This window comes from Staurois parvus, unplaced genomic scaffold (genome assembly GCF_062004578.1).
Source record: "Staurois parvus isolate SC_StPar_1 unplaced genomic scaffold, SC_StPar_1.0 ptg000283l, whole genome shotgun sequence".
Taxonomy (NCBI): Eukaryota; Metazoa; Chordata; class Amphibia; order Anura; family Ranidae; genus Staurois; species Staurois parvus.
The window spans coordinates 2,597,605-2,669,693 of record NW_028318079.1 but is presented as its reverse complement, the minus strand read 5'-3'; the positions used below and the strand labels follow the sequence as shown (position 1 = coordinate 2,669,693).

The 72,089-nt window shown below is 41.8% G+C and overlaps 1 long non-coding RNA gene across 2 annotated transcripts; it reads left to right on the top strand.

Annotated features, from left to right (window-relative positions):
* Positions 1 to 41,327: 41,327 nt before the first annotated feature.
* LOC149458553 (uncharacterized) lies at positions 41,328 to 66,474 on the top strand. Of its 2 annotated transcripts, none has more exons than XR_016313406.1 (4): positions 41,328 to 41,475; positions 48,257 to 48,878; positions 62,293 to 62,399; positions 66,200 to 66,474. It is a non-coding gene; the product is annotated as an uncharacterized LOC149458553 (long non-coding RNA). The 2 variants fall into 2 exon arrangements; XR_016313405.1 differs by having other exon boundaries at positions 48,257 to 48,926.
* The last annotated feature ends 5,615 nt before the right edge of the window (positions 66,475 to 72,089 follow it).

The window sequence follows — 72,089 nt, the reverse complement described above, 5'->3', positions numbered from 1 at the left end:
GTTGTGCTGCACCGCAGGCTAGCCCATACCATACACCCATACACTGATTCTTGCTCTTTTAGGGTAGTAACAGGTAAGGTGTGGCAGCTTAGTTGTGCCCGCCAGTAGGTAAATTACGTCACTTTCTACCTTCATCCATCAGAAGGTGCCGTGCTGTGCAGCACAAGGGTCTCAGCCTTTGGGCTGCTTGTATGTAAATTTATTGTATGTTCCCAGCATTTGTGGTTGTGTTTACTTGCCACATCTGAATAAAATTATGTTGTGGCAAAAGCTGGTGTTGGGGTTGCTTTCCTCATTCATGACTTCACTGTATCCTGAGGAGTCCACCCCGGTACAAGATGGTCAGGCAACTAGAATTTTCAGCAGGAAATTAGCAATGGAAGACCAATTATCTCACAGCAAATTTCCTACAGAGCAGGGGTGTCAAACTGACGGCCCTCCAGCTGTTGTGAAACTACAAGTCCCATCATGCCTCTGCCTTTGGGAGTCATGCTTGTAACTGTCAATCTTGCAATGCCTCATGGGGCTTGTAGTTTCGCAACAGCTGGAGGGCCGCCAGTTTGACATTTGTGCTATAGATTATTGAGGGTATACTTATGGTGCCTTTTGCCAATATAGGAGGCAACTGCTTTGAGGCTAAAGTAATATTTCTAAAGCTGCTTTTCTACCAATTTGCTGCAAATTAGGTTTTGCCTTCTTGCTCTTTAAAACATATTCGGTAAAAACATGCAAAGAGCAATGATGATGTGCAAAATTCAAGTCAGCAAGAGCAAATGATATCTGGCAGTCTAGCTAAATTATGCTCAGAATTTTATTCGGCAGATGAGAAAGAAAGAGCTATAAGTATATTCATTCTACAGCCGTTTTATGTGCAAAAAATGCTTTGCAAGTCAGGATAAGGATTTGACCCCCACTCCACAGGACTATTTTAAATGATTACAGTGAATATGTTAAAGTGGACATAAACTCTTGAGTTTGCTTTGCTCATTCTGCCACTTTGACTGAAAACTCAGCTAAGGCTTGACCATGGTCTCCACAGCATCAGATCACATGAAAAAAGATGGACCTGCATTTTACAGCTAAATAATACGCATGTATTCATTTGATTGCCTTTACCCTCCCTCCTTAAAGTATATGTGAATGCACTGTGAATTAGCCTAGGTTCACACCTCTGCAGGTTGCGTTTGAGCCGTTTCTGCACCGCAGTTTGCATTTTTGCACTTGCGATTTTGCTGCCTTTTTGATGCATTTCATGTTTTCTTATTCTTTTTTTCGGTGGTAAGCAGATTGAAAATGCAAAACGCGGCAGGAATGCAGCAAAAACGCAATACATGCTTTTCTACAGCGTTTCCATTGAAGTCTATAGAAACAAAAACGCTACTTTTTGCGTTAAAAAAAGTCCCTGACCCTTTCCAAAAACCGCACCGGGTGAAAATGCACAGGTGTGAACATGTCCCTTAGGAAGTCATGTTAAATGGACTGTACTGCTTTTCTGCAAAACGCTGCAGAAAACGCTTATGTGTGAAGCTATAGTAAAGGACATTGTACTTCAGGATACAGTATATTATTTGTGGATCTGTTTCCATACTTGGCATTGAGATGCAGGGAAACTGCCCAGATTATCAAGTATGTTTTTACAGTTATCAAATATTACAAGCCTTTTCAATGTTTTATTTAATAGAGGTAAAAGGACCAGGCAAGAGAAGTTCACTATTAGAGTTTATATGTTGTACACTTTAATGCTTTCCTGGCTAATCATTTATAGCCAACCTCACTTTAGAGTTTAGGAATCCATATTCACTTTACCCTAGCCTAGTTGTTACATATTATGCAGATTACTGGGACCACTAAGGGTTCATGCAGAGAGACATAAAAAAAACTCTGCTTTTAGTCCCTTACAGCATTTTGTTTTAATCATTTATTAATATATCACTGATATATATTTTTATACTCTGTTAATGCTTATACAGTGACGATCACTGTATAAGCAGTAGCTTTAGCTGTCATGAATGGGTTTCCCATTCATGAGAAGCTTGCTTTTGGCTTTGATTTGTGGTTGGCTAAGCTAATCACATGGTACAGGTAGCCAGGTACCACATGATTTCTGTGGGCCAATCACAGATCACAACAGTAAGCAAGCTGTTCATGAATGGAACCCCATTCATGACAGGTCGTTTACATTGTTATCATGTGATCGCTATAACCACTGAAAATTATAAATATATCAACTGCAACGCAATAGCTATACAACAAAAAGTTCATATATCGCTGTATAGCAGCAAGAACCCCCAAGGATGATTCATCTGTAACCAATCATAGTGATCATATGATACCCGGTTACCAGTAACAGTGATCTGTCAATCGTGCATGCGCCACAGTCCTAAACATATACAGTTAGGTCCATATATATTTGGACACAGGCTCAATGTTAGTTTTTTTTTCAGGTATTTACCAAAACATATTCAAGCTATAGTTATATAATAGATATGGAGTGAAAGTGTACACTCTCATGTTTAATTTGAGGGTACGTACATCCAAATTGGAGGAAGGGTTTAGGAATTACAGCTCTTAAGAGTTGCCATCCCCCCTTTTTCAAGGGACCAAAAGTAATTAGACAGTTGAATCAAAAGCTGTTTCATAGCTGGGTGTGGGCTACTCCTTTGTTATTTCTGCATCAGTTACGCAGGTAAAAGGTCTGGAGTTGATTCTAAGTGTGGTATTTGCATTTGGAATCTATTGCTGTGAACCTACATCATGTCTTCAAAGGAGCTGTCCATGCAAGTAAAACAGGCAAATCCATCAGAGAGATAGCAGCAACATTAGGAGTGGTCAAATCAACAGTTTGGTACATTCTGAGGAAGGAAGAAAGCACTGGTGAGCTCAGCAACATAAAAAGGCATGGACGTCCACGGAAGACAACAGTAGTGGATGATCACAGGATCCTCTCTATGGTAAAGAAAAACCCATTCACAACATCCAGACAAGTGAAGGACACTCTCCAGGAGGTGGGTGTATCATTGTCAAAGTCTACAATCAAGAGAAGACTTCACAAGTGTAAATACAGAGGGTTCACCACAAGGTGCAAACCATTCATAAGCCTGAAGCCAGATTAGACTTTGCCAAAAAACATTTTAAAAAGCCAGACCAGTTCTGGAAAAGCATTCTATGGGCGGATGAAACAGATTAATCTGTACCAGAATGACGGGAAGAAAAAAGTGTGGAAATGGCTCGGAACAGCTCATAATCCAAAGCACACAACTAGAGATGAGCGAAGTATTCAAAAATTCGATTCGACTGATTCGGCGAATTCGTGGAAAAATTTCGATTCGAGTCGAATATATTCGCTGTGAATTTAACTTAAAAAAGGGTGTTTCTAGGCTTCAGAGAGACTTAATATTAGTGCAGAACACTGTACCTTTAATTTAAATGCCCTTGGAGTCTGCTGGGGAAGAGAAATAATACTGTCAGTCAGTATGACATGCAGATGAGTGCCGTCGATCTTAGAATCACCGCACACTTCACTCATTTGGGCAGTCACGGGGCCAAAACCAGAGTGTGGAGCCACAGTGTGGCGGTGGAGGCAGCAGCAATGGGAGGCCATACAGCACCCTATGACAAAAATGGAAACCACCAGCAGTGTGAGGAGACCTGAAAGTGGCACATGGCAGAGTGTGGCGATAGAGACAGCAGCAATGGGAGGCCGTACAGGGACCCATGACACACTCTGGACCTGGCAGCAGCATGAGGAGGCGGTACAGGGGCCCATGACAGATTACGGGCCTGGCAGCAGCATGAGGAGTCGGTACGGGGGCCCATGGCAGATTACGGGCCTGGCAGCAGCAATGGGAGGCCGTACAGGGACCCATGACACACTCTGGACCTGGCAGCAGCATGGGGAGGCGGTACAGGGGCCCATGACAGATTACGGGCCTGGCAGCAGCATGAGGAGTCGGTACGGGGGCCCATGACACACTCTGGACCTGGCAGCAGCATGATGAGGCGGTACAGGGGCGCATGACAGATTACGAGCCTGGCAGCAGCAACTTGGACAGGAGGACGTTCAGCTTCTGCACCGTCGGGTGCGTGCTCGCAAACTGTTGTCTCTTGGAAACGGATTCCAAGAAAGACTGCTGACGGAATCCGTGAAGAGGAGTAGCAGGAGAAGGAGCATCTGAACGAGCGGAATATGCCAACAAGCGACAACAGGGGCCCATGACAGATTACGGGCCTGGCAGCAGCATGAGGAGTAGGTACGGGGGCCCATGGCAGATTAGGGGCCTGGCAGCAGCTATGGGAGGCCCGTAATCTGCCAGCACCCTATGACAAAAAATGGAACCCACCAGCAGTGTGAGGAGACCTGAAAGTGGCACATGGCAGAGTGTGGCGATGGAGACAGCAGCAATGGGAGGCCGTACAGGGACCCATGAGAGACTCTGGACCTGGCAGCAGCATGAGGAGGCGGTATAGGGGCCCATGGCAGATTAGGGGCCTGGCAGCAGCTATGGGAGGCCCGTAATCTGCCAGCACCCTATGACAAAAAATGGAACACACCAGCAGTGTGAGGAGACCTGAAAGTGGCACATGGCAGAGTGTGGCGATGGAGACAGCAGCAATGGGAGGCCGTACAGGGACCCATGAGAGACTCTGGACCTGGCAGCAGCATGAGGAGGCGGTATAGGGGCCCATGGCAGATTAGGGGCCTGGCAGCAGCTATGGGAGGCCCGTAATCTGCCAGCACCCTATGACAAAAAATGGAACACACCAGCAGTGTGAGGAGACCTGAAAGTGGCACATGGCAGAGTGTGGCGATGGAGACAGCAGCAATGGGAGGCCGTACAGGGACCCATGAGAGACTCTGGACTTGGCAGCAGCATGAGGAGGCGGTATAGGGGCCCATGGCAGATTAGGGGCCTGGCAGCAGCTATGGGAGGCCCGTAATCTGCCAGCACCCTATGACAAAAAATGGAACACACCAGCAGTGTGAGGAGACCTGAAAGTGGCACATGTTTGGGGCATGATTCATGGCGGATTTAGTCAGTTGTGTCAGGAACTGGTGGTTTGAAATCCAGACTAATCCACGCCTGATTCATTTTCACAAACGTGAGTCTCTCCACACTTTGGGTGGACAGTCGTGTCCTCCGCGGAGTTGCAATACCTCCTGCCGCACTAAACACGCACTCCGATGCCACGCTACTGGCCGGGCATGACAGCCTTTCAAGGGCAAATTCAGCTAGTTGGGGCCAAAGGTCAAGTTTCGTTGCCCAGTAGTCAAGGGGATTGTCTACCTCGGTTGGCAGGGTGCTGTCCAAGTAGGCCCAAGCCTGTTGTTTGAGGTCCTGCTCCAGGTCCACCTGATGCTGCTGCTGCTGCTGCTGCGGCTGGTTAGTAGTTTCCTCACTGCGCTGGTGAAGAAAGCTACTCATCATCGACTGCAGACTGAGGCAGCCGCTGCTGGTGGAGCTGCCACTGCTCCTACCACCCCACCCCTCCCCTGCTGCCATGGCAGCGGAACGCGAGCGCACAGGGCCCACAGTGTCTGAGGATGGACGTTGGCGCACAAAGGCAGAGACCAACTGACTACATAGGTGGTTTTTATAGTACGTTATTTTGGCCTCCCTCTCAGCAGGTGTGAAAAAGGCCACCATTTTTGAACGGTAGCGAGGGTCCAACAAGGTGGACAGCCAAAAGTCATCCCTCTGTCTGATGGTTATTATTCGGCTGTCGCTACGCAAGCAACCGAGCATGCTATGGGCCATTTGTGCCAAGGAATGCGAGGGACTCCCTGCCTCCATCTCCACAGCATACTGCCACGGTGCGTCTGGGTCCTCTGTCTCCTCCTCCTCTACCAGATGCTCCTGCTCCTCCACTCCTGTCCGCTGAGTGGAAAAACCACCCATTTCACTCAATAATTCCTGAGCACAAATGTCCTCCTCTACCTCCTCCTCTTCTTCCTGTCCTGCCCCCACAGGGGTCATGTGGCGTTGAGATCTGTGCGCCACGTCTACCGCACCCTGACCAGCCATTGTTAACAGCATTTGTTCCAGGACGTGCAACAGAGGAATGACGTCGTTCATCCCATAGTCCTGCTGACTCACGAATAGCGTGGCCTCCTCAAAGGGCCTGAGCAAGCGGCAGGTGTCACGCATGAGCTGCCAATGGCTGACATCAAAGTTACACAGGGGAGTACCTTTATCCGCTTGTAACATCAGGAAATCGGTGATGGCCTTTCGCTGTTCGTAAAGGCGGTCTAACATGTGTAGGGTTGAATTCCACCTTGTTGCAACGTCGCAGATCAGGCGATGCTGTGCAATTCCGTTCTGCCGCTGCAGCTCAAGGAGGGTGTGCTTTGCGGTGTAGGAATGGCTGAAATGCATGCAAAGTTTACGTGACATTTTAAGGATGTCTTGCAGTGGGATGGTGGATTTTAGGAACCGCTTGACAACCAGATTGAACACGTGAGCCATGCATGGCGCATGGCACAACCTTCCTTGACGCAGAGCAGACACCATGTTCTTTCCGTTGTCGGTCAACATGGTTCCGATTTTGAGTTTGCGCGGAGACAGCCATCTGTCGATTTCTCTGTTCATTACACTGAGAAGTTCCTCCCCTGTGTGACTACGTTTGCCAAGGCATACCAGGTGCAGCACAGCGTGACACCGTTGCGCCCTGCACATGTGATATGCCGGTCGGGTAATGGGACTTGGCACGGGGGTGGTGGCTGAGGACACGGCGGAAGAAGAGGTGGTAGAGGCGGACATCTTTGCCGGACCAAGGACGTGCAAACGTGGAGGCAAAAGCGGCGTGACCTGTCCAAGTTGCTGGTGCGGCTGTGACGGCACCACGTTCACCCAGTGGGCCGTAAATGACATGTACTGTCCCTGACCGTAGTTACAGCTCCACACGTCGGCGCTGCCGTGCACTTTGGCAGAGACCGACATGCTCAAAGACTGGCCCACCATCTCTTCTACATGTGAATGCAGGGCTGGCACTGCCTTTTTGGCGAAGAAATGACGGCTTGGCACTCTCCACCGCGGCGCGGCACAAGCCATCATTTCTCGGAAAGGTGCTGAGTCCACCACTTGGAAAGGGAGGGACTGCAGCACCAGCAACTTGGACAGAAGGACGTTCAGCTTTTGCACCGTCGGGTGCGTGCTCGCAAACTGTTGTCTCTTGGAAACGGATTCCAAGAAAGACTGCTGACGGAATCCGTGAAGAGGAGTAGCAGGAGAAGGAGCATCTGAACGAGCGGAAGATGCCAACGAGCGACAACTCCCCTCAGCAGAGGTGTTGGAGCCTTGACTGGCTGATGGAGGGCGATTGACGTCAGGTGACGGAGCAAGTAACGGAGCGGGTGTTGGAGCGGGGGCTGGGGCGGGCAGAACCGCCGAATCTTTATCACGGTTTTCCCAGGCCACCAAATGGCGACGCTGCATATGCTGCCACAACGCTGTAGTCCCAACATGGGCCCCCTGGCCACGCTTGACTTTCTGGCCACATAGTCGACATACGGCTACGTTTACTTCCTCGGGCGGCTTGACAAAAAATTGCCACACCGCCGAGTAGGAAACTTTGCCCCCGATACTCCTCACTGGCTGACTGCTGCTTCCTCCGTGCACACCGGCACCACTACTGGCCGTGGTGGTAGGCTGCAGTGGAGCTGGTGCTCTACTCCGTGGCCGTTTGGCTCCACTGACACTGCTGCGACCCTGCTGCTGTCTCCTGGGCAACCCACCGACTGTTTTGCTCGCTGCCAAGCTGCCACCCTCTTCTCCTGATGATGCGGAAGAAATTGCCTGATGACGACGAGGCTGCCAAGTGCGATCAACCTCCTCATCATCAAGTAGGGTCTCCGCCTCACTACTAGCCCCCTCGGCTGCGTGTGGGTCAGGAGACAGACCTGTCTCTAGACCGGCTACCAAGCCACTCTCCTCGCCACTACTTCTTCGCCTGGCTGCTGAAAAGGCGGATGTCTCCCCCCGTTCCTGACCGCCCTCTGTTAGCTCTTCCTCACTGTACAGTGGGGCTGAGCCCACAGCATGCGATACTTCGCTTGGTGAGGGAACACCAAAGGACAGGGGCAGGTAGAGGACACGTGATTTCAGTGGGCTTGGTCCCGGGCCATGCCAACTAACGGTTGTGTCTGACGTACCCACCGACCGTTGGCTGTAGGTGTCAGAGGTGACCTGGGAAGAGGAAGACGACCGAGCCAACCAATCGACGACGGCAGGGTTGTCGGTGGAGACACGACCGCTGGATGACACCGGGAGCACTGGCCTCTGGCTGCGAATAGTGCTGCCTCGACCCCTTCCTCTGCTGCCACGTCTGCTCGCTCCTAAAACATTGCCTCCTCTGCCACTCCTCTGCATGTTGTCTGACATACTCTTTATTTCAACGATTCTGTGTCCCTGAGTAACAATTCTGTGTCCCTGAGTAACAATTCTGTGTCTGTCCCTGAGTAACAATTCTGTGGCCCTAAGTAACGGTTCTGTGGCCCTCAGTAACAATTCTGTGTCCCTCAGTAACAATTCTGTGTCTGTCCCTGAGTAACAATTATGTGGCCCTAAGTAACGGTTCTGTGGCCCTCAGTAACAATTCTGTGTCCCTGATTAACGTTTATGTGGCCCTAAGTAACGGTTCTGTGGCCCTCAGTAACAATTCTGTGTCCCTGAGTAACAATTCTGTGTCTGTCCGAGTAACAATTCTGTGGCCCTAAGTAACAGTTCTGTGGCCCTCAGTAACAATTCTGTGTCCCTGAGTAACCTTTCTGTGGCCCTAAGTAACAGTTCTGTGGCCCTCAGTAACAATTCTGTGTCCCTGAGTAACAATTCTGTGGCCCTAAGTAACAGTTCTGTGGCCCTCAGTAACAATTCTGTGTCCCTGAGTAACAATTCTGTGGCCCTAAGTAACGGTTCTGTGGCCCTCAGTAACAATTCTGTATCCCTGAGTAACAATTCTGTGTCTGTCCGAGTAACAATTCTGTGGCCCTAAGTAACAGTTCTGTGGCCCTCAGTAACAATTCTGTGGCCCTAAGTAACAAATCTGTGGCCCTAAGTAACGGTTCTGTGGCCCTCAGTAACAATTCTGTGTCCCTAAGTAACAATTCTGTGGCCCTAAGTAACGGTTCTGTGGCCCTCAGTAACAATTCTGTGGCCCTAAGTAACGGTTCTGTGGCCCTCAGTAACAATTCTGTGTCTGTCCCTGATTAACGTTTACGTGGCCCTAAGTAACGGTTCTGTGGCCCTCAGTAACAATTCTGTGTCCCTGATTAACGTTTCTGTGGCCCTAAGTAACGGTTCTGTGGCCCTCAGTAACAATTCTGTGTCCCTCAAGAAACAATTCTGTGTCTGTCCGTGAGTAACAATTCTGTGGCCCTAAGTAACGGTTCTGTGGCCCTCAGTAACAATTCTGTGTCCCTGATTAACGTTTATGTGGCCCTAAGTAACGGTTCTGTGGCCCTCAGTAACAATTCTGTGTCCCTGATTAACGTTTCTGTGGCCCTAAGTAACGGTTCTGTGGCCCTCAGTAACAATTCTGTGTCCCTCAGTAACAATTCTGTGTCTGTCCCTGAGTAACAATTCTGTGGCCCTAAGTAACGGTTCTGTGGCCCTCAGTAACAATTCTGTGTCCCTGATTAACTTTTATGTGGCCCTAAGTAACGGTTCTGTGGCCCTCAGTAACAATTCTGTGTCCCTGATTAACATTTCTGTGGCCCTCAGTAACAATTCTGTGTCCCTAAGTAACAATTCTGTGTCTGTCCCGGAGTAACAATTCTGTGGCCCTAAGTAACGGTTCTGTGGCCCTCAGTAACAATTCTGTGTCCCTGAGTAACAATTCTGTGGCCCTAAGTAACGGTTCTGTGGCCCTCAGTAACAATTCTGTGTCCCTGATTAACGTTTCTGTGGCCCTCAGTAACAATTCTGTGGCCCTCAGTAACAATTCTGTGTCTGTCCCTGAGTAACAATTCTGTGGCCCTAAGTAACGGTTCTGTGGCCCTCAGTAACAATTCTGTGTCCCTGAGTAACAATTCTGTGGCCCTAAGTAACGGTTCTGTGGCCCTCAGTAACAATTCTGTGTCCCTGAGTAACAATTCTGTGGCCCTAAGTAACGGTTGTGGCCCTCAGTAACAATTCTGTGTCCCTCAGTAACAATTCTGTGTCTGTCCCTGAGTAACAATTATGTGGCCCTAAGTAACGGTTATGTGGCCCTCAGTAACAATTCTGTGTCCCTGAGTAATGTTTCTGTGGCCCTAAGTAACGGTTCTGTGGCCCTCAGTAACAATTCTGTGTCCCTGAGTAACAATTCTGTGTCTGTCCCTGAGTAACAATTCTGTGGCCCTAAGTAACGGTTCTGTGGCCCTCAGTAACAATTCTGTGTCCCTGAGTAACGTTTCTGTGGCCCTAAGTAACAATTCTGTGGCCCTCAGTAACAATTCTGTGTCTGTCCCTGAGTAACAATTCTGTGGCCCTAACTATTTTTTTCTGTGGCCCTAAGTAACAGTTCTGTGTCCCTGAGTAACGTTTCTGTGGCCCTAAGTAACAATTCTCTGGCACTCAGTAACAATTCTGTCTGTCCCTGAGTAACAATTCTGTGGCCCTAAGTAACAATTCTGTGGCCCTCAGTAACAATTCTGTGTCTGTCCCTGAGTAACAATTCTGTGGCCCTAACTAACGTTTCTGTGGCCCTAAGTAACAGTTCTGTGGCCCTCAGTAACTATTCTGTGTCTGTCCCTGAGTAACAATTCTGTGGCCCTAACTAACGTTTCTGTGGCCCTCAGTAACAGTTCTGTGGCCCTCAGTAACAATTCTGTGTCTGTCCCTGAGTAACAATTCTGTGGCCCTAACTAACGTTTCTGTGGCCCTAAGTAACAATTCTCTGGCACTCAGTAACAATTCTGTCTGTCCCTGAGTAACAATTCTGTGGCCCTAATAACGTTTCTGTGGCCCTAAGTAACAGTTCTGTGGCCCTCAGTAACAATTCTGTGTCTGTCCCTGAGTAACAATTCTGTGGCCCTAACTAACGTTTCTGTGGCCCTAAGTAACAATTCTCTGGCACTCAGTAACAATTCTGTCTGTCCCTGAGTAACAATTCTGTGGCCCTAATAACGTTTCTGTGGCCCTAAGTAACAGTTCTGTGGCCCTCAGTAACAATTCTGTGTCTGTCCCTGAGTAACAATTCTGTGGCCCTAACTAACGTTTCTGTGGCCCTAAGTAACAATTCTCTGGCACTCAGTAACAATTCTGTCTGTCCCTGAGTAACAATTCTGTGGCCCTAACTAGCGTTTCTTTGGCCCTAAGTAACGATTCTGTGGCCCTCATTAACAATTCTGTGTCCCTGAGTAATGCTTCTCTGTCCCTAAGTAACGTTTCTCTGTCCCCAAGTAACGTTTCTGTGGCCCTAACTCTGTCCCTAATACAGAGCGGTCTGCCTCTTTTGAATGACTGGAGGCAAATGAAGAATTCTAAAATGGCCGCTATTTATAGCTCGACCATTACACAGTGCTGGCTGCCTGGCTGCTGATTGGCTAATGCGATCACATGTCATTAAGGAATGCATTATGGGTCAGCGCGCCTTGTCTGCGCGCCTTCCCAGACATCCCCGCTCCGTCGCCGCACATGTCCGCCGCCATTTTAGGAAAAATTTCGATTCGCGCGTCCGAAGTAGGCTATTTTTCGGATTCGGCACGAATCGAAAATTTTCCAATATTCGACTCGAATTCCACTTCGCCTACTTCGATTCGCTCATCTCTACACACAAGGTCATCTGTAAAAAAATGGTGGAGGCAGTGTGATGGCATGGGCGTGCATGGCTTTCAGTGGCACTGGGTCATTGTTGTTTATTGATGATGTGACAGAAGCAGCCGGATGAATTCTGTAGTGTTTAGAGATATACTGTCAGTCCAGATTCAGCCAAATGCAGCAAAGTTGATTGGACGGCGCTTCACAGTGCAGATGGACAATGATGCAAAACACACTACAAAAGCAACCCAGGAGCTTTTGAAGGAAAGAACTGGAATATTCTGCAATGGTTGAGTCAATCACCTGGTCTCAACCCAGTTGAGCATGCATTTCACTTGCTGAAGGCAAAACTAAAGGCAGAAAGACCCACAAACAAAGAACAACTGAAAACAGCTACAGTTAGAGCCTGGCAAAGCATCAGAAAGGAAGAAAGCCAGTCTTTGGTAATGTCCATGGGTTCCAGACTTCAGGCAGTCATTGCCAATAAAGGATTCTCAACAAAATATTAAAAATTAACATTTTATTTATGGTTATATTCATTTGAGCCCCTGAAAATGGAGGGACTGTGTATAAAAATGGTTGCAGTTCATAAAATTTGTACTTGATATTTATGTTCAACCCCTTGAATTAAAGCTGAAAGTCTGGTGGCATACAGAGCCAAAAGTATGAAAACTGTGCCTGTGTCCAAATATATATGGACCTAACTGTATATACATGACCGAGCCTGCACATGTCACCCTGCCACAGTAAATGTCCTGTTGCGGAGTGGCAAGTGGTTAAATGTTTTGAGTGTATTCTTGTCTAGTTAAATGTTGTCAGCAGGACAGGAATTGAAGAGAAATAATTTTAGTGGTGCCCATAACTAAGAAAAACATTTTGGCTAGACTTGCATTTTATCAGCCTCACAGTGAGTGCATTCTTTTCAGTAAGTTGGCTAGCCACTACTGTGTAGTACTACAAAGCAGGAAAAAAGAGCCTGGATATGTAGTGAACAAATATGGGCATCCCCAGGTACATATATGACAACAAATTATACATAAGGTTTTTCTATCTACAAAGTAATGACAAGGCTGTTTGTTGCCTTTGGAATTCCATTCCATCCACCCAACTGCACTGTATTTTGCATGTGGTTTTACACATCGAATCCATGACATTGCATGTGTTTGACCATTCCATATGCTAACATCCACCATCTGACAAGTATGAACTGTCTCCAAAGGTCACATGACACAAGATGGTTATCATTAAATCTTGACAACTACAAGTCAAAAAGATTACCCGCTGACATGTTGATTTATTGTTTTGTTTTCTAAAGCCTTGACCACAACATGAATCATTTATAACCGGGGACACTGGACTGGTGTGTTTTATCTCCCTGTTCAGATCAAAGCTCTGTGCTCTCACCATAAGCAAATGTTCCAGGGCTCGAGTACTTTATATAACAAATAAAATGGATCCCCTTTTCCAATCATTCATGTTTATGAGATTGTAAGTGAACCAAGAGAGACAGGCAGTAAATATTAGTAATATGGTAGTCTCAGCCATTTTACGGAAATGAAAGCTTTGCTTGGGTGGAAAACTGTTTTTGAATCAGGAACATATTTTCATATAATATTCCACAGCGTCCCCAATGCATCCTAAAATTGCACTGTATGCTCATGATTTTCCTGCGTTCCAGCACAAATGCCTTTTTAGCTGCCGCACTATAGGATATTCCACAGTTGCCGACTGTGGACTTAATATATAGAGCAGCGTGTCCCTGAGTGCATACGGGAAAAGGTTATGAGTCATTTTATTCCTGAAGCATATCATTATGGTCTGGTTAAGTATTATTTCTACATGTTCATTTTTCTAGAACCTGTTAAATTACACACAGGGTGTGTGGTTAGGTTGTTTTAGGAGCTGTCAGATGCAGAGCAGAACATTTCTGGTGACTTTATGAATTTTAGTACTGATGTTTGAAATTGGATACGGTGGAACTGGAAGCAAAAGTTGACAAAAGGTAAAATGGGAGAAAACTGGAGACCTTCAGGATTACAGTAGACTGTGTCTTGTAAAGCTGGACTTCAGCCCTACCTTTAGCCTTGCCCAGTTATACAGGCTCCTCTTCTGTACTGAAAATGTTTAGGTTGAGTTCACTGCACATCGTGAGCTTCTCACAGGGTGCACTAGAAGCTGCAGATAGATGGACAGAGCTGTGAGTTCCTCTCTGGAAGGCATCCAGCATCATCAAGGCTTTCCTCACCAGGTCCCTTACTTGTTCCTCCCACTCATTAGATTTCAGCCCTTTTAATCAAGGAGTTTAAGCATCACACAAGGACATTACTCAGAGCTGGCTGCATGCAAATACAGGCTACTTAAAAATCCCCACTATTGACACCCACCTATGACGGCATTTTGATATTTGCATAGTTCCATCCAATAGCGATCCCACTCTTTGCATCATGGCAGAGAGCAGGGGGAAGTGATGTTTAGTCCTCTTGCACACTGGACGTTTTTACAGCTGCTGTTTTTGGCTTTTGATGGTTTCTTCTACAGCTAGTAAACTCCCCAGCATGTTATCCTATGTCTCCATGCACACATAGACTGCAAGCAATGTTTTTTGGCAGGGACGTTGTTTGGCTGGAAAAAAAACGCAGGGCTAGTGGCTTTCTACAAGAGTTTTGTAGCTGCAAGAACGCTCTAATGCTGAACAACACGGTAAATCGCGGCAAACCAGTGTTTTTGTACTTTTTTTTGACTAAAGAAAAAAAATGTGGGGGGGTCAAAAAAACTTCTAAAAAAAGGCTAAAAACGCAAACCCGAAAAAACGCGACTAAACGCTAAAACAAAAACGCTGAAAAACTCACGTTTTTAATGTGACTTTACATATCTAAAGTTACCAGCGTTATTAAAATGTCCTGTGTGCATGGAGCTTAACAGGATGCTAGCAGTATACAGCACCTTGTCATCGCCTCCCAATATCCATGATCTGCCTGCATAGCATAAAGAAGCACAGAGACCCATAGAGACCAAACAATGATATCAGTAGCTTAAATAAAGGAATGCGCTAAAACTACAAACTATTCCTAATTTAGTGTAGAAACATTACTGCAAAAGATATATATATCTATTCTCAATATCAAAAAATATCAAAATTATGTGCAAAACTATTTTTTAGTGCATAAGTAATTTAAATAATTAAATTTGTGAATATAAAAAATGTCCAATTCTGAATTTCTTCAAATGTCCAAACAAATCCTTTTCAAATTCAGGTGCTCTCAAAGAAATTGTGCCAAAATCCACCACCAAAGTAAAGTTGGGTCTCTTGAAGACGTCATTCATGACGAAACTAGTAGGGCTTGGCTTGCTGGATGCTGACGTCTGTGGAGAAAATTAAGTCACGAGCGCTGTAGTGAGTGTGCGGGGAACAGGAGACTGTTATACCATTTGCTGTTTTATGCTGTTATACTGGTGTCGGTGGAGACACCCTTTTTGTGAGCGTAAATCTTTATTAAATTGTTGGATACTTTTATAAAAAAAACTGGCTGCACCATAATTTTCTCTTTCATTCCCAAACATGACCTCGGTGGAGAGATATAAAAAGAGAGAGTGATATAATGCTCCTGGAACCATTATATTGAGTGGTGGATACCTACCTTATGGATGATTGTGTAGCTATTGATCATCACACCTGAGAAGTTGATTCATTGCATCTGCTCCCAGAGCAAAAAGCGTTTTTTGCTGATCTTGAGATTGATCAGCATGGAGCTCTGGTGAGTTACCCAACTTTACTTTGGTGGTGGATTTTGGCACAATTTCTTTGAGAGCACCTGAATTTGAAAAGGATTTGTTTGGACATTTGAAGAAATTCAGAATTGGACATTTTTTATATTCACAAATTTAACCACTTGCCTACCAGGCACTTATACCCCCTTATTTACCAGGCCAATTTTCAGCTTTCAGTGCTGCCGCACTTTGATTGACAATTGCGCGGTCATGCAACATTGTACCCATATGAAATTTTGATCATTTTTTTCTCACAAATAGAGCTTTCTTTTGGTGGTATTTAATCGCCACTGGACGCTTTACTTTTTGCGCTATAAATAAAAAAGGTGCAAAAAATTAAAAAAAAAAAAAAAAGTTTCTTTGTTTCTATTATAAAATTTTTCAAACAGGTAATTTTTCTCCTTCACTGATGTGCGTTGATGAGGCAGCACTGATAGGCGGCACTGATGGGCACTGATAGGCAGCACTAAAGGGCACTGATAGGCAGTACTAATGAGGTGGCACGGATAGGCGGCACTGATAGACAGCACTAATGAGGTGTCACGGATAGGCGGCACTAATATGCAGCTCTGATAGGCGGCACTGATAGGTGACACTGATGATGGGTACTGATAGACGGCACTGACTGGGATCACTGCTGGGCACTGACTGGCGGCACTGACTGGCACAACCGCTGGGCACTGACTGGTGGCACTGACTGGCAGCACTGCTGGGCTGCACTGGTGGGCAGCACTGGTGGGTGGGCACAGGTGGGTGGCACTGGTGGGCACAGGTGGGTGGCACTGCTGGGCACAGGTAGGTGGCACTTCTGGGCACAGGTGTGTGACACTGCAGAGTGGCACAGGTGGATGCACTGCTGGGCACAGGTGGGTGCACTGCTGGGCACAGGTGGGTGATCTGCTGGGCACAGGTGGGCGGAGTTAGTGGGCGCACTGCTGGGCACAGGTGGGCGGAACTTGCGGGTGGCACTGCTGGGCACCAATCATCAGGGCACTGATCATCAGTGCCCTGATGATCGGTGCCGATCCTCGCTCTGACAACTGCCGGTTCTCGGCAGTACTTTCCTCACGATCTGACAGCGTGAGGAAAGTGCAGCCGAGAACCGGCACTTGCATTTCCCTCTGATCAGCGTGTCATTGGACACCGCTGATCAGGTGGTAAAAGGCCGCTGTGATTGGCCTTTTACCACATCACATGATCAGCTGTGTCCGTAGGACACAGCGATCACGGAGATCGCTGGGTGCGCGCCCCCTGGGGCGCGCAGGAGAGCGCGTTCTGGTGGGACGTCATATGACGTCCACCCAGAACTGGCCGGCCGCAGTGCAGCCGTCATTCGGCTATCTGCGGTCGGCTACTAGTTAATTATTTAAATTACTTATGCACTAAAAAATAGTTTTGCACATAATTTTGATATTTTTTGAGATTAATTGAGAATAGATATATATATCTTTTGCACTAATGTTTCTACACTAAATTAGGAATAGTTTGTGGTTTTAGCGCATTCCTTTATTTAAGTTATAGCACTAAGAAATTTATTTGGTTTCTTTGAGGTGGAATTGCTGCTTTAAAGTATTAAGGGTGTGGCGCTTTTATTACACTTGTGATAATGATATCAGTAGATCTAACATAGAGTATATAATGAAAACTGAATGGTTTTATTTAAAACAGTTTTATTCAAAACATTTAATTGTCACGTTGATAAAGAGGAAAAGGAGAAAGGCAAAATATAAGCAGATATATAAATACACAACCAGACCAAAAAGGTGAGCTTTTACACTTACAAAAGGTGTTTTATATCGTCCTTGCTTATTTTAAAGTTAGGTCAAGTTAAAGTAGATCTGAAAGCTAATGCTTGATCAAAACTGTAAAAACACCATCCCCCTTTTAAAAAAAACATTTTTGAGCATTGTAGCTCCAGTCTCCAAAGCGGGATCTATGCTTCTTTTGGTGGGCAGTTTTGTGACACCTGATCATCATCTTTTAACAGGCAAACTGCCACCCAAACTACATCTCCCATTACCCCTTATTTTCTAAGCCCAAGGCCCCTTTGCCATTTATCAGATGATAGATGTAGTGCTGAGCCATTATTCTAAGGTGGCAAAACTGCTACATAATGGCAGGAGCAGAACATGAATGACCCTTTCTAGTCCTGCTGGGATGCATTTGAAGGATGAGTGACAACACACTTACTGCACACATTATTCAGTATTGTCACCCGTTAGAAGATCAGTCCTAAAACCTTTGTTTGCAGGATCATCACGTGTGCAGTGAATAAGTTCTAGTTTCTGGGATAGTGTTAGATGTCCAGTTATTCTACATGTGTATTTACATTTTGAATTTTGGCTAGACTTACATTTAACCTGAAAATAAAAAGAACACTGTTTGCAACTGCATTAGTATTCCTACAGCAACTAAGCCTTTGTGCTTTCTTGTAAAATGAAACTAACTCAGTTTTTATATCCAGCATAAATTTTGCTAAATAATGCAAAAATGTTGAAGTGGCATACATTCTGACTGAAGGAGCCCATCAATCACTAGGTCACCTGTGATGATGGCTTCCAGTCATAGTGATCATTTTCATTTTATGCTACAGTAAATGTTTTGTAAAATCTGGTGGTTACATAGTATAATGCATGAGTGTACTGAACAAAATCTGTAAACGTTGCAGTGAACCATTATCTTTACTGGAATTCTTTTCCATATACTAACAGTATATTCTGTGCTTTGCTCCAGATTAAAATTGTAAACTTTACTTCCTTTTTTCCCAGTGGGCAGGCCTTGTATCAGAAATTAAATTGCCATATCACATCTATTTTCCGCAGTGATTCAAAAGAGTTTAAGCACCATACGTTGTGACGAGTAACGGCAATAATTAGATGCATTTCAGGAGACAAGGAATTCCCATTTATCAGGGCTCAAGTTTTGGATACTGAAGTTCCAATATGGACTGTGAAAAATCTGCTATTGTACAGCCATTGAGCTCTGTATATTCACCTGTGTTTATGATATCCATTCAGAAGGTTTTATCACAGTCCCTACTGGAACTCTAGCAACCAAACCTGAGCCCTGATGAAGGGTGATTCTTTGTCCCCAGAAACCTGTTGGCTACTGTTTTTCCACTGGTTGTGACTTCACTGTCAAGAATAAAGGGTATATGGACTTCTGAATTGATTGTTTGGCGCTTGGTTTCTTCTGTTCACGTATACTTCTCAAGTTGGGCGTGTCCCACTCCTGTGGAACTATTCTCCTACTTTGTGTTTTCTGAGCAGCCAAAATTTGACAAGAACTACTATCAACCTGTATTCACAGAAATTCAAGCCTTAGGTCTGGCACTTCTATTTTATTTCATCTTCTATCTGGCACACAGGGCTTAACTGGACTGGACATCCAGGACTGAAACAATGGCAGCACCATAGGATGTAAAAGCAATTGAAGTTCTTACATTTTTCTCTCTAAGTCCCTCTTAATCCCTGGCTGCCAGCGTATAAGGTTACGTGGCCATAGCATACTGTTGAGTGGGAGGGGGATTAGAAGGTGGCATGGCAGAAGACATTAGAAAGAGCAAGTGGAGGAGGAGCAGATACCCACTCTTCTCTTCATGCTGTGCCTTGGGACTACTATAGCACTGTAGACAGATGAAGGAAGACAGAACATGGGTGGTGCTGTGAGATATAAACACACTGCCAGGTGGAGGAAGGTAGATATCAGGCAGCTCTGCTGCAACAAAACATATTTCCAGCTGGAAGAAGGCAAAGAGCAGAGCTGCAGCAAACCAACAGTTTCTCTTGTCCACATACTTCACCAGATGGGAAAAATGTGGCTGTTTTTCTAGCAAACTGTCTATAAAAATACAGACAACCCTGCCCCTTACCACCCTTCTAGCACTGATCAGCAATGTAAGAGTGTCCTTCTCGCCCTGACAACCAATGTATAGGGGCCTTTCTCCACCATAACCACCAATGTAAGAGGGCCCTTCTCCCCCTGACCACCAATGTCAGGGGGCTCTTCTCCCCCTGACCACCAATATAAGGGGGCCATTCTGCTCCCAACCAACAATATTAGGGGGCCCTTCTCCCTCTAATTACCAATGTCAGTGGGGTAGCAATGGGGTTTTTATACAGTCATCCACTAAAGTCTATGGATGGGAGATAATTTGCTGTTTTTTGCACAATATCTTAAATAATACAGACAGTTGGCAACTCTGCCTAACCACCAGCATAAGGGGCCCCTTCCCTTCCCTGACCTGCAAAGCATAAAATCTCTTCCCTCTGACCACCCTTTAATTTTTGCTATTCCTAGGCATACAGTTTCTTTACCTTATATCTCTGAGTCTACAGAACATTTTGACAGCTTTCAGCGAAGGCAACCTCTACTTTCTGATCTTGTCTGCAGTTTGATTTGCAAAGGTATGTGATCAGAGATGAGTAAAATTCAGAGTTTTTATTTCCCCCAATATTTGATTACAATTATCTTAGAAAAATTTCATCATTTTGGAGAAATGCATTGGAATAAATAAAAAATGTCAAATTAAGGTGTTTATGGCTTTTAGGGGTTATGTGTTTTAAATGGCTCCTCATAGTTACAAAATCTTCTTTTAACTATAATGGACTTGTCCTTCCAAAACAGACCCTAACTAGTAAATTAGATGAAAACAGTGCAGCACATGAAATATATACATATAAATATGTGACTACCAAAATGAATCAATAAATAAAATATTATAAATCAATATTAATATACAAACTGTGCTCATTAAACTGCCACGTTCAGTAATATAACAAAAAGTCCTTCAAGTGACAGACCAATAAAAATAATGGTGAAATAATTCCAAACAGTGCTAATCCAAAAGGTGCTTCTCTCCTGTGCAGGGTCCTCCACCACCATGCACTCCCCAGAAGGCCAGCTGGTCAGTAGCCTGTTATATAACAAATGAGAACCTCCGTCTCTCATTCCTCCATAACGCTGATGGTACAACCTGAAGGGAAGTGATCACCATACGGAGCCCAAAAGATCATTTATAGTGTAGTATTTAATGAGTATAAAAATTGCTACATTAAAAACAAGTGTTAAACGTCTTTCACGTGGAGAACCAGAACAAGCAATTTTGGCCAGACCTACCAAGATGGCAACCAATCCAGGACTCGGAAACGGCTGTGTGACGTCAGTATGTAGGCTCCACCCTAATTAGCTTCAGTATTTTAGCTTTCACACAAAAAAAAGGAAGTGGAAAAATGGAATAAAAATTAAAAGCAGAAGGCACAAAAATAACCAAATACACCAAAAAGGGGGCAACAAAACCACAAAGAACAGCAAATAAAATAAATTATCCTAAATATTCCCAAACAAAAATAAACACACTCTAAATAAAGAAATAGAAAAATATAAGTTTTTTAAGGCAAACTCTGTCTAAGCAGCTCAGTGAGAAAAACTTTGAGTTTCCGGAAACTGGTAATATTTCTGCAAAATCAATGTCCCCTAAATCACTCCGCTCATCCCTATTTGTGACAGATGTACTTTAAGATTAATGTAGACACATTTAGTAGTTAAATAACGTGTACTTAAACAGATACACACATCTGACCTGAAAGGGGTACAGTTGTTGCTCAAAAAGGACGGAAGGTTTTATGTCCACAAGAGAGATAGTTGGACGCTACAACTTTCAACTAAATAATGCAAGAAACTTGGAACAGAGCGAATACCACCAGACAGCACCCATCAATCACTGAGCCACCTGCGAGTATCATATCCCACCACAGCTATAATCATTACCTGATAAGATATGTTAAATAAGGCATAATACCCAGAGCATCCAAGTCAAGTGGATCAGCAGAAAAAGACCATCTCAAGACAATCATATCGCCTTTATAAACTTCCATATTGCCTGCTATGGCATAAACGCCTAATGCAATAAATCCAGTCCAACTAGATTACCTTGCCAGTCTTCTTTCTATTTTAAATGTTTTATTTCCCCTGCTGGCTTTATGTAACTATTGACCAAAGCGGCGTGAGTACATCTATTTTCCCAGCTAGCATTAATCTTGGTAAACAGAGCTACACTGGAATATCTTAACTGCTGTGTACAAAGCACAAGTCAGCAATCATGCAAAGGATCCGGCCTCCCTCAGCACATCCACTTCTCGCCTTACACTTTGCTCTCAGCATTTTTCTCTATATGATGGCACAGGGAAGTGGTTAAGGAACTTGTCCTGTCAGCTGTATGTTTACTTCAACTGTTTAAATCCCAGCAAAAAAAAAAAAGTAGCGAGTTAATCAATGGTGCGGAGCGATGATTATCAGTGCATTGCAATAAAGTGACTTTTTCAAGCTGCTTTAACAAACATTACCATTTGCATTTGGTGTGAAATGGAAGAATTGGCTGCTGTTTCGGAGCCCTAGAACACATAAAGGGGATCATAGGCCGCAATGGAGGTAGTCTTAAGCAATGCCTAGGCTGTGACATTGGAAAGTAAAGAAGAAAGATGTTTCCCTTTGTAAACCTTCATATAAAATAACTTTTTTTTAAGGTTTAAATAAAATTTGAATCAAAGTGGGCCTGAATTGAAACAGTGAGCATTTGCTATTGAAGGTATCCTTCAACATTCCTAAACATTCCTTAAGATAGCAAAATGCTCACTTTTTCAATTCAGGCCCACTTTGATTCAAATTTTATTTAAACCTTTAAAAAAAAGTTATTTAAATGAAGGTTTACAAAGGGAAACATCTTTCTTCTTTACTTTCCAATGTCACAGCCTAGCCTTTGGGAACATGTTACATGTTCCACCCGTTTTTGTGTGGAACATGTAACATGTTCCCAATGCTGGTGCCTGCTGCCCCCCCCCCCCCCCCTCCGTGTGACAAAAGTACGAGAAGAAGTTTCCCATACTAGCTGTCACTTTTTAAAAACAGCGTGGTCATGCGGGGCTCCACCCACACAGCTATATCATTTATTCACGATGTTCTGTGAATGAATGAACTACAAATCGCGACAGCCATAGTGGCTGCCAGTTTGTAGTTCTCAATGAACTACCACGGTGCTGTGGAGCACCGTGGTAGTTCATTGATTCTTCTTCTCAGTATATTTGCTTGCCCGAACATCCTGTATGGGCAAGCAGATATATTGACAGGTCTGCAGGAGACCTGCATGGCACCAGCGATATGCTTATCACTGGTGCAATGCTTTACAGGCTCCTGCAACCAAAAATAATAAAAATTTACCTGCAAAAAAATGTGCATTTATTATTTTTGGTCAAAAAGTGAACTTATCCTTTAACAGTGCCTTGAGAAATGTGTTCTTTTTAAAAAATAGCAATGTACTTCCTGACATGGGAGCATGGGTAGACATTCCTGTTCTGTAACTGACGTAACTTCCGGTTCTGACCTTAAAAGGGTGAAGTCATATCTGATGATTGATTAATTGTGTCTGCTTAGCTGGAAATGTCAAGAGGGCTGTTGGAGCCTCCTTAAAGGAGTCCTGATTTATAAAAAGAAAGGCTTGTTACTCAGTTTTTAAATGTGAGTGCATTTGAAGCATCACTTTATTATTAAAAGTTTTTTAGACAGTGTTATGCTTTTTGGTTTCCTTTCTTTTGCATTTTTCATCCATCCATCCATGAGCAAGAATTTGGGGGATATTAAGGAGGAATCATTAGCGGCAGCTTGGGAGGCTTTTTTGTCCGTACAAGCTGGTTACAAATTTATCGAATCACTCTTATCCATCCATTCATGAGTGAGAGTTTGGAGGAAGTGAAGGAGGGATCACTATCGGTGGTTTTGGGAGGCATGTGAATCCATGAATGTTGGTTTTGAAGCCACATAATGTGAGTGCAAGGAAGGTCTTTTAAGAAAATTTTCTTTGCCCCTCATACAGTATTATACTGTTGGCATTTTTCTTTTATATTTTGTATCGTCCTATGTGGAATCACCCTGGAAGGAGATCCAGTAAGGATTCGTTAAAGAGAGAAATAACATCTGAGGCAACTACACTCCACCTCTAAGCCTGTTTTTGTTTCTCAAAGCTATATCAGCTTGAGAATCCACGCTATTTGGTGAGTGTGGAGCAAATGATTTATCACTGATGGTGCGAGCACGCTGGAAAATTTATGAAGTTTGTGTTATAGATAAAATATTTTTTTGTCACAAAAGTTTGGGACACTGGACTTTAATTTGGGACTTTGTTTTTTGCACTTATTCTAATTTTCTTACATCATTTTATTTGTGCTGTGTCACTTTGTGACTCCTGTTCTGTAGCCTTCTAGCATATAACTACAATGTAAGATCGAAGATTCTGCTGCCCATGACTGCTAGTCTCAGATTTGAGTGAGAGTCAGTGATGTCACTAGTGCGTAGCTTCCAACTGTCCCTCTTTTGGAATTAAATCCCTCTGTCCTTCTTTCCTCCTCAAATGTCCCTTGTTTGTATAGACCTCTATAAAATATTAACTGCCTAAAGTGTTACACTACATTGAGGGCCAGTTCACACTACATGCGTTTCAGTTGCTTTTTTTCTGCATCCAAAATGCACAGAAAGTAGGTTATATGATTGTCAATGTCATAGTTCACATCAGTGCTTGCAGTTCCAGTGTGTTTCGGTTGCAGAAACAAAAGTAGAACAGGCTGTATTTTTTCTGCACCAAATTGTCCTGGAACGCAGTAAAACGCATATACAATGCACTGGAATACACCAAAAACGCACTGGAACCCACATGTCCCTATTTAAATTGAAAAAAGAGAGGGGGGAAAAAAATGAACCAAAACACATCAAAAACGCACCAGAACATGCCAAAAATGCATAAAAATCGTGCATGCGGAAACGCATCTGGAATACATCTGGACTGCATTACTATGGTGTGAGCCAGCCCTAAAAGTTTAATCCAACCTCTAAATTATTGTATTTCTTATTTTAAAAGCCCAGTAAAAAATAAGTTTAAAAAATAATTTGCTGCATATTCATTTTTCGAGTGCTCCATAATTGGAGCAAGTTCATTGCCTACAAACTTTATTCTAAAAGCTGTCCCTCCTCATCTCAGCAAATTGATAGGTGTGCTACTGTGTGGCAGGGATCTCTCTCCCGCTGTGTCCTTGCATTCTACCAGCAGGGACCCCCCCCCCCCAATCAGAATACAGTGATCAATGCCGCAGCCATTGGCTGCAAGCACTGATCAAATACTGGTTTTCCAGCAGGTCCATTGGACAGAAGCCAGTTGTTAATAACATAAAGTGGCCAAAGTGCAGGAATGAATAAAAGCATAAACAAACGAGGAAAACCATGTGTGTTACACGGAATAGGGGGTTTGCAGAGCAGCAGCAGATGTCAGGCACATGGAGCTGCACCCAACAGGAGGATGGAATGATGCTGAAGATCCTTCCCTGATCTGATGTGCCTTAACTGCGGAACTCCTCCATCCACTTGTCCATCCCTGGACTTCTTGCACCAGTTGTTACCTATGGCTGTGAACCACCACATAAACTTTTTGCCCTGAGCAATCATCACTTTGCAAGACGAGCCTCAGAGCATCATCTCCAGGAATAAATACTATTTCTGTTTCATTCCATTTTCCTTTTATAAAGGTTTCCTTGACCTTTAAGCACTACTTCCTTATTGAAAATGATCTTGGGACTCAAACTGTGAGCGTTGAGAGACTTTCACCACTTCAGAAGCAGTTAGACCAGCTCCTGTTACACAAAAGAGTAGTACACCATCCTAATTTCAGTACGTGTATACCCTTCTTAAGTAAGTAATGGGGAAAATATCAGCTGCAGGGAGACACAGGCAATGTTGGTGACTAGTATTTTGTCCTTTGCCTGTCTTCTTAGGCAACTTCCACAGTTCAGTTTTCTTAAGCTACACCAAACATATCTGTGTCTTATCTGACACTCCCAAATAATAGAAAAACATAAAAAAGTACTACTCTAATGTTGCTGTCTCTAGTATCTGCCAACATGCCATGCAGTGAACTGGTGCAGGGTGTATAAAACAGCTTGTCAAGGTTACAAAAAAAAGAAACCCGATGCCACTCAGGACACCGATTCATTGTGAACAAAACTGAACCAGGTAGTGTAAGATGCCTTCAGTTCTGCTTTCCACCCACGGGAGAGATCCCTTAGATGTGTTTTGCCCCCTAGCAGGCTTACTCATTAGTGGTGAAATGTGTCTAAGGGTCCTCTCCTGCAGGTAGAGAGAAGACCTAGAGCCATCTTATAACACCTGGTTCAGTTTTGGTCACAGTGATTTGGTGTTCTGAGTGCAATCAGTATCCCCAAAAGTTAATTGTGAAAAAGCACACTGCTATCCCTTCTTCCCATGGCTAAGATCTCTGTTGATAAAGTTTCACAAATGAGCTAGTTCCCAATGGTTGGAGTTTTGAATGCACCATGAGCCTGTCATTAGACAATTGTTTTAACTTTTTTTCACAGCCGCTTGATCACTTTTACATGAAAGGCCATCACCTGCTCTAAAAATAATACCACAATCATGGCTGCAGGTGCAGCCATGATCCTGATATCACTACTCCCATCCAAGGGCATATATATATATATATACTTACGGCAGGCAGGAAGTGGTTAAGTACATTCTTATCTATATTTTTATGTAAATATACAGCATTTATATTTTTACTTAAAAAGCAATGTATCATAGGAATCCACAATATCAAGCAAACATGTTTCATCAGAGATGTAAGAACAAAAATAATATACAAAGTATACACAGGGGTTAGCCAAAAAATGGAAACACCACATGATTTGCAGGTGTGAAAGTGAGGGCTTGTTTTGCATAGAAAGTGGAAGTGATGTAACATTCTTTTGCTTCTGCTGTGTGATGAGACATCTAGCTAACAGGTGCTAGGCAGGGGCGGACTGACCATTTGGAAACTCGGGCACTGCCTGAGAGCCCGGGGTCAGTAGGGGGCCCCATGAGATACCCCTGGTACCTTTTTCATAGGCTTTTTTGAGTTTGGTCAAGGACACAGGGGCCCCATGATCCCCTATTGCCCGGGGGCCCCATGAGTTGTCAGTCTGCCCCTGGTGCTAGGCCTCATTTTCATTCACTGTGTGTGCTGCTAGTAGTCTCTGCAATCACTTTTGCAGCAGTTGTTTTCTTATTGCGGGCCACAATCCTGTGCAATGTCCTTTTGTCTCTTTTGGTCAGTTGACTATGTTGACCGCACTTATGCTTATCAAACATAATTTTCCTTGAAGTTGTATATGCCGTCATAAACTTTGATACTGTACATCGCGACACATAAAATAAATTGGCAACTTCAATCACAGAGGCACCAGCTAAGCAGCACCAACAAATTGCCCTTTTTGAAGTTCAGTAAGCTCTGGCATGACTCCGTATTACTAGCAGCGCATACAGTGAATGGCGAAAGTGAGGCTTCCCACTTGTTAGCTAGATGTCTCATCAAAATTTTACATCACTTCCGCTTTCAATATGAAACGTCATCAATTTCACACTTGCAAACCATGTAGTGTTTCTATTTTTCATAGAACTCCTGTGTGTGTATGTATATATATATATATATATACACAACCAGTAAAATATATACTAAACACGTCACTATTTTTCTCAGTAAATATATTTCTAAAGGTGCTATTGACATGACATTTCCACCACATGTCGATAACAACCCATACAATGCAATCCATACATACAAAGAAACTAAAACAAATAAGTTCAGAAATTAAGTTATGTGCAATAAAAATGGAATGACACAGGGAGAAAGTATTGAACACATGAAGAAAGGGAGGTGCAAAAAGGCATGGAAAGGCAAGACACCACCTGAAATCATTTGTTGAAAAATTTCATGTCAATAGCACCTTTAGGAATATATTTACCTGACGTGTTCAATACTTATTATATATACACACACACAGTATGTGTATATATATATATATATATATATATATATATATATTAATATATATACACATATACATTGTTTTGTTCCTATAGGTTTGTTAAAGGGATTTCATTACCTAAAATGTGTAGGCTTGTTACTGTGGATTCCTATGACACAATAAACACGTTTGTATCTTTGAACCATTGTTGTGCGGCTCTTATTCCCTCCTACTGGCTGGGGAAGTTTGCCATCATGTTCTGGCCTAAATGTCTGTGTTTGTGTCTTCATTAGGGACACAAACAGCAATAAAACCCTGACAGATATTCTAACCCCCTCACTGCTCTTTCCAAAGCTAAAAACAAAGTAATACCTTAAGGTGTAAATGTTTGGAAGCCGAGGTGCACATATTTCTTGACATAGCATTCCACGTTTTAATTAGACTGGAATTATTTAATGTAAGCTGTATTACAAGTAAATTTGGCTAATCGTTATTGTGAAACTCATTGAAATTGTAACGCTAGGAAGGGATGGGCCTCCATTCTATGAATCCTGACAGGTATAAATGGGATGTTAGCTCACAATTATTAAACCATTAGCTACAGAATCTTAACCACTTGCTATAATGATTCAGCGATTTAGAGACACAGCAGGGGCCTGGACTGAGTTAATTTTATTTTCCTCTGGCTGCCTCCTCTGTGGCGGATAGAGTTCCAGCAGAAATCTTGCGGTTTGGTTTTGTGCAGGTTGTAATTATCAGTAGGAAAGTCAATGGGAAAGATAAGTTTAAACTATTTATATGCTACATTTCTCTATCTGATATATCCATCGACCGTGCTTCCAAGAAAACACTCAATGCAATGTTTTGTCACATGCTAGCCGGAAAAGCTCAAACAAGTTTGTCTGTTTTTTAAAGTAGAGAATGGTACATTGGTATATACAGAGATTTTTGCAAGAGACAATGCAATATTTTTGTACCATTGGATTGTCTCTAGGGTCTTCTACTAAAGATTTTTGGGGTTATTCTGCTTGGATTTTCATAGAAATAATCCATAGCTAGGCTTTGTATACCCTGGAATGCTGTAGTGAAGAGTTAAATTCTATTTTTCAGTTTCATAACAGACAAACATTTCTAACTGAGTTTTTGAAGTATTAACTGCTTAAAGGGACCCTGTCACCAGACCAGCAGAAATCTTCCCATAAGACATGTGAATTTAATGCATGTTATGAATGTGTTTTACCTTATATGCAGGGTTTTTTTCTCAGAGAATAAGTGCAGGAATTCCCCCCTTCTGAATCAATTCTTGTTTCTGCCCTCTACCCACCCCTGAGCACAGTCCCCTAGTCCCACTCTCTTCCCACCTCCCAGTACCGTTCCTTATAGAAAATACACAGCAAAGTATAATTTTGTGGTGCTAAGTAATTTGTGTGGAATGTGTTCATGATAACAAGAAAAGCAGTAAAAGAGATCCCCTGCAGCAAGCAACAATAGACTCTCCCAGCAACAATGGACCTCAGGCAACAAAATACTACCGCAGCAACAATAGACCAGCAACAGCAGATCAATAGATGCTCCAGCACCCAGCAACAATAGACCTGTCCCTCAACAGTAGATCCCTTCAAGCAACAATTGATCTGTCCCCCAACAGTAGATCCTTTCAAGCAACAGTTTATCCCCACCAACAACAATAGACCCCTCGCTCAACATTAGATCCCTTCAAGCAACAATTGATTCCCCACCAGCAACTATAGACCACCATGCAAAAATAGATCCCCTCCAGAGACTATAGATTCCTCAGCAGACAGCATCAATAGGCCTTCTGGCACACATCATTACCCCTTGCCATTATATACTGTACATTCAGTGCTGGAGGTGCCAGAACTGTGTTCCCCCATGTTCCCACTAAAAAAAAAACCCTGCTTATATGTGTAGACATCCAGATGCCCAAGACTACTGGATGTAATATCAGAAGCCCCAAGCACTCAAAGTTGTAAATCAAGTGACAATCTATAGCAGCCTTTCTCAACCTTTTTACCGCAAGGGAACCCTTGCAATAATTTTCAGGTCTAAGGGAACCCCTGTTAAATATAGTGGTCATTGGGAAAATGGTGGTGGTCAGTGGGAAGAATGCCACCCTAAAGCTGGCTACATATTATACTATTGTTTTTGTACAATTGCCTCTAGATTTACCAAAACCATATTATAAGAGGTCAAACCTAAACACTTTCAAAGTGTATGCAATCAGGCAGGCTCTTGCACTACATAGTTGAAAGTAAATCTAAAGGAAATTGAACAAGAATATTGTATAATGTGTAGCAAGCTTTAGATTCGAGCCGCTGGCTCTGCCAAGTGGTGTTGGACCTAGACCTCTGCAGGCACCATCACATAGGAGGTCAGTTAGCCACAGCTCAGAAAAACCATAGCCACCTTTTGACAAATCCAAGAGTTCCATAGAACCCTGGTTAAGAATGGCTGATGTATAGTATACAATGCAAAATAAACACACATCCACTGTATCCAGTGTTTTCCTTTTCAGGCACCTCTATTGGGCTGTCTTCAAGTATATTCCCAGGTGCCCATCGTGGGCTTAATCATAGACACTCTATGGTATTCTCTTTAGTTCCTCCCTTGGAAGCGACATAAAAGTTTATGTAGAGAGGTGAGGGAAGGGGAAAAGAAGCTGGGCCAGCACAGACAGCAATTAGACACTGCCACAAAAGGAGAAGGCTATGACATGCAAAAAGGAGGGTTATATGCTAGGGAACTGACTCTCCAGCAAGGAAAAACACCGCAATTAATTAATTCACTATTTGTACCTGCAAAATTTGAAGTTGGTGACAGGGTCTCTGTTACACAGACATTGTCATCTTGCCAATACAGTACAATAAATTCCCATTGCTTTATAATGGCCTGGGTTAAGCCGGCTTCTGTTGGACAGGATGCTGTACACACTGGGTGAATGTCGCTGATTTCTGTTGAACTACCCGATACGAGCCAATATTCGGCCTGTGTATACCAGCCTTTAGGGAGGTTGTCAGGAATGGACTCGCCAATGGTGGTGGGACTCACCTGCCTTGTGGGCTGCAGTACCAGGGCTGGCAAGCGGGTGCTCTCAGCAACCAGAAGCTCACTCCTGCAATTAGCCATCACCTGAGGCTGATTGCAGGAGGTGTATTTAAGGAATGGCCAGACCTGCAGTCAGTGCCTTGGTGTATGTTTCCCATGACCCCTGTACCTGCATCCTGTCTGCTTCCTGCTTGATTCCTGATTCTGCTTTGATCCTGACTCTGTATGAACTCCGCCTGTCCTGACCTCGGCTATTCCTGACCACCCTCCAGCCTGCTCCTTTGGTACCTTGTCAGCCTGATTGTTCCTGACCCGGCCCGTCTGACTACGCTCTGCCTACTCCTTTGTGTCTTGTCTGCCCGATGGTCCTGACCCGGCCCGCCTGACCACTCCACCTCACCAGCCCTGACTGCTCTCGTCTGTGTACATTCCGTTATCAGTTGGAGGTTTGGTTTGTTATATTGTACGTTGATATTTGTGTATAACCTTTAATAAAATATATTATTACACCATACTTGAGCCTGCATTTCCCTGTGTCAGTTCACGCATCTCTGGTCTTACCGGGAGCCCTGACAGAGGTAGACCAAAAATGAACGGGAGATATTCCTTCCCTTTTTTCATGGTGACACTATTGTGAGGAAAGTGAGGGAAAACGTCTAGTAGGCACATAGCAATAACAAACTATCAAACATTCTAGTCCTGCCCAACTAATAAAAATGTGTTATTTCTATTGTGTACCTATAGAAGCAGTTGGAAAAAAAAGTATCACGAAAATCCAGAGTAGACATTTAGCCAAAAGAAGCATCATGTCACTCAATGTTAAGTAAATGTATTTTACACAAGTCACAAAAGTCAGGCCGATTACAGCATAATACAGTGGCACAAGAGTAAGGTATCACAAAATCCTACCAAAATACTCATACAGCCACAGGGACAATAACAATGATAAACAAAGCAGAAGGATCCTTACATAAGCCTGTTTAATACCTTGTCAATTGGGGAGACACCAGGGACATTCAGCCAGCTATCCCAGACCTCCTCAACTTTAGTGGGGCACCCAAGATGCTGATAAATAAGACGCTCATAGATTAAAGTTGTACCCATACAGCGTATCCATTCCTCTGGGGTCAAGCTGGGAGATTTTCAGATTTCCAGTGTTGTAACACTAGTTTATATAGAAGCTGGAAAGAAAGCTCTGGAAACCTCTCTCGTACGTGGCTGTGGAACCACTTCATCAGATATACCCAATTTACAGTTTTTGGGTTCTAATTCAACATTAGTTTGAAAAATACTATTAAGGGTGCTAACAACCATTGCCCAATATCAGTGCAGCTTAGGACAGTTTCAAAGCATATGAATTAAGTTGGCATGTTCTCGTTGACATCTACTACAGGTGGGGTCTGGCAATAAACCCATAGGAGTGTAATGGACCTGTAGTAGTATACAGGGGCGGACTGACCATTTGGAAACTCGGCACTGCCCGAGGGCCCGGGGTCAGTAGTGGGCCCCATGAGATGCCCCTGGTACCTTTATCATAGGCTTTTTTGACTTTGGGCAAGGACACAGGGGCCCCATGATCCCCTATTGCCCGAGGGCCCCATGAGTTGTCAGTCCACACCTGGTAGTATATACAGCTGGAAAAGTCTCTGGGACAAACTTAAAGAACTCAACTGGAATAGTTGTAATGTATTTCTCATTGATCTTCCTTCATATTGCCCACATTGAACCACACATAACTTTGATTACTGTTTAGCTTTAAGGTCGGTCAAACAGATAAATGATATGGAATTTAAAAAAGGGGAATCTAGGTCAGTAAAAGAAAGTATATGGAATATTGTAAAGCGCTGTGCAAACTGCTGGCTCTATAAAAATCCTATATAATAATAATATTGTATTTTACTCTCAGGCACGGTAAATTCTGAAAAAAGTCATTATCTTCCAGGGCTCTGAATCGATGACTAAGTCAATTAATATTTTGGTGGCTGTTTAGTGTTTCTGGAATATATCAGCTCTGAGAAACGTTTAATTAGGGACAAAAATAAAGCAGTTCATATTCACACAGCTCAACTTTGCCATATTTTACAAACAAGGAGAATATTCTATTTATAAATGTGTTTGCTTTTCCATCTGTCTGAGTTGATTTTTTTTAATAGAGAACTTGCTGTGTAAATAGTTGGGTTTTAACTTGTGAATGATTTGTTACTTATCTGTGATGGGAACACTGAGGAGCCCTCTGTACTCCGAAGTCTTTTGGAAATATGGAAAATACCTTGTGGATGCAAGCTGATGCAAAAGGTGCACATTTGGAGGGTTCTACTCTTTCTAAAGATTTAGGTAATATTCCCATATTAAATACACTGTGAACTGCCGTGAGCGGGAACTAGCGGTTTCACCTTGTCTATGTGGTGGGACTGTGTTGGGCAAGGTTTGTCACATACACTCACCACCCCACTTTCCAGGCCTGCCAGGCTGCATGCTTCAAACGATGTCTGGAATTGATTTTGGGAGGACCCCACACTACGTCTATTTTTTTTGTGTTTTCCCCTTATAGCTCATACCACATAAGTATCTCAAGAGTCCTCCTTGACATCCATACCAGACCATCATCAAGAATAAGGATCAGGAATGTAGTTTTAGGGGGAGCCCCATTTTTTTTTGCATAGGGTCTCCCATTACCATCTGTACCAGACCCTCATCTCTGATAGATGAAGGGAATTCCTATGCTATGTTTACAAACAGAAGTAAGCAATCAGGAGCTGTCATCTACTGGCAATTTAAATGGCTTTTTTTTTATTTGAAAAAGTTTTGTTGTAGTAGATTGCATTTTGCCACTTCACAGACAGGCTAAGGGCATCATCCAAGCATGTTATTTAAAGAGAATGTGCATTTTTACTGTTTCACTGAAAACATTAAAATCTCTGCTTCCTTCCAAGTGGATTTTTGTTTTTGCTTTGGTTCCCAGGGGCAATGCAATTTGTTTTACAATTTGTTTTGCAGTTCCCGTGCAATTTGTTTTGGAGTCCCTTACGTATTAGACTAGAAAATGGTTGTTACTGACTTCCAAGCTTTGAAAGAACTTTAGGAATGTTCAGCAAACCCATCCGAACCGAACCCAGATACATTGGGTTCATCCATAACGTCAAACATTTTTATATTGGAGTTTGGCAGTTCCTAGATGTGATGGCTGCATTTGTTTTCTTTTATAGATTTTCTTTCTTGTATTTTCACCTGGTGATCCAGCCAGTAAGCTTGTTGTTTTTCTACAGGGCAAGTTGTCCTGCAGATGTAGCAGTTAGAGGCTTAAGGCATACCATTTAACACTGATAGGGGTGCTTAGAATGATCAGCTTTTATTTATATATGTAAAACCTGACAGTCCTGCTGCCCGAATGTTTGTTGCTAGGCATTCTAATACAGGAGGTGTGTTACTGGCCAGGTCACCAGGTGCAAACACAGGGTAAAAAGCCTACAAAAGGAATATTTTGCAGCCATCACATCCAAATATTGATAAGTTGCAATAAATTACATTTTTAGTTTTTGGTTCAATCCAGTTTTAAGTTTACTAAGCTATCCTGTGCCAGCAGTATGGTAAAAAGAAGAACCACTGATCTCACACGGGTTGCAACAGTCTGTTCTCCAGTATGATACACCCCCTCCTCCAGTCACCAGTGCTCATGCTCCTTGAACAACAAAAAGTATCTTACCTTTGTTTTGGTTCTGATGGTGATAACTTAGTAAAATACAACATATAGAAATTGGGAAATTACATTAATAAAACCACAGACCCAGTGGATTTTGACATCTAGTTCTCAGCACTACCGAGGATGGTAACATTTGCCTTTTTCTAGTTCCAAAGACACCTTTCAGTATTTAAAAGTAAAAATTCAGCTCAGAATTAAGCCCTGTTCTCAATCTGCCGTAAAGTTCAACCCAGCCTGCCAAAACTGAACTCTAGAGAGCATGAAATCAATAACAGGCTGCACAATCAGAATAATCAGACTTATATTAGCAATGCTTAACCTGCACTCAAACATCTTTGTGAAAAATATTTATGTTGTGGTTCTTTATGCCCAATTCTGATTCCTAAGTCAGAACCCCATCCAAAAATAACAAAATAAAAATTAACAGCTTATCAATTGATAAAATAAAATGGTAGTGTTTGTTGCAGTATTAACTTTCATTCCAAAGCCACCCCACAATTTACTTGTTTTCCACCAGTAGATGTCCCTAGTCTGATGGCCACTATTATTCAACCTACCTGCTCTGTGCCCAGGCTGTCGTGGACATGCCCAAGCCTTTGGTTGGACAGTGAAAGAAGAAGCAGCACAGTGATAAGCTCCTCTTTCTGTCACTCTGATTTTGTCTTGTCTGATTATGAACTTTCTCCTTGTGCTACTTCTCCTCTCCCAGTCTGAGCTCTGCTGCATAAGCCTGGTGCCAAGTCAAATTAAGTACCTACCCTCCTTGCATTTATATAATATATATTTACTGATGTACCAATGATCACAGAGCTGCATTAAAGTGTTACTAAACCCACAACAATAAATTCAGTCTGTATATGCAGTAAAGCATGTTTGTTATATTCCCTGTGGAACCTAAGGGGTTAATCCTCCACAATATGTAAAAAGCTGTTTGATCCTGTCTTTTCTGACCCTCCCCTTCTTTCACAGTCCCCAATCCATCTGCTGATAGTACAGAGCCCTCGGAGACACTCTGCAGATGCTCAGTTTGGTGTGTATTGCTAGAAAGTTGTTTTTTTTGGGGGAGGGGAGGGTGCATGTGATCAGCACTGTCCAGACAGAGGGTCATGGGTCATGCAGCCTCATAGGACAGTCTGAGTAGAATGAAAACTCCTACAAGATTAACCAGTGTTCAGCTAGACACTGATAGAAGTCACAAGACTTATATACTGCTGATGGGAAAAGGTATTTAGCAGTTTATTAAGTTTACTGAAATATTTGCATTTCCATGTTCCATGTACTGTGGGAGACCAGATATAGTGAATGCAGGGTCCTGGGTTTAGTAACAAGTTAATTTACTGTTTTTATAGCTCCCCAGACTTATCTATAAAAAGGAAAAGTGTAGTCCTTTTAACCAAATATAATGTTAACTGCCTTTGAAATGCTGCAGGAAACCCATTAAAGCATACCTCTCACCTGTTCCAGTATCATCTGTTCAGACTTAGTTCCTGTTTTATGTGCGTTATCCGATGCAAGTCAATGAACGACAAGAGGATTATCATTTTTTTGTTATTAGGCCCATTCACACTTGTGTGTTTCTCTTGTCATGGAAACATGTATAGGTGCTTGCTTTTTGGGGCAATAATGTGTGTTTTTGACCCTATAGACTTCAAAAGGAGTGAGTGCATGACAAACGTGGAAAATGCATCACAAAATGCAGAAGCACAAGTGTGAACCCAGCCATACCACTTACAGGCATGGGATTGCCAAGTATTGCAATTGCTGGATATGTGCAGTGCACAGACAGGAACTAATAGCTGAACTCTCCAAGCTAACAGCTAAATAGTTGAAATATACAGTACAGTGCATTCAGACAGTATTTTGTTATGTTTCAGCCTGATACTACAGTTTAAATTCATGTTTTCCTTATTAATGTTCACTCAGTACCAGGGGTGGACTGACAACTCATGGGGCCCCCGGGCAATAGGGAATCATGGGGCCCCTGTGTCCTCGCCCACACTCAAACCACACCCAAAAAAGCCTATGAAAGGTACCGGGGGCATTTCATGGGGCCCCCTACTGACCCTGGGCCCTCGGGCAGTGCCCGAGCACCCGAATGGTCAGTCCGCCCCTGCTCAATACCCCACAATGACAAAGTGAATACAGAATTTTAAAAATGTCTGTGAATTTATTAAAAATAAAAATTTACATATTACATTGCCATACATATATAAACATTTGCAACAACACTTTTTTTAATAAATTTGCAGACGTTTCTTAAATTCAGTTTTCACTTTGACAATATGGGATACTGAGTGTAGATTAACTAGTAAAAAAATGTAACAACTATAGTAGCAGGCTGCAACATTAAAAAACTGAAAAAAGTGAAGGGAATCTGAATACTTTTTCAATGCATTGCATATATGGAGGTCCTTTTGGCTCTCAAATGATTTTTTATTTCTATCCAGTCAATCCTGGAATTTGCACAGCCCTGCCAGATAGCACAGATAAAATGGTGACCTGACTTTGTAATATAGCAATTATACAGCTAGGTCACCGAAACAAAGCTTGTTGTCTGTGGGTTGGTGGTCCTCATAGTGGTTTGTCAAAGAAAAAAAAGGCTCTGAGGTATTCACCAGAAAAGAGAAACACGAGAAGAGGTGAGAGAGCCTTTATGGTGTAGTGATTCCACAATGATCATATATCATATTAGATGTTCTAAGGAATAAAAGAGATGGACAATAACTTACATTTGGTTAGGTTGCAAATAGCCAAGTATGTAAATACAACCTTATGAGTAGACATGTGGAGAACATGCTTGTCCCCCTGCAAGAAATGGTCACTCTCGATGCCTCGGGAAACCCAGTCCTAGGTCCTCACAGGGGACAACAGGGTGGTGTTTTCAGAAGTACATTAAACAAGGAACAGTCAAATGATGATGTGGCAAAGGTGCCCATGGTGACATACGGTGATATTAATAAAGTGGGTCAGAACTGTTGTTTCATAAAAAGTTCCTGGTTTCGAAGCAATCACTAGCATGGGTCAAACTGTAAAACTGAGGAAGTGGCAGCTCAGCCATGAGACATGTCTTTTGGGTGTATTGAATAAATTTGATTGTTCATAACTTTAATCACAATGAATCTAACCCCCTTCATTAATATCACTATATGCTGCCAATAGCACCTCATTTGATGTGTTTTTAATTGTTGGACTTAAATACATAATAAATGATTGCCATAATTATGCAGCACTACCCCCTTAGAGTTGGTGATGAATTTAGTCCTTCTCAGCCAGTCATTAAGCATGTTCCACACAAGCTTTCACCCAGAGACAAAAACCAGACCTTGAGCGTGGATTTTGGTATATATTGAGGGGATTAGAACTTGGATAGGGTTAGGGGGGTATAGGACACCCAAGGAAGCTGAAATCTGAGGACAACTTCCTGAACTATTCACAAGCTTCTCTTCTCTGATGCAGTCTCTGAGCGCTAGCCAGCTTTTCCTAGTTGTACCACCCCAGAAATCTGGAGACTTTCTTTCTGAGCAGGGGATCTGGCTGCTGTTTCTTTAATTGAGGTGAACAGTTACTAGCAGGGGCTAATTTGGTTTCCCACCAGAGTGTTCCTTCCCCTATTTGCCCAAGGGGATGCAGATGTACGCATTCAAATCCTCTCCTGTACCAGATTGCTCTATCCCTGCCATACAGGTGGTCCTCGCTTAGGGGGCCAGTGAGTCCTGAGCTTTCCTCCTCTCTGACTCCAGGCTCACAGGAAGGCTCCATCCCACTAGGCCTTCCTGGCAGCCTCCTTCCAGTCTCACATCTTCCACCCGACTATTCACATTCCTCTCCTTCACTCTCGTCATACTGAGCAGACTCTTACATTTTTAAGGGAGTCCCAGCCCCTTTCCAAGCTTTTTGTTGGAAATTGGCTGAGTTCCCTCAAGAGTGCAGTCAGCCACTCCTCAGATCCACCCACTGCCTCCAAGGCCCTCCTCTGAAAGCCTCCGAGCAAAGGGAAATCCCAGAGGGGCTGACCTACAGAGTCCCTCAGCTGTTAATCATATAGCTCAGTATGGTCAAATGAGTATCTAAAGCTAATTATTTATTTTTTTAATGATGTCACTTCGTCACCGTAACAGGGTGAGAGAAAATATTTCAGTGGGAACACCTCCTCTGGTGACAGGTATCTATGGTAGCCCATATACTACTCAATTTGCTCATTCAACCAGTGGGTAGAATTACCTGATTCCCCCATCCACACATTTGAGGATGGGAGTATCACTCCACTGATTGGGATCCAAATTTGGATACATGGATCGATATTCAGCTGGGGTCTCTGCTGAACCAGCCGAATTTCGATCCATGCATTTCCAGCTTAAGAGGGCCTTTCCCCTCACTTAGGGGAAATTGCCCATCATTTCCTGTTGAGTTTCAGGGACAGAGAGTATACCCTCCCCACAGGGACACAGACAGCAAAACACACCATACAAGGGATTTAACCCTTTCCTACTCTATCCAAAGTTGTAGAAAACTTATTTTTTAAAATAAATATACTTTATTTGAAATTCCTACGCACAACCTAATTTACTTACACCAATAAATATTACTGTTGCTGTTATCCGAACATGTCCAACTGATGATTATTGCCTTATTTTCTGTTATTGAATATTAAAATCTGCAAGCAAATAGTCATTTACACAGATTAAATAAATGTAAGGGAGCTATTTTACCTGTGAAAGAATTTGTATTTTTACCATCCGGTTCTGAGGTTTACACAGCTCTACCATACAGCACAGCCCTGTCTAGTAGGGAAGGAAAAAATGATTTTCCTCTGCTGGAATTCAGTAATAACTACAGATCTTGTCTGTCCCTGAGCCTGTGACTGGACACTGAAAGGAGAAAAAGCAAACTGACAAGCTCATCTCTCTGTCCCTTTGCTCTCTGCTCTTATGAGCAACATTATTGCACTGCAACTCAACTCATCATCTCCTGTCCTGCTTCTTCCTCCCCCCCTGAGCTCTGCTGTATAAGGACTGTAAGAGTCCAATACCAAGTCAAGTGCAGGTACTTACACTGCTTATATAAAAAAAAAAATACATTTATGGATTCCTTATTAAACATAGAGCTGCAATAAAGTGCATCTTTTATATCTGCCTAAAGTTCAGCTTTAATAAACTTAGATTTTACATAACATGGAAACTGCCCTCCAATTTGTAAACCTTATTTTCCCCGCAGCATTCATTTTAGCCGTCGCAAATCCCTATAGCTGTCTGTGACTCAGTCTCCTATTCCTATAACTGCTTCATTATGATCTTGCCATATCACACTAAAATAATCAAAGGCTATGTACCCTTCGCAGCAGCATGGTAATCTATGCATTTCCTAACATAGTCCACACCAGGCAAACATCTTATAAATTATGCAGAGTCCATAGAGTGTGAATAAAACATGATCATGTAGAAATGTTACTATCCAGCTGTATTGGATAATAGCTGAGACTCCAGATCCCATGCAAAGTGAAACCTCAGCAGTAAACCAATCTTAGTTTAGTAAGTTGTTTAAATGGTTAGATTTGTTTTCTGGGCATTTTATTAGTATCCCTTAGCTGCTTTTAAGCTTAGTGTATAATAGGCCGTTTAATGGAGATGCTAAGCACACAGCTTCCCATGCATGTCTTAAGCCCTCTTATTTCTCACATTGAACAGTTAATGTTTCCTTGTAGCGATCACCAGCTGTTTATAGCTCTTCCTTTCTTATCTACTATATGTCTGAAGCCAAAGAAAGTTTCAGCAGTTACTGTTAAGCATAGGGGTCAGAGCTGCAGTACCAGTTAGGTAGAGGTGACATAATCCTAAATAGTAAATCCAAATAGGATTTACAATTACCGGTAGATGAAAATGTTATATTCAAGAATTTGTCAGTTTTATGGCAATAGGTAATGGGGCTGGGTATAAAATAATAGAAATATTTGTATGGCAGTAAATAGTAAGAAGCAAAATAGGTACCATATAGGCTCAAAGACCAGCCAGTTGACAATGTTTAATCACATTAAAAAATCTAAATGTGAAGAATGTTCTCAACATTCAGGTATTTAAATATTTCTAACAATCAGCAAATGAGCTTTAAAACAAGCCTTCACTAACCCAAGTAGCTACAGTCACTGGAAAAATTAATCTACATTAACAGCAGACACACTGAAGTCACACCAATCATTGTCTAAGTATATCAGCATGACAGTACAGTGCTAGTGCCTTTTACATTTTTTATGGGGGTCCCCTCTTTCTAAACTCATAGGCAATTTGTGATACAGAATACACATTGCTTTAAAATAGAAGTACAGGGTTTAAAAAAAAACATTTATACTTACCTAGGTGGAAGCAGCATTGATTCATTACTGCATCTGTCCCCCACTGGCTCTGCACAGAGAACTGAGCAATCAAAGGCCACTAATTGCTCAGTTCTCCCACTCTGAGCAGAGAGCAGTGACTGTCAGTCACCAACTCTCTGCTCTGTCCCTCCAGCTCTCACTGGAGCACTGGACTGTGGAGAGGGTAGGAGCAACTGAGAGGCTGAGTCAGCTGCCGAACCAGGCATCTGGGTGGATCCAGACATTAAAGCCGGGATATATACGTTAGCCCACTGTCAGCTGAATACAGGTCACAGGAGTGCATAACTAAGTACACTCCCATGATCCCCAAGGGGAAGTAGGGCCAAAAGAGCTATGGCCATACTTCCCCTTTAATAGCAGTTATATAGGAGTTCACAAACTATGAATATGTTACATTTATACCAATGTATATTGTATGTGTAAAATGTAATTCTACCTGTACAGTATACAAAACACTGTGCAGCCAGACACTGAGCCCCACAGCAGTTGCAGAATCTGCTATGACCATATTACAAATGGATGTGGCAGAATTACTGGGTCACCGTGGCAGTGGAACCACTCACTGGGCTTAAAGAGACTTTACTGGGTAGAACATCAGTGATGCAACTCCAAAGAAATATGCACAAAAATAAGACATTTGGTATCAGGATGGAATAAATCAATATAAATTGTGCCTGACCTTCTATTTTAAAGTGGAACTATGGATAATAATAAAAAATGGCTTGTATAGTGTACTCTGTCACTATCATTAGCACAGCTGTTTTTTCTCTAAGGCCCCCCCACCCCATAACTCAGTTTTGTTAACTCTTGATTCTGCCAGTAGATCTAGTATTTTTGCATTTTTTTTCAGAGAGTGACTGTGGGCGCGGCAGTAAGACAGACCATTGCCAGCATCTATGTGTAGTGTGTATAGAGCAGTACACCTGACCTCAGCTAACATGTACTACTCATTCCAAGGTCCTGGAGCTCACAGAGGACATTACAAGGAGGCAAAAAAAGACAGTAAGAAACCATTTCATGAAAAATAGATTGCAAGATCATTAAAGTTGTATTATTTATTTTTTATTATTATTACAGGTACTTATATAGTGCTGTCAATTTACGCAGGACTTTACATACATATTGTACATGCACATCAGTCCCTGCCCTCAAGGAGCTTGCAATCTAAGGTTTTAAACTCCAAACCAAAAATGTAATACATTGCACCCAGGGGCGGACTAACCATTTGGAAACTCAGGCACTGCCCGAGGGCCTGGGGTCAGTAGGGGGCCCCATGAGATGCCCCTTGTACCTTTTTCATATGCTTTTTTGAGTTTGGGCAAGGACATGGGGCCCCATGATCCCTTATTGCCCGGGGGCCCCATGAGTTGTCAGTCCGCCCCTGATTGCACCTTACCTATCAATAGATGTGGTGGGCTGCATCAGTTTTCTTTTTTTTTATTTGCTTTTTCCCTCTCTATTTTCACCTGGTGATCTGGCCAGTAACACACCTCCCGCATTAGTGAGACACAGCACTGGAGGAATGAGATAGAAGGCACAGCAGACAGCAGCATTGTCAGCCTGGGGGGATGGGAGTGTTAAAAATATTAGTAGATTTAAATACACTAACAAATGGAAGCCAAACTCCAGCTAATACTTTATAACAAGATACAGCAAACTTTTTTTTTTCTTTTGGCATAAAGGTGTTACATAAATAAATAAAAGCTGATCATTTTAATCATCCTTGTCAGTGTTAAGTCGTTTGTCTCATCCATGTAAGCTGATACATTCTGCTGGAGAGTTTGTACTTCGGAAAAACAGCAGACTTGCTGGCTGGTTCACCAGATGAAAATAGAATACAGAGAGCCTAAAAAAAGAAACTAATGCAGCAATCACATCTAAAAATCAGTAAGCTGAAATATAATAAATGTTTGCTTTTGGGTTTAATAATGCTTAATAAGTAGTGTAATAAGATGTGTTTGGATTATTTTTGAAGAATAAGGTTATCATTTAGTGTCACTTTATTCCCATACAGTTACCTTAGAGTACATTATTTTTCACTATAGTGGGCCTTTAATAGTGTTTCCAAAGTACTAGACTTTGAATGAGCAATAAAGGATATGAATTCTCACAGACATAAATATAAACATGAAGGTTGGATTTGTGTGTGCTCCGCTGTATTGTTTGCGTCATGTCGAAGGAATAAAGCAAGCTTTGATTCACAGAATTCCCACATGAAGTGTCATTCTTTCACCTGCTTTACCTTCACACTGAAATAGATTGTCACAGAACTGAACAGATTTACTCTCTCCATTCATAGAACAATTGTGAAGCTTCTTCCAGTGACAGATAACTATTGGGAGATGACACAGCTCGTTCCGCCTGTCAGCTCCCACCACTGCACAGTATGAGATAGTATGGTGATGACACCAGTGTACTAAGTGGGTCAGACAAACATTCAGTTATGAAGTGAATGTCGGCTGTTCCTCTCCTTGACAAAATAATTTTTATGCCAGGAAGGAAGCACAGAGTGATGTTGCTAGTACTTTGTCATTGCTCACCAGAAGTGCTTGGAAAGTTGAAAGTCTTTTACATAAGTATCTCTACACATGCAGTGCTGTGATGGTGCATGAGAATTGCCCATACTTTAAAACATCTGCATAGATGCTAAATCGGGAACAGTCCCACATCTTGGACCTCTGTTCTGATGATGCTGTGTCCCTGCGCCATGTCCAGTGATCACATTATCACCCAATTTGAGTTACAATGCACGATTGTCAGTTTGATTGCTTCCCCCTGTTTTATGGAGGATTAAAAAATATAGTGGGTGGGAGGAGGCAGATCAGCAGAGTACTTATATAGCTTCAGCTAATTGCTGGGGAAGGGTGCCCAGAAGGTGACTGGGGTAATGCATAAATAGTTTCAAGCCTAAGGCAGCCTTGTTCTTGTCCATCCCAGGCTTTAGGGCTGCTGAGCCCAGCTGAAAAATCAGCCTGTGTTCATCGAGGTCCCAGCTGTGGCAGAGCTGGGGGTCTGTTCTGCTAAAGTCTCTGAAGCCAAGTAAGGGATTTTCCTAGGTATTCAGTCTGGAAGATTCACTGAGGAATTGTCCGTCTGATCTTGGAAGGAGGGCTCCAAGCATCCAGGGACATTGTGAGCATAGACCAGAATGGAGGAACCTTGTGACCATTGCTGCTGATATCCCTAGCATATCAATACTAGTGCTTGCCGGGCCTGGGAGATTGTTAAAGATTTCCTGGTGCTGTTCATTCTCTCAGTCTTTGTTTGAGGGAATGTCCTGAAAGGAGTATTACCATGAAGAGCCTCCTCCCAATAGACTTCAAAGGGCCTACAGGGGTATTTTTTAATTACAATTTGAGCCTACTCTGCTCTGGGTCAAAAGTAGGCTACAGGGGTCTGGAGTAAGTCACGCAGAGAGTACAGGGGTCAGAAAAAGGTAACACAAAATGCAGGGGTCAGGAGTAAGTAAGCAGGGTGCAGGGGTCAGGAGCAAGTGACACAAAGAGCATGGAGCTCAGGAGTAAGTACCTTACAGAGAGCAGTGTTCAGGAGTAAGTAAACCTCTGTACAAAGGATCATTATTTTTTTAAAAAAATAAACTTCCATAAGCTTTTCTGCACACAAAAAGCTATTACTTTGTCTGAGCCTGCCTTAAAGAAGAACAACATCTTTAACAGCAGCTACTGAAAAAATTAACACTTTGGTCAGGATTATGTAGAGGTAGAGAGATAGAGAAAGAAAAGAGAGAGAGAAATGTGGGAAAGGGGATAGAGAGAAAGGGTGGGGGGGGGGGTGGTGAGAAAAAGAGAAAATTAAGAGGGTGAAAGAGAGGGAGAGAGCAGGTGATGTGGAGGACAGGTTCTCCTCCAGAACTCCTTGGCTCCGTTGCCAAGCTTGATGTCCCCCATGGCCAGGCAGCCTACGAACAGCCAATATCTGAAGCTGGCTTGGCAGCTGCAGTTGGAAATCTTGAATCTTCTGGTGGTGTCCAGTGCCCACACATCCCCCTCTACAGTCCGGCAGCAAGCAGGCATTTTAAATCTTCCACCCTTCCAACCACACACACACACACAAGCTCAGTGTGCACAATCTTACTGTACACCAGGGGTGAGGTGGAGTGTGGGTGAACACACTCAGCTGCTAGCTGTTGTCTCTGTGTGCCACCTGTCAGACCTGCAACACAGAGCTGAGAAGTTTATTACACTTCCCAAAGCTCTGTGCTGCAGGTCTTGTTGGCATCGGAATAGAAAAAATAGTAGGCAGCCAGTCATGAGCGGTATTGAGACCCAAGTCACCCAGCACTAAATACAGGCCATGTGCCCCGCATGCCTGATGTTAGTTACACCCTTGGCATATAAAAGCACAATTTAAGGGATATTCTGCCATACCTGAACACTTAACATAAAACACTTCTCTAAACTGAGCCCTTAAAATATAATCTAATACTTATCTTGTAACGTGAACCTTTAAGAGAAATAGAACTCTGAAAGTTGTCCCCAAAAAAAGACAGATGAAAAAGGACTAGTTGCAGTAATGTGGTCTCCCTGCAGATCTTTACCCATTACTGACTTACCATGCTGTGTTTTGCACTGTGCCGCTGTGTGGAGTTGACCATCTTTTTAGAGGAGTCAGGCTTTGCTTCCTCATGTCAGAGCATCCAGCAAGCGAAAAAGTGAGGGGCACAGAAGTAATGTAATTAAATCGCACTTCAAATATCATGAGGGTAGCAGTAAGAGGCAGCAGTGCCTTAAATCTAACACCACAGCTTCGAGGCTGTATATTTCTGCAGCTCTCAGCCAGCATTATCCACCAAAAAAGCATGGACATACAGTGAGTGAATGGCATCATGGACCTGCTCCCCAAGGGGACATCTCCACAGCACCCTGCATTCACAGTGTAATAATGGTGAGAGCATGTGATGTGAAATCATTAATGTGATGATGTTTTTCTGCATTACTGAGAACTGGCCAGCACTACAAAAGAATGGAGGGGAACCCTGTGTGTCTGGGATTGGCCAGAAGACATCTGGAAAATGTCATTTAATAAAATAAAAACATAGCATATACATGAAACAACCTCTAGGAGGATGGGGAGAGACTGGTTGGAAGCCTGGAGATGGACCTTTAAATAAGATACTGTACATAAATAGTGGAATCTTCAATTCTGGATTAAATTCATATCTTTTTCCTGGGAGCACCATCCAATAGAAACTCCAAAGTAAAAGCTAAACCAAACAAATGAGAAATGTAAATGTGCTACCAGGAAAATATAATGATTCAATGAACAGCATTATCTTTTTAAAAGATATATTTTTAACATAGTGCTTGCATCAATTAAAAAGTCACATCAACTTTACACTCTGTATAAGACGTGTGTTAATACAGTCCATAATTTTCTGAAATGTATTTTATGTGCTTTTATGACTACATGACCTTTACTTCAAGGCTTTTTTTATTGATGCGTGCATAATAAATAAAATATATCTTTAATTGTGATAATGTTGTTCATTGAATCCTTTTATTTCCCTGATAGCACATTTAAATTTCACTTTCGTTTGGTTTAGCTTTTTATTTCAATCCTTTAAAGAAACTGTTATCACCTACAGTTGTCAAAATAATAGCAGTCAGACATCACTAACCTGATCAATCATTGTTTTTGGTAGAAATTATATTTCTACATGGCAAATAATTTACTAGCAGGTGTAGTAGAGTAATAGAAATCCAACAGACCCAACAGTCATGACATGCATGCTGCTGATTCTGTGTAATTGAATCACTAATTGAAAGGGGCATGTTCAAAATAATAGCAGTGTGGAGTTCTATTAATGAGGTCATTCATTCTTTGAAAAACAGGTGGCAATTATTGCCCTTATTTAAAGAAGGAAGGCAGCAAATGTTATACATGCTGGTTACTTTGAATTTCTCTCTGAAATTCTGAGGAAAATGGGTCATTCCAGACAGTGTTCAGAAGAACAACGTACCTTGATTAAAAAGTTGATTGGAGAGGGGAAAACATATAAAGAAGTGCAGAAAATGATAGGCTGCTCAGCTAAAATGATCGCAAATGCTTTAAAATGGCAACCAAAACCTGAAAGACGTGGAAGAAAGCAAAAAACTACCGTTCGAATGGATAGAAGAATAGCCAAAATGGCAAGGAATCAGCCAACAATCAGCTCCAGGAAGATCAAAGAAGGTCTAAAGTTACCTGTGAGTACTGTTGCAATTAGAAGACACCTATGTGAAGCCAAGCTACCTGCAAGAAGCCCCCACAAAGTCCCACTGTTGAAAAAAAGATGTGCTGAAGAGGTTACATTTTGCCAAAGAGCACATTGACTGGCCTAAAGAGAAATGGCGCAACATTTTGTGGACTGATGAAAGTAAGATTGTTCTTTTTGGGTCTAGTGGCCGGAGACAGTTTGTCAGACGACCCCCAAACACTGAATTCAAGCCACAGTACACTGTGAAGACAGTGAAGCATGGTGGTGCAAGCATCATGATATGGGGATGTTTCTCATACTACGGTGTTGGGCCTATTTATCGTATACCAGGGATCATGGATCAGTTTGAATACATCAGAATACTTGAAGAGGTCATGCTGCTTTATGCTGAAGAGGAAATGCCCTTGAAATGGGTGTTCCAACACGACAACGACCCCAAACACACCAGTAAACATGCAACATCTTGGTTCCAGACCAACAAGATTGACGTTATGGAGTGGCCAGCCCAATCCCCGGATCTTAATCCAATAGAAAACTTGTGGGGTGACATCAAAGATGCAGTTTCTGAGGCAAAACCAAGAAATAGAGAAGAACTGTGGAATGTAGTCCAATCATCCTGGGCTGGAATACCTATTCACAGGTGCCAGAAGTTGGTTGACTCCATGCAACACAGATGTACAGCAGTTCTCAGAAACAGTGCTTATACAACGTAATATTAATTAAGTGCTTCAAAGGAAAGCAAAATCTTCAAACATTTTTCAGTTTATATAGTGAATGTTTGAGTTTGTAAAGAAGAATAGAAACACTGCTATTTTTTTGAACAGTCTAATATTCACTTTTGTTCAATTTTTTTAGAGGAACAACACAAATTTGACATATTTTTCTTCATGTTTTGATTTGGAATAGAATGTGTAGTGTTCCCAATTCATTTGTGTGTATGGAAATAAAAGCTATTAGAAGGATTTTGAGCTTTATTCACTTTTTTCAACACATTGCTATTATTTTGAACACAACTGTAAATCCCCCCAACTCTAAAAACCTAATGCAAGCCTTTAACATGTAAAGCCTTTAACATGTTAGGTCAATGACATTAATCGGAGGGGGGTTTCTTGCCCTATACATTCCTTTGGTATTAAAAGCCATTGCATCCTAGGGACCTGCTACTACAACTGCGCATGGTGAGTAAATGAGCACTCAGCTACAGCTGCAAGTATTTCCTATCCATTTTCTTGTCCTTATCCATGGCACATGGCTATGACACCATTTGGAGCTTACTGCTCCCAATATTTAATTTTGAAAAATATAGATGCATTGGTATACAGAGCAACTGTGCTGCCGATGAAAGGCATGACCTACCCAGAGGTGCAGAAGAGACTTCTAGTGTTCAATGTAATAGGGATTTTCCTTGCAGGATTTCCCAAGCCAGTGACCCTTATGTTTGCCCTGCTGAGGGATGCTAATGTTAAAGAGACTCTGTATGTTGCTATGGCTATTTTAGTATTTTTTTATAGCATAAATATAAGTAGAAGTCATATGTTAATTAACTTGTTGGACTGGTTCATAAAGCTCAGGACAAGAAGTGATGTGGGCAGGAAAAAGGCGGAAAAGGACCTGAATACAGTCATGTGCTGAAAAAAGGAAGCACTAGTATTTCCAGAAGATTCTGAGAAGCAAGAAGCAGTCTGGAAGAAGACTCCTTCACCAAGAAAAAACAAGCTAAGTAGCTGTTTAGTGTAATTGCATACATTGTCCATGTTGCAGTGAAGGACAGATTGTGCATGTGTATATTGTATGCCTGTTTTGTAATACTCTGTATGTTGTGCACTGCTTTTCTAAAATTATAAGTAGTTTGTATGTGCAGCATTTTTGTTTAGTAAAGCAAACATTAATACATTACAGAGGTTTTTATGCTTCCTTGCTTTTACCACAAAGAACCTTAAATGACCCAAAGCAAAACACTGTCATGAGAAAATTATGAGGCTGCCATTGCTGTCCCTGTCATAAAAACCTTCAATACTTTGAGTCACATTCCCAGAACAAGCATATCAGAAAACTGTCATAATTTCTTATCTATATGTTTGTTTCAGGTCAGAGATTCAGAAATTGTTGAAGGCTAAGCACAAGTATGAAAGCTAAGGATTCTTAAGGGTGAGGTCAGGAGTAATGGACCTGCTGGCAGGATCTACTGGTAATAAAACTACATACAATGGTGGACTCAAACAAAAACTGCCTATATGTAAGCCATAACAATGAACATCTCTTATTTGCTCCTTTTTTTTTGTCTGTTAAATATACAGTATCATTGAATGTATTCTGGTACATCTAGTTGATAAATACAAAAATACAAGCAGGGTGGGGTTCTGTAGTCATATCTTATTTCTGTTGTCTTAGTACAGAGGGGTAATTGTTCTTTTTGGACTTTAGAGCCAGACCACTTATTGTTATATAGAATAGGGTGGTTCAGAAATCATATCTTGCTTCTGTCGTCTTGATACATATGAGTAATTGTTCTCTTTGGATCACAGAATCGGTTTGCTCTATGGTATGAAGAATAGGAAAAAGGTCCTGTAGCCACATCGCATTTCTGTTGTCTTAATACATAAGGATAAGTGTTCTCTTTGGACTTCAGAACTAGTCCACTCTATGGTATGGAAAATGGGAGAGGGACGAGGTTCTGCAGTCATATCTTATTTCTGTTGATACAAAGGGGTAATTATTCTTTTTGGACTTTAGAGCCAGACCGCTCATTGTTATATAGAATAGGGGAGGGGTGGGGTTCTGAAGTCATATCTTGTTTCTGTTGTCTTGATACAGATGAGTAATTGTTCTCTTTGGCTTACAGAACCAGTTTATTTCATGGACTGGAGACTAAGAGAGGGGCAGGGTTCTGTAGGCATATCTTGTTTTTGTTGTATTGATGAGTAATTGTTCTCTTTGGACTACAGAACCAACCTGCTCATTGTTATAGAGAATAAGAGTGGGGTAGTGTTCTGTAGCCACATCTTATTTCTGTTGTCTTAATACAGAGGGATAAATGTTCTTTTTGGACTACAGGAACCAAACTGCTCATTTTTAGAGAGAATAGGAGAGGGGTCGAGATCTGTAGTCATACTTTGTTTCTGTTGTCTTGATGCCAATGAGGGTAAAGTGAGCATTATCATCCTATCAGTTTCTTACTGGCAGGATCACCAGATGATAGGGAAAAGGCTTGGGAAAACAAACTAATGCAGCCACCAGACAAAAAAGCATCATATCTGTAATTGTTAATTTTCTCCATAGTCCCACTTTAACAAGCTGTAGATAAACAGATTGAACCCTGAATATAGGTCAGGGTCATTACCAGAATGAGAATCACAGCAGATGAATAGCTTCAGGTCACCATAAAGGACTTCTGGGAACCCTTTTTCTAAGTCACTGTGCCAGTTTAGCACCTAGAGATATTTTGATATGCTTACAAAGTGCCACTGCTGTAATATAAATAAAAGCCAGAATGTGGATCATACATGTGCTTCCATGCAGGACTGGAGAACGGTTTAAGCTCAGAAGGGACAGCCTCATATATGTCAAATGGTCTTACTAGCACACACTCTTGCTAGATGTGAAAACTGAAGTTTAAGCTTCCTATGTGCTTCAGACTTACCAAGGCAGCATTCTTGTTAACTGATCTAAAATGCATATCTGGCTACTTGCCATGACCTTCTGACATGAACTGGGTCAGTGAGCGTTGGCTTTCTCAGTGCTGGACTCAGCAGATTGAAGCATCCAGAGGAATCTAGGTCCTTCCCCAGCTCAACCATAGAACAGAAATATTTAGTCTTTCTTCCAAAATATAATTTGGCTGATATCATATCTGAACAGCTAATAACAGTTTCCCAGGCTCCTGCTCACAGCAGAGTAGAATGAAGTGTGTCAATTAATAGCTGTACCATACCTGCAGGGTGTTCCTCATTTTTCCTTTTTTTATGCTTCCTCACTATGCCATGTCCATCTGGCCTGTTCACATTTTGCTGAAACCCATGTGTGTAAAGAATAAAAGGCTACTGGAATCATCCAAATATGTCACTATGCAATCGTGCAGTTTAGCTCACAGTAGCTCCCGGAGATAATAACTGCATGCAGAGTAGACTAAAGACGGTTGTGCACAAATGCGGCCATCCCACACCAACTCTCAGCTTTACAATCCATTTATTAAAAAGCAATTTGAAAACATTTCCCCTCCTTGCTCCATGGTTCTGACCTGTTTTGCCTAGAAAGGGGTTAATTGAAGTCAGTTAATTGTAATCAGGACCATGCCACCCTCTACATCAGGAAGCACTCATGGAAGCAGCATTGAGGCCACAGTGTTCACACAGGACAGTCTGTCCTTAGGCAGCTCAGTAACAATGGGCCTGGAAAAAGCACAGCATAGACAACTTGACTCCCACTGCCAATCAGGGGCTACAAGGGCAGTAGGTGGTATGTCAGCCTGCTATATTACAGGCTGACTACAGGACTTCAAGGCTTGCCATGGTTTTGTAAGGCATTCTGATTATCCCCTATGACACAGGTGTCAAACTGGCGGCCTTCCAGCTATTGCCAAACCACAAGTCCCATGAGGCATTGCAAGATTGACAGTTACAAGCATGACTCCCAAAGGTAGAGGCATGATGGGACTTGTAGTTTCACAACAGCTGGAGGGCCGCCAGTTTGACACCCCTGCTGCCTTATGACATTGTGCATGGCTACCAAGGCTACCACAGGTCTGATATCATATCTGTATCTGATTAGCATTGACAGGAAACAAGAGGGAACTGGGCAGCCTACAGGAGATTGGCAGGATAACCAGGTATTTGGTACATTTTGGAATGCACATAATATAATAAAGGATCATTAATCAATCAATTAATCAATAAATAATGAATTTAACATGGACTTTAGAATTGATTCCAGTAAAGCTGTGTTTTCAGCTTATATACATGTAAACGTGAGATGCAGTTTTGCATAGTATAAAAACCCTCATCTAATAGTTTGTACTTAGCTCCACTCTTTAAAATTAGTTGCACTGGCACCAATAATTCATAGTTTCTTTATTTTGGTCCTCAAACTTTTTTTACCTTTGTAGAACATCGCCATCACTGTGTACTTCCCCAAACTTCCAGTTGGGAAACGTGGACTATGCACAGTGGGAACTATGGGGATTGATTTACTAGAACTGGAGAGTGCAAAATCTGGTGCAGCTGTGCATGGTAGGGAATCAGCTACTAACTTCAGCTTGTTCAGTTAAGCTTTGACAAAGAAACCTGGAAACTGATTGGCTACCATGCACAGCTGCACCAGATTTCGCACTCTCCAGTTTTAGTAACTCAACCCCTTTATGTCCAATGATCCCATTGCCAGTGCATCCATCCTTATAGTCATCTTCCCTCAGCAGAGGACCAGCAGAAAGGTAAGAAAAAGTATTTTCTTTTTTGTAATTGTTAAAAAAAATTTTTATTAAACAAGCTTCAATTTGTAAGTCATATAGTTTATATATAGTCTTTATATATAACATTGCATTAGAACTGATTGACTGTTCATTGCTCACTGAATTCCTGTAGAAGGGAACCAGCTGCCAATTTAAGTGCTGGTGGGCAGAGTAGGGGTGTTTCTTACTGTGGAAGTCATCTGCGCTGTCTGTTCTTGTCAGTGCACATAGCTTCTTTACTTACAGCTGTAGACTCAATGGGAGCATACATGTAGGGGTGGCAACAATAGAACTCCAGGGAGATGCTGAAAGGCAGCATAGCTACCCTATAACTGGAAATATACTGGGCAGGTTCTTCTATTGTTCAGTTTGCTAAATAGAAGGACTGAGAAAGAAATGGGAAAACAATCCAGCAAGATTGTGAGTTATGCTGCTACATTTACTCTGAATGTTTATGGGTTTAATAACACAAATATAGAAGATCTATAATTATTATTTTTTTAAAGCTTCTGTCTTTTATGGGACAAAGTACATGTATAGTAGTACTTTGTCCTGTGTTGCTGTTTTCTAACACCCCCCACCACCATGGCCAATCCAACAACAGCTAGAAGGAGACGGCTGTTTCCTAACACATGTTTTATTTCAGCTCTGAGCACTTTCCACAAACAAGCAACAGCAAGGAGGGGGGGGGGGTCATCTTCTGCATTCCTCTTGGCATTGCTTGACTGTGGAAAGTGCTCAGAGCTCAAACAAGCTGCTGGTATGAATCAGCCATCTCCTTCCTTGCTGTTGTCAGATCATCAGACAGGTGCATTTCAATTCATTATGATTCGTTTTTCATACGAAAATTTCATTTTTGGACATTCAGATGTATTCGAATCTCCGAATGGACATAGTATTGAATGTCAACTAATCCCAAAAAAAGTGGATGATGTCTCACAATGCAATAGTAGTTTGTGCGCATAGGAAAATGAATTAAATTTTCAAATTCGTTCAATGATTCAGACAACGAATGGATCTGAATTTTGCTCCATTTGTTAATTTGGATGCACATGACACCAGTCAATATTGTCCAATCAGCTCCTGCTATTTCTCTTAGGGGGTTGGGCTAGCGTCCAAAATTATTGAATCCTTCTGATTCAATAATACATCAAATACATAGCAATCTTAAGGCAAAACTGCAAAATATTTTGAATACACCCCGGTTCAACTAATGTACAAAACGAATGCCGAAGATATGAAACAAATTCCAAAAACAAATCTGTTCAACAGAACGAATATGGAGAAACAGAATTCTTCAATGAACGAATGCATCTGAAACTAAACGAAAATTCCCGGCATGCACATGTCTACATATCATCCATGGTGGTTGAAAAGGTCAGATTTCATAACTAGATTAGGAAAACTCTTAGCAACATGGGATGGAATACTACATATACTTTGTCCTATTGGGAGCAGAACAGTAAGAAAATTAAGTCTCAGGTACAAAATATGAAAAAAACAAAAAACAAAATACACAAGGGTTTTATGTAAAAAATAGTATATTTCTAGTGTGATATTCATGTATGATTTTATATTATCTACACTGAAAGGTTTCACTTTACAACATCACTCCAGGTATTCGATGAAAACTCCCACGTCATTGAAATTTGGAATACAGTTAGAAATCAATCTCCATACTTCACACCTGAAAGTCATAGATCAAGATACCTCCAGAACAATTTGCCTTATTGACACATCAATAAAATACTTCATTTTAGAAGTGTTTTTAATGTTCTTTTAACATCCACCCACATATGTTCAGCTTCACATGAATGACAATAATTTAATCTCCCAGGAATACCCCTGTAATCATCCCGGAGGATTTAAGGAAATGTTTGTTCTCCATACAATGCCTATTTAGAATGACTTCAATATACAGCTGATTGCAGACATGTAATCATTGTGAAAGCATTCTGCTGCAGTTTAAACAATATTTTGATGACGGGAAGTGAGTGTTGTGGGCTGTATCTGCCGTCTAATGTACGAAGATGAAAGTCTTTGTTTGATCTCGCTAAAATACTTTTTTTTTTGCCTATTTAGAGTTTTTCCACTATAGCATAAATTAGTGCTATTATTTTTTCCATGCACAAAAAACACTTTAGATCCATTAGATTGAGCATATACATAACAATACATATTTGCTTGAAATGCAAATAACTAAGTTTGGTTGCTACCCTTAAAGGATAAGTTCACCTTTTGGACAAAAATAATAAATGCACATTTTTTTTCAGGTAAGACCTGTCAGAATATCTCCCTGCCATATGGGATGTACAGCCAAGCAGATATTCTGACAGGAAGTTTCAATGAACTACCACGGCGCTCCTCAGCGCCGTGGTAGTTCATTGAAAACTACAAGCCAACAGCCGCTAAGGCTGCTGGGACTTGTATGCACTCATTCACAGAATACTGAGTGATGCAGCCATGTGGGACTGCATGAGTCCCTCATGGCCGTGCTGTTTTAAAATCTGATAGTACGGGGAAACGTCTCCTCATACTATCTGTCAGAGGGAGCGGGGGCGGTGAGCGCAGCTGCAGCTATGGGAACATGTTACATGGTCCACATTAAAAACGGGTGGAACATGTACTGTGTTCCCAAAGGTGAACTTTAAGTGTTCATAGAGTTAAAGGGCTGTCAGACTGCAGCCAAATGGCCAATCTGACTATCCTAAGGACCCTTTCAAACTGATCAGTATTTTATGTGCTTTTGGGGTTTAAAAAGCAGAAGAAAAATGCATGAAAATATATCCCTGTAAATCCTATGAAACTATTCACACCAGGGGCGGACTGACCATTTGGAAACTCGGGCACTGCCCGAGGGCCCGGGGTCAGTAGGGAGCATCATGAGATGCCCCTGGTACCTTTTTCATAGGCTTTTTGGAGTTTGGGCAAGGACACAGGGGCCCCATGATCCCCTATTGCCTGGGGGCCCCATGAGTTGTCAGTCCGCCCCTGCTTCACACTACAGGTGCGCTGAGCTTTGAATAGTCCTGCACGTTGCATCTTTGGTGCAGTTTTTCAAAGCATCTTCTATTGTAAGTCAGAAGCGCATCAAAAGTGCATCAGTGTGAAAGGGCCCTGAAGCTTAACAAAAGCACATTAAAAACTGATCAAGGTAAAAGGCCCTCAGGAAACTCCATAAACTTGAATGGCTGTTGGATATCAAATGTTTATATGAACACAGAGGACAGAATCTTATGCCTAGAACGCACAATCAGAAAATCGAATGACAGAAATCGCTTTCGGAGGGATTGTATGGTAATTTGATCATTAGTACATTGTCAACAGCCAATCACGACAGTTCATGTGACAATAACCAAAGGGACAAGCACGAACGTTTTTCTCTTACCATAACAGAGCAAACAATTTTATTTGGATCAGTACAGTATTTGTCCAAAAAATATTGAGAGACTATAACCATGCATGCTCAGAAAAGAAAGAATACATTACAATACAATGCATTACATCAGTTCAGAAGCTGTATTCTGTCATACGATAATTTTCATAACTAATGTAACCTTTTCATTTTCTATATGCAACTAGCGTGCAAAAAAAAAAACGGATGACCATTCATCCATTATTCTCATTAGGTAGCCACTGATTGAATTAAAACCACCTCTCCAAAACACTCTAGTTTAGTTAAAACCTAAGGCTTCACTGGCAATTAAGGTTTATGTCCAGCCAAAAGAATAGAGCTGGTTATACACTTGTAGATTAAGACCTGGTTCACATTGGTAAGACTTCAGGTGCAACATGTGATTTGCAAATTGCTCCTAAAGCCGCAACTAATGTATTTCTATGGCATTGTCTTAATCAGTGTGATTGAAGTAGCGCGATTTCAAAAATAGTTTCTGCACTACTTTTTTCCGATTTCATTGTGACTTGCATTGACTTCTGTTAAATGAAGTTGCAAGCCACAGTCAAATTGGAGGTACAAATCGCACTGATCTGCAGCTTTGAAATCATGCTACTTCAAATCTGCAATCAGTGTGAACCAGAGCTAACCAAGTAATACCATTGACTAGTCCCTTTCCCTCTGCTTTTTTAGGCACAGCTTTCACACTATAGGCCCTCTTTAAAGAGAACCCTGCCACCAGGTTTGATATGCTAACTCTATGCTTAGTGTAAAAGAAAAATACAGGAAGTAAAACAGAGTTTTAGCCCCCTCTTTAGTTTCAGGCTAATATAGAAATTGCATGTTCAAAATGATAATATAGGTTTAATAGTTTGGAAGGGTAGAGATAAATAATGGGGTGGTATTTCAAGTAAAAAGGTTTTACTTAAAAGTAAAAGACACAGAGAATACATCTGGATTTTGGACTTCGAAAATGGCTGCCAAGCATGGAAGGGTTATGTAGAAATTGCTGCCAAAAATGAAAGTGGTGGACAGGTTTATAGTAGAGAAACATACACAGGAAGAAATAGGTTTAATTTGTTAAGAAGAAAGTTGTTACAGAACTTCAAACTAGTTAGATGTAGGGTTACCCCCTGTCTGGATTTCAACCCACTGTCTGGTTCTAGAGTCTGGTTTTCACAGGTCATAGGTGCCATTTCATTAAGCTTCATATTAGTGCTCTGTGGCCCCTTCACTTACCCTTAGAGCAGTGACTGTGCCTGTCCCTGAGTCCACCTTACTAGGCAGAGTGATGGGAATACAATATCTATCCTGGGTGAATTTTATACACTTTCACTGTGTTTGTGCCCTGAAAACCCTGATAAGAAGAGACTGGCAGTAGTGGTTTGATATTCTATTGGATCAGTTTGTAACATTTTAGGAAATTGAGATACCATGATGCTAATGCAAATGTGAACTATACAAATATACATACAAAGGCTGCAAAGATCCACAACAGTCCTCCCTGGGTGCCCCTTCTCTACCATCTGTCACATAAAGCCACTCCTAGCTGACATCTATGATTATAAGTAGTATAAGTATGTTATAAGTAGTGCGACCCCAGAGTGTCATTTGTTGCTTGGATACCCTTTTACATGCATGACACACTTATACAATCTAAAGTGGACCTTGGTGAATACACTATAGTTATGGTAGCTGCCAATGCTGATGTAGCTTTTGCAGATGTGTAATTTTAGTTTAAATTTAGGAAATTTTAGGTTTTAGTTTAAGGCAGGGGTCTCCAAACTTTTCAAACAAAGAGCCAGTATACTGTCCTTTAGAATTTACGAGGGTCAGATGAGGCCAGTGAAGATCGAAAATGCCCTGGCTCCAGCAGCAGTGAGAATAAACATGGTCTTAGGGTTGATGGTCAGTAGGGGGAGTAGTGCCCCATCATTGGTATTAGTGGGAAGAATAGTACACCATCATTGGTTTCAATGGAAGAAGTGCTGCCCCATTGTTGGTCTCAGTGGGAGGAATAGTGCCCCAAGGGCCGGATAAAGGGTATCAAAGGGCCATATCCGGCACTCGGGCCCCAGTTTGGAGACCCCTGGTTTAAGGGATAAAGAGTGCAGCAGCAGAACTGAAGCTGTTGCATTAATGGGCAAAGCTGTGAGATATCCTCTCAGTGGAGACTAGGAGAGGGCGCGAAAGCCAATGGGTGATAGAATCAATAGTGCACCCATAAGTAAGGAAATATTCTAGGGTAGGCTAAGTCTTTTTAATCTGAAATTATTACAGGTGAGTAAAAAAATAAGGCAATAGATTACATATAGTAGCTAATTATTATATAAATAGGTATGATTTAAATGTTTAACTTGACTTATACTAAAAATATAGAATTTATTTTATTTATTTATTTTGTAGGAAAGAATACATTTTTAAACTGAAACCTAGATAGCTCAGTTAAGCAACAGACTTTGATGAATGAAGGTAAAAGGTTGGTGACATAGATGTACCAAGAGGATACATGATAAATGTTCAGCTATTTTGTCAAAAATAGTACTTTTCTCCTCTAAAAGTGCAGAGAGGCTGTTTCAGAAGTCAACTTTTTTTATGTCGACATCACAAGAATGTAAACCAATTTTGTTAAATAATTATTGTGACAACCTGCAAAATTGTAGCTCACTATCAACAAGAAGCTGTTATGAATATGGACCAAAGACAGAGAAGGTAATATCTAAACTTGAGGGAAAAAAGCAAAGAAAGAAGCCAGTGCTGTAAAATGTATTATAGGACAAGTTCAGTTTTTTTAACAAAAACATACCAGCCCCCTAAACATGCAGACTTTTGCCACCCTTCCTAACATGCATCAAAGCATAAACAAACCTAAGCACCTGCCATGCCTGCTTGTAGGTGGGCATTCGGGTAATGGTAAAAATGCAGATGGAGATGTTTTTACTGCCCCCTGGCCACCCATGTGAACGTAGCCTTAAAATGGAAGTAAACCCACTTTTGTATCTTTTACCTACAGGTAAGCTTATAATAAAGCTTACCTGTAGGTAAAATAAATATCTCCTAAACGTGCACCATTTAGGAGATATTTGCTCTTTTTGACAGGCGGCGTATGCACTGTGAAGGAACGGCATACCCATGCTGTTCCTTCAGAGCACTGTGCCATGGCAAGGGACTCCCATGCACATATGCGGAAGTGATGTCATTGTGGCTTGGCCAGTCAGATGGTTAGAGCTTGCGAACCAGGAAGGAAGACTGGGTGAAGTTAGAAGCCTCTGCAGCGGTGACAGCATGCTGCTGGAGGGCATCATATTAAAGGTAAGTCGATGCATACTAGCACATTATGACACTACCTTGCAGGACATTTTTTAATTTTCTTTTCAAGTTGCGGTTTACTACCACTTCAAAAACAGTAATCATCCAACATAGTGTTTTGAAGGCAGACTAAACCACTTTCTCAAGGCAGCAGGTGCTATAGGCTATTAAAAACCAACTAAAACCTGATTTAGAGTTTGAGTTGTAATATTTGAGGATGAATCACTTCACATTACATATAGCTAGAGAAGTCAGTCAATAATAATATGTAAATACTTTAAATTGTTAATAATATGTAAATACTTTGTCCATAGTCTCAACATATGTGCACATTAACTGAATGGAGTATTGTAGCCCCTTAATTCATCAGCTGTCACCTCTTCAGTTTTGCTTCTAGATTTTCCTGTGTGTATCCTGAGTTTGTTTTGCATTTTGAAATTAAGGAAAACAAATATTAGTTCTTCAAAAATGCCACATCTTACCCTACTGCTCAAGGCATTGGCTCACTATGACCTCAGGGTACATGCAGTCATGGGGAAGCTCAACTGGTTAACAGAGTTTTATTCCATTGGAAATGGAAAAATGTGGCAGATACTTAAATGGGAGCTATTAATCAAAATATACAATCAAAGAAAAAAGACATTTGCATCTAACTAGGAACTTGATGAGAATGCTGAAAACTGAAACACACATTACACAGCTCTTGAATTGCAAGTTCTCTTTGATCTCAACTTTTAGCATAAATTCTCTTTTGAATTTCTGAGAGTCCTCTGTGTTTGTGATGAGAAGGCTTTAAAAAGAGAGAGGATGAGAGGAGATAGAAAGACAGATACAGCACAGTCCTTTATTTCACTTACTGTCACATCCCATGCAGTATTTTAAATTAACCAGTAAACGGAATGTGGTGACAAAATGTTAGATCACAAAATTGCCATTACTTCATAGAGATGTGCCAACATCTCCCATCAGATCTTGTGACACATATACATAACATAAGAGGTGCAAGTGATGGCACAGGAGGCTGGTTGCAATAAAATGTGATTAGCTGATAACCACTGTGAAATAGATTGGTTTGAGAGGTTCAAAAGTGTAGGCAACATATAGGGTCAGACCATCCAATAATGATATTTCATTTTTTTAGCAGATACTGGAGAGTTGAAACTCCTGACATATTCATGTATTTGATATTTCTTCATCTATATTGCAAAGTATTTTTTACTTTCCTTTGGATTTTATGGAGGGGGGGTCTTCTTCTCAGGATCCAGACAAGGAGTGACATCAGTGTGAAGTGGCAGACTGTAGGGAAACATCTGGCAAGGAATCATTTACATTGCTGGGTTAGCTGTTCTTCAGGATATGTTAGAGTGGGGTGGGAGGGGGTTCATATTTTGGCCAGAGTGAGGCTTTAAAGCTCAGAGAGGAATTCATTTTCCCTTTACTTGTACTACTTTTGAATGCTGTTGGTAAGAAAGCCTTTGAAGATCTGGTAACCCTCTCTTTGACTTTTGTAGTGACCTATTCCATAGACACAGGATATTTTCCATAAAGTCTTGGCATCACAATTTCTTATATTTCTTTTGCAATCTTAAAGTGGAACTTAGCACCCAAAAGGAGTTTGTTTAAATTAAATCCTTTGCCCCTAGCAGACGTGTGAGAATTGTTTTCCACCTGTAGTACAATCTGGAGCATCGCTACACCAATATCTTACTCAGTGATCAGTGTTTATTCAGCAATTAAAAGTGAGTGCATAGTTTTTTTCTGTTTTTTAACTTTTAGTAAAACACTCTTATGCTATAAAGTTTGTCTTTCTTTCCTTTGTTCTTGGTATGATTCTTCTCATATGGTGGGGATAACACCTGAGTAACCAAAGGGGATACAGGATAAAAGATTTGGAAAGATCAATTGCATGCTCAAGCCATGGCCCACTGGCCAAATGTAGCCCATGGTGCAGTCTGATGTGGCCTGCGAATTCAAACCTATGGCAGTCCACAGAGCCTCTTTCTGATGCATTCGGCTCTAATGAATGATTGCCGGTCCTCATATACAGCCACTATTGCTGCTGGCTTCCTGCTCTTCTCTTTCCTTCCTAATACACAGACCGGGGGCGGGGAGCCTTTAAGCCGGCCATACACGGGTTGAATTCCGAAATAATTTTCTTTTGAAAATGTTTTCTAAGAATTTTAATTCGAATTTTGCACCATTATTGGGTCACAGAGATGGCCGATTTCTGAGCAACCATCGAATCTGAGTTATCGGGCATGTAGGAAATTTTTTTAAAAACAAATGAATTTTGAATCAATGATGGGAGAATCATGCGAGAAATATAAATGAAAAAGAAATGAGCATGAGCTGTGACCTGGAAAGAAAAGAAAATTCTTGACCATAAAAATTATTTTCTGTAACAACATGGGATGAAATTGAAGGCTTGGTTGGTTGAATTTTCAAAATCAATGGTGGCACCATCAGGTTACAAATTTACGATTTTCTAAAAAAAAATTGTTCGAAATTCAACCCATGTATGATCTATGTTAGCCGAGGGGATTACATCTAGGGTCATCCATACAGTGGTTCTGAAGGTAGATTCTCACAGTTGTGTGATGAGCTTGTGTCATTTCAGGAGCATCTAAATGCATTATGTGTATTTGTTCTGTGCTTAATAAAGAAGTTTATTGCACTACTAGGACATGCTCTTTCCTAGTCAGTCGTTTTTTGTTTAGATTGTCCACAGTCCTTGTTTTTGACAATTCATAGGATGATTGCAAAGAGCTTTTTTTGCACGAGAGTAAGATCATTGGTGATCTGGATAATTAACAAATGTAATTTTTGTGAATAAACAGTGGGTAAACATCCAGTGTAGATTGGTTCCACAGAAAATGATGATCCTGATTTTTGTTTGAAGTCTTCATTATTTTATTCAAAGTTCTGAACCATTTCATTTCACTGTGGCACACGTCTGGTTACCTAATCATATATGTGGCCCACGCTCTTCAAAAGGTTGAGCACCCCTGATCTAAGGAGTGTTGCAGATTGCTCTTTGTTCTACTTACTTACATAAGGGGTCATACATATCTGGTGAGTGGCAGCAGACACTGGGATCCCATAAGGGTCACATTAACTGCATGGATGTGAGACGTGGCATGAACTTTGTTTTGCTGTGGAGTTTGTGCAGATTTTTTGGCTGTGCTTGGGCTTTTGTTACATGAACACACAACACTGTTGGATATGGACTTCTATTATGTAGCATTATATGTTTTGGAATGATAATTTATGTGCAGCCTTTACATTTTGAGGGAGCATTTATGATTATGTGTAGCTTTGCACAATACATGGGCTGATCACTTCTAATTTTACACTTTAGTGTTCATGGATTATTTGCATATTTGTTAACAGAATTTGTAGTTATAAGTAATTTAATATTTATTAGTGCTGCTATTTTATTTTGTTTTTCTCACCTAGAAGAGGCAGCCAGCTGATGAGGAACAAGATAATGGCGCAGAACCCACTGTATGGCACCAGGACAGAGCCAGGAATCACAGTGGGACAGTGTTGGATTCACTTTGCCGGTGAGTATGTGTTTTGAAGACAACTCAGGAATAAAGGTAAGAGCAAAAAAAGGGGGGGAGTTGAGTATTGCTTTAAGGTGATAGGTGAGACCTCTGCGCTGAGTTTCTAGGTTAGCATACTGGCTGTGACCATTATGAGGGACATCCTTTTCTTACCATTGATTGTTTTATTTATTTTTTATGATGTAGAATATAACAGGAGGACCTGGGACACTCAGGTGGGAACACCCAAATGCCCCAGGAGGCCAGGAACTCAGAAGTCAAAAATGATTACTGGGCGATCTCCCTGTTGGAGTGCAGATTGTCCCCAGAAGGGGACAGTGCTGCTGTGCAATATCACTAAAGTACAGACAGGTTTATCAGCCTGTTAAAGGATAACAAATCTACTGGCAGAATCAACAGGTAATAAAATGATGTTACTGGAGAACTAAGAGAAACAAAATCTGCTCCAGTAAAGGCAAAGTTTGGAGTATCACATGAGCGATTACATGACCGCTGATTACAAGTTCTTGGTCTTCTCAGAGGGAAAAGCAGTGACTGTCAGTCACTGTTCTCCACTCTACCCCTCCAGCGCTCACCTGGAGTGCTGGGCTGGAGAGGGGTCTGGCACAGCTGGCTTTGGCTCTCAGCTGTGTGGATCTCAACAATATGGTCGGGATCCTACCAGAGGCTGGAGCAACTCTGTGACGTCAGCTGACAGTGGGCTTTAGCCCGCTCTAAGGTGACTTTAAGTCACAGGAGAACAACAGTAGGTGCATTCCTTTGAACCAGAAGAAATGTAATGCTTTGGCCATACGTTTCCTTTAACGTAGTGATAGCAATGTACTGCGGACAGGCGGCAGCTACAGGCAAAGCGATGTATCAGTATGTCGCTCTGCCTCTCCTAACACAAGGGGAAGCAGCACGCCTCCGCCTCCACTTTTTCCATCGAACACAATGGAATGAAGATCTTGGTGAATGGAACTTGGTGATCGCTATGCAAGCAGCGGCTCTGGGCAAAGCGATGTACCCTTGCGTCACTTTCAGTTTCTGGGTGTGCATGCGAAAAAAAGTATGTTCCTTCCCACATTTTCCTACAAGGAGTGTCACTTTCTCATAGCTGGATCTGCCAATTACAAGCTTATTAAACATTATGGAGAATCTACTAGGGGAATGCAGCACATTTGGCTATGTATTGGTTGCGATAGTCAGTCAGACTTTTTTGAGGATGTCTGTCACTACTGCAGAAAACATCCACTTTTGGGTTTTGGCGGCTTGTCCTTTATTTAGCTGCCGATCCAATATAAGACGGTGTTTGCTATTAATTATTAATCACTGCATACCAGAGCAGTACAAGAAGAAAATAAAAGTGAAATAGACTAATCTTATAAACAGGCATTACCCCTATAAAACCAGTCTAGTTGGAAGTAAATAAGACCTTGTATCCTAATGTGCTGTGAATTTTCTTCCCTGGATTGTCGCTGTTCTCATCCAAATCCGGACAAGTCTGAGCAATCATCAATTTTTATTAAATAATATGAGGAATATTTAAATGCGAGTAGAAACAGACACCTAGGCTGAGAGCCCAGCATATCTATATCCCATTAAATTTCCTATATTACCACTATGGGAGTGATTGATTATTCTGTCTAGAAAGAAAGTGGGATGATAAAATAAGTAATAAAACCAACAAAATAAGAGATCAGTGCATATCCGTAGCCAATAAAAGGGAGATTAACCCTTTCTGACTGTGCAAGCATGCAGCTGCAAAAAAAATATAGCTTATCTTTCATTTGTTGCCCCTAGTGAGGGTTGAATGGGGCAGTGGGATGAATTAGCCAATTTCGTTTTCCTTTGTCTAAGAACTTCAGCAATTCTATTGGTTCTATGACTTCCTCAAGCCAGTTTGGAGGCAAAAGCTCATCCAGTATGCTGTGTCTACATTGGAGTCTCTTTAGGATTTTTGAATCGGAGAGAGGGCACCTCTCAGTGGATAGATGGATGCATTGGGGACAGTAATGTGTAACAAGATAAAAAAGAATAGCAGTGTTTAAAAGGAATGGTTTTTGTTGGGGATGAAGACATAGTAGTTTATTTTATTTAATTTAGTGTTTCTTTATATTTGTGTTTTTTCATTATTGTTATATGGTAACTATTTGGGAGATTTTTCATTTAGCTTAGTTTTTTTTTTTGTGTGTGGGATCAGCAAAGATTTGCCGAATCTGAACACTCAAAGCTCAATCCACTAAGCTAACCCACAAGGATAATAAGCCTTATTGACAGCTTGTCGACCATATAACTTACATATATGGCAACAGCTCTCCTGCGCTGGATCACGTACCTAGTATGTGATCAGCGCTACTGGGTAGGGCGCGTGCACCCGTCGACCCGGCTGTGCTGTGATTCGTTACAGCAAAAGCCAATCAGCAGGTCTTTGCCAATGAGTGACCACCAGGATCTGCTGATTTGCTAAGTGATTCACGGACAGAGCTTGTGATGGAAAACATCACAGAGCTCTGTATAGTGACAGGCAATCTGTATAGTGACAGGGAAAAAGACAAGATTGCTTAGTAAAATCAGCACACAGTACATACATTAACACTTCCTAGGCACACAGTTAACCATTTGATGCCCCAGATATTAACCCCTTTCTACCCAGTGTCATTAGTACAGTGTAGGTACATATTATTAGCACTGATCGCTGTATTAGTGTCACTAGTGATGTCAGTGGCAGTTATTCAGTTCCCACAAAGTATCAGTTAGTATCAGATCATCCGCCGTACTAACACAGTCCCACTATAAGTCGCTGGTCACTTCCATTACTAGTATAAAAATAAATAAATGAATAAAAATTCCAGTAGATATACCCTAGTTTGTAGACACTATAACTTTCAAGTAAATCAAATAATTTAGACTCATTAGGATTTTTTCTACAAAAGACGTATAGAAGAATACATTTCGGCCTAAATTTAAGAAGAAATTAAATTTTTTTTAATTTTTATTGGATATGTTTTATAGCAAGTGTAAAAAAATATTGTTTTTTTTTTTAAATGTGCTGTCTTTTTTTGTTTATATAATAACAAAAATAAAATACCCAGTTGTAATCAAATACCACCAAAAGAAAGCTCTATCTTAGTGAAAAAAGTATATAAATTACATTTGGGTTGTTGCATGACCGCGCACTTGTCAGTTAAAATAGCGCAGTGGTGAACAGCAAAAAAATGGTTTGGCCCTCAAGAGGGTAAATCTTCTGGAGGGCAAGTGATTAAAGAAAAAAAGAAAGGCCATAGAAAAATAAATAAATAAACTATATGGGACTTTACAGGTTTTAAATCAATATCTAGTCAAATTATTCCTGTAAAACATATACAATTGTATTAGTGAATTACTTAAACCCAGAACAAGTATACTTGTTCATATACAGTATTCCATATTACCTCCAACCCAAACCCATGATATGCATACATATTGTAAGTAACAATCCAGATAGACAGAAACGTTTATCTATTTTATCTTAATAGACAGTGTTAATATGCAAAAGATAGTCAATTTTCAACACGTTTCATGAATCAAGGGCCCATTTATCAGTAGAATCTGAGGCCCTAGGGAATCATATGAACCATGAATCCCACTGCAAATCCAGTCTAGATGGAAATACTGTACTGTTGATCTTTATGAAGTCATATGGTAATTCTCAGTTCATTGAGAGGTCCCAGAGAGGGTATGCTTTCCAATGGTAAACATGAGGCCCATTAGCAGACTACAGTCCTCAGTGCCAATGTGAATGAGGCCTAAAAATACTTGCTTTGTGTTTACATTAGGCATGTCCTTAAGGGCTAAAGCAGACAACAGCAGGAGGAACCACTGAGCGCTGTGGAAGACACATACAGACTTGTCAGTTTCCCAAAGGGAAATTTTCTACTGAACAGACCATTATTCTGGCAGCACAAGCAGCAAGAGGCAAGTATTCACAGTCCTTTTTTACAGGTATGTCTGTTTGGGGACCTTTTTTAATCTAAGTTGGAGAATAAACTAATCATGAGCAGGCATATTCACTAAATACACACTGGCTTATTAATTTCAAAAGGCATAAACAGCAGCAAAACCTGCCATGTGCAGAATTCTGAGCAATCACAAGATTCTATCAGTTGGTTATAACGGCTCTAAAATAATATGTAAGAAAAAACTATTAAAATAATATTGTAACAATGAATGACTGAAACGAATTTCTGTTTATTCACAGTATTTACTAGATTTGTTCATAAAATAGAACTCATTTCTCAATTGGAGATTTGCTTTCCATCCAAGTTCTGTTTCATTGAAATCGAAGTGCCGGGCATGTGCAAGTAAACAAAAATCGCTTTATCATTAACTGATGGTAAGATGACATAAACATATTGTAAGCAACAAAGATCTATGCATCCTTATGCTCCACATTGCATTATATTTGGGACAGTGGCTACGTGGTTAGCACTTCTGCTTAGCAAGGTTGTTGGTTCAAATCTCAACCATGTCACTACCTGCCTGGAGTTTGCACATTCTCCCTGTGCCTGCCTGGGTTTCCTCCAGGTACTCTGTTTCCTCCCAAAGACATGCTGGTAGGTTAATTGTATCCTGTATAAATTGGCCCTAGTATGTATGTGAGATAGGGACCATAGATTATAAGCTCCTTGAGGGCAGGGACTGATGTGACTGTACAATATATGTGTAAAGTGCTATATATGTATCTGCAATAAATAAATATTTACAAAGGGGATCAAAAGTTTGGGCACCCCAGCTAAAAATTTGTATTAATGTGCATAAAGAAGCCAAGGAAAGATGGAAAAATCTCCAAAAGGCATCAAATTACAGATTAGACATTCTTATAATATGTCAACAAAAGTTAGATTTTATTTCCATCATTTACACTTTCAAAATAACAGAAAACAAACAAATGGCGTCTGCAAAAGTTTGGGCACCCTGCAGAATTTATAGCATGCACTGCCCCCTTTGCAAAGCTGAGACCTGCCAGTGTCATGGATTGTTCTCAATCATCATCTGGGAAGACCAGGCGATGTCAATCTCAAAGGTTTTTAATTTCCCAGACTCATCTGACCTTGCCCCAACAATCAGCACCATGGGTTCTTCTAAGCAGTTGTCTAGAAAACTGAAACTGAAAATAGTTGACGCTCACAAAGCTGGAGAAGGCTATAAGAAGATAGCAAAGCGTTTCAGATGTCAATATCCTCTGTTCGGAATGTAATTAAGAAATGGCAGTCATCAGGAACAGTGGAAGTTAAAGCAAGATCTGAAAGACCAAGAAAAATATCAGACAGAACAGCTCACAGGATTGTGAGAAAAACAATTCAAAACCCACGTTTGACTGCACGATCCCTCCAGAAAGATCTGGCAGACACTGGAGTTGTGGTACACTATTCCACTATAAAGAGATACTTGTACAATTATGGTCTTCATGGAAGAGTCATCAGAAGAAAACCTCTTGTACGTCCTCACCACAAAAATCATCGTTTGAACTTTGCAAATGAACATATAGACAAGCCTGATGCATTTTGGAAACAAGTTCTGTGGACAGATGAGGTTAAAATTGAACTTTTTGGCCAGAATGATCAAAGGTACGTTTGGAGAAGAAGGGGCACAGAATTTAATGAAAAGAACCTCTGTCCAATTGTTAAGCATGGGGTTGGATCAATCATGCTTTGGGGTTGTGTTGCAGCCAGTGGCACAGGGAACATCTTACGAGTAGAAGGAAAAATGGATTCAATAAAATTTCAGCAAATTTTGGATGGTAACTTGATGCCATCTGTGAAAAAGCTGAAGTTAAAGAGAGGATGACTTCTACAAATGGATAATGATCCTAAACACACCGCGAAATCCACGGGGGATTACATCAAGAGGCGTAAACTGAAGGTTTTGCCATGGCCTTCACAATCTCCTGACCTCAACATAATTGAAAATCTATGGATAGACCTTAAAAGAGCAGTGCGTGACAGACAGCCCAGAAATCTCAAAGAACTGGAAGACTTTTGTAAGGAAGAATGGGCAAAGATACTTCAAACAAGAATTGAAAGACTCTTGGCTGGCTACAAAAAGCGTTTACAAGCTGTGATACTTGCCAAAGGGGGCAGTACAAGATATTAACTCTGCAGGGTGCCCAAACTTTTGCAGACGCCATTTTTTTGTTTTCTGTTATTTTGAAAGTGTAAATGATGGAAATAAAATCTAACTTTTGTTGACATATTATAAGAATGTCTAATCTGTAATTTGATGCCTTTTGGAGATTTTTCCATCTTTCCTTGGCTTCTTTATGCACATTAATACAAATATTTAGCTGGGGTGCCCAAACTTTCGATCCCCACTGTAACTTCATGTACATGGACAAAAATACATTATTAAAGATCAACTCGAGCCTTTAGTTTTGTCATGCACAGTTGTACAGGCTTCTCTCTTGGAGATACATAGTAGCCATTAAAAATGTTTCACTTTATGACTGGTGTATCATATATCATATGAGTTTTAATGAGAAAACAAGCATTTTGGTTAGTGCTGTAAGTGCTTATACATTTAGACATCATTTCATGACAGAAGCTGAAAAAATGCTTATGTCAGTATTTATAAAGTAAGCTTCACACGTGTACATGCATCTGCATTGATAATACAAGTCAAAGGGAACACTGTGCAAATACCCAGAAAATAGCCACTAGGTGCAGGGCAGGATTTTAATTATTGCTCCGCTAGAATGGCTACCCTGTGGCATACATACACCCCCGTGCCTCCTCTACCACCATAACACTATTTGCCAACACACCCTCGTGCAATCTCAGACCCCCCCCCCCCCATGCACTATCGCACTACCCTGCACCTGCACGCTACTTTTCCATCATCCTCTACACCTGCACATCCCTTCTCCCACCAACCTCTGGAAAGACCCAAGCACTTACTGTCTCCATGACAAACTATGTCCTCTTAAGAAGTATTGTGCATTCAAGGGAAAACCATTTGAAGAGTACCAGGTTCTAAGGATCCCCAAACTTTTACCCCCTTCCTGACCAGGGCAATTTTCAGCTTTTAGCGCTATCACACTTTGAATGACAATTGCGCGGTCATGCAACACTGTACCCAAATGAATTTTTTACCATTTTTTTGAGACAGATAAAGCTTTATTTTGGTGGTATTTATTCACCACTGGAATTTGTATTTTTTTTGCTATGTACCGTATTTTTCGCACCATAAGACGCACTTTTTTCCCCCCAAAAAAGGGGGAAAATGTCAGTGCATCTTATGGAGCGAATATGGAGCGGCCAGTCCGATATTTCCACTGCCGCCGTGTCAGAATACCGGGCCGGCCGCTCAGCTCTACAGCGGGACCTTATAGAGATGACTGCTGACCTTTGGGGAGGGGGGGGCGGGTACCTGAATTTGACAGATACCCGCTCCCACTTCCGTGGAGTTGTTCTTTCATCTTACCCGTTCCTCTATCCAGCGGCGCGGTCTTCCCGGCTTCTGTAGTGTGGGCACTGGGCATGACAGCCGGGTGCCAAGTGCGCATGCGCAGGAAGCGGTCCTTTTTGTGAATGGTAAGGCGGCACCTGGGACACATGACAGATCCCAGAAGCCGCCAGACCAATCACAAAGCGCAAGTGCTTCTCGCTCATGCACACTGGGCACCCGGCTGTCATGCCGAGCGCCATTACAGAAGCCGGGAAGACAGCGCGCGGCTGGATAGAGGAACAGGTAAGATGAAAGAACAACTCCGCGAAAGTGGGAGCGGGTACCTGTCAAATTCAGGTACCTGCTCCCCCCCCTCCCCAAAGGTCAGCAGTCATCCCCTGTACTATCCACAGTCTCTGGTCATCCCTGTACTGTCCACAGTCTCTGGTCATCCCTGTGCTGTCCGCAGTCTCTGGTCATCCCTGTGCTGTCCGCAGTCTCTGGTCATCCCTGTACTGTGTCCGCAGTCTCTGGTCATCCCTGTACTGTGTCCGCAGTCTCTGGTCATCCCTGTACTGTGTCCGCAGTCTCTGGTCATCCCCTGAACTGTGTCGGCAGTCTCTGGTCATCCCCTGAACTGTGTCCGCAGTCTCTGGTCATCCCCTGAACTGTGTCCGCAGTCTCTGGTCATCCCCTGAACTACAGTATGTCCGCAGTCTCTGGTCATCTCCTGTACTATGTCTGCAGTCCATTAGTTCAGAATTTTTTTTTCCTGTTTTCTGCCTCTAAAACCTAGGTGCGTCTTATGGTCAGGTGCGTCTTATGGAGCGAAAAATACGGTAAATGAAATGTCCAAAAATTTTGAAAAAAAGTGTTTTTTTTATAAAATTTTGCAAATAAATAATATTTCATCATAAATCTTAGCCAAAATTTATTCCGTTATCTTTTTAGTAAAAAAAAAAAAATCCAAATTAGTTTATAAGCAAAAATTATAATTTTTAAACATTTTTTTTTACATTTTTATTTTATTTTTTTATATTATTATTTTTTATTTTTATTTTTTTTTTTTACATACGGTCACCCTAGCAGTACAGTGTCACCCTGGTGACACTGTACTACTTGTGGGGGGTGATGAAGATTTTTTTTTTTTTTTACACTGATTGCTTTTACACCCATATAGGATGTAAAAGCAATCATTTCTCTTTCTCTCTGTGTGCATTCTTGCACTCATTGAGAAATACAGAGTGAGCTGTGATTGGTCACAGCTTGTCACATGGTACAAGGCTTTTGTGAATAGCCTTGTACCATGTGACCTCTGTGATCATTCACAGATTTCACACATAGTAAGCAATGATGTCACAAGTGACATCTTGCTTACTACTTTGCATGTGATCACTGATTGGCCAATCAGTGATCACATGATGAGGTCCCGTCCGACGATCGGTGTTTCACTGTGTCCGGAGGACACAGCGGGCACCGGATCGCGGTGCTTCGCGCTCCCAGGGAGCGTGCACAAGCAGGGTGCGGGGTGGCCGTTTATAGACGGCCACCCGACCCTGCAGTGCCACCGTCCGGCCGTTTATATACAACGGCCGGACGGGAAGTGGTTAAATGAGACTCTACAGCCATTGAAGACCCGCAACAGATCATGGTTGGGAGTGCCAAAAACAGTCAACTCCAATGATCATATTTAAATATAGTGAGCTAGGTCTTTGAGAGAAACCCAGTGTTAAAATATGTCTGGTGAAAGTGTTTCCTCAAGAACAACTGTAGTCAAGATGTACACTGCAGGGGTGTCTTAATAGCAAGGGCCCCTGGGCAAAGCAATGCCGGCCCCGATTTACACACCTACTCTGAAGAATTAAAGTATAAATAGTTGAAATTAACCATATATTTATTAGTGCTTTTCAAAAAAAATTATATTAAACAATAAGAAAGCATGCCATAAATCATAGACTAATCAACATAGAGGGCACAGTACGGGGGGGGGGGGGGGGCAGAATATCACAGTACAGGGGGAGTCATGAAGGGCACGTTACTGGGATCAGGATGGCACAGTACAGGTTCTGGGATGCTGTCCAGGCCATCCCGGGACAACTTAGTAAAAAGAGTGCCCGTCCCGACAAATCCAGTTGGCAAGTATGTTGTAATGTAAGATTATGATGGGGCCCTCATTCACCTGGGGGCACTGGGCAGTGTCCATGCATTAAGACCTGGTACACTGTTTTAGATGACCAAAGAAGTCATTCGTTTTCCACTTCAGAGTTCTTTGACATGTTTAAT